Here is a 72089-nt window from a genome sequence, read left to right on the forward strand (position 1 = left end):
AAGAATCTGGAAACCAGAAGAATTGAGATCTCATTGTCTCCTCTCCTTCGATTCATGGATGGCCTTTCACAAGACTCTACCCTTAAAAGGTCCTGCTTCCCACTGCTACCCTGAGGACCAAATGTCCTCACACGGAGTCTGAGAGATTCTCCCCCAGCCTTAACCAAACCCCAGCAACACCCTGCTAGCCCCTCATTGATTTGTCTGACCTATACTTTATTTCTTAGATCAAAAGTTTGAGGAGAACTGCCCCTTTCAGTGGACTAGCCCAAGGTGATAGTGGGAAAAGGAGAGAAGGTGAGACTGAGTAGAGTTGAGGGAGGCGTCTTCAATGGGATACATAATGAATACATTATATATAGATAATTTATTTGAGAACAAAAAAGTTTGAGAAATCTGTTTATATTCCTCTGTATAGAAAAAGGAACACCTACCATTTGCCTAAATCTTTGTTAATACCTTGTTAGATTTTCATTCTATCCAAAAGAACTAATATTCACACACAGAGAAAGACACAGATATACAACACACACACACACACACACACACACACACACACACACACACAGAGTTTTGCAGATAATTTAATCAAAGCTCAGAGAAATATATTCTAAGTTTAGAAAGTGGTAGAGCATGTACTCAAGCTTGGCTGCTGTATAGGGGATGCTGTCAATCACCCAGCTTCTCTTGAAAACAGAAGAACGAGGCCAGAGAAATTCTTCTTTTTCTTAGCTCAGTCCAGAGAAAAATGAAATGGGAAAGGGGATCGGTGTCCTTTGGTCTTCTCACTTCTGTTAGCCAGGGCTACTCAACCTCGAAAACCTTTAGTGTGTGTGAACCGATTTTTCTCTCATTTCCAAGAAGCTGCGTTTAGCATGAAGTAAATGACCTGAATCTTGCCACGGCTGTTTCATTCCCACATTTATCTTATGAATTTGGGCATGGTTGGTATTTTCACTGTACCTTCCCCTCTCAGTACCCAGGAATGTGGGCCTACCTTGGGGAAGACAGCTGCCAAGTAATAGTCACCTTGTCTCTTCTGGTGGATCCCGGATGCTGACTCAGTGACAGCAGGGTCCCAGGTGCCTTGGTCACCGCCCCTCCCCCCAAATGCCACCAGGGCCAGAGAAGAGAGACGCCTTGAATAAGTAGCCAAACATGGGATGTGTTTCATTTACTGTGTATTGCTCCATTGATGTGTGTTGCCATGGTGACCTCTGATTATTTTTGAGCCAGGAGAATTAATCCTATTGAATTTTCTGTCCTAACAACTTAAGAAATTAATTTTCCATATTATAAAATTCAAATGCACAATCTTGTGAACCAAGGTTTAGCAAGCTAACCTAATCCATTCAATTGCATTCTTGGCTGAGATGCGCAGGCTTCTACGTGGCAAAAGGGCAGGACTTGCTGACAAATGGCAGCGTGGACTTCACTCTCTTTCTGCAAGGCAGCTGTCCATTTGCAAAAAGCCAAGAGTCTTATGGCTGTGTTAGCATTCTCAAGAAAGGTCAAAGCATGCTGAAGCATATAGAGCTTTATTTTCTCTTGTTTGTAAATTTCCAAAACCTGTCTAGTTAGCCGAAAGCATCCTCGGTCTCCTCCTCCTTCTCTTCTCTGGCTTTATCCTTCCTTATACCAGAAACAAGAGCCAGAGGCCTCTGAATGGATGATCCTTAGAATGAAACTTAACCATTTGGACTCCAGAAAACGGTGACCTAGTCACCATCCTTTTGTGTCCTTGACTTCATCCCCTTTATAGCCAACTTTGTCCTAATACTGTTGTTCTCCCAAAGGCACTCTTCTGCCCCCAAACCAGGACTGTTATATTGCTCCTACATTTTCTATTCTATTTCAACCATTATGGATCAGCTGGTAAACTCACTTCCTCAGCCTTGGTCCCCAATGGCCATTCTTTGTAAAGAGTTTTATCATCATAGTGACTGGATATTGTATGTTCTGGTTCCTACATGCTATTCCTCTGGTTTCCTTTAAGGCCTCTCACTTAATTCTGCACACATGCCTAGGGCTGCCACACCTATGCCCAGGAGATTCACTTTCTTCCCAGCATTTCCTCTTTCTGGGCCTCTGTCTTTCTCAGAGGTTTTCATATCTACTTCCTCTAGGATGCCGTCCAGCACCTGAACTCCAACTGGTACTTCTGTTCTTAAGACTGCAGTTCCCCTTCTCTGGTGTTCATTGAACACACTGTCTCCAGTCAGTCTGTGCTTACCTTCCCACCAGACACAGTCATTTCTGAAATAGAAATTTTGAATTCTCACTTTGAACTATGGCAACTGTCCCTAACTGCCTCCATATCCCACCTGCTCATCTTTTGAGGTTTCTGTAGACAACACCTCCTGCAGGCAGACTTGATTTGCATCCATTTCTGGAACCTTCACACTGCTTAGGACATGGTTTCAGCATAAATGTTTGGGTATCCTATTTTAATTGCAGTGGACCACAAATACCCTGATTTATTCTTTCGGTTTTGTATCCCATCCCCAAGAAACTAACAGTAGCTTGTTCGTTGTTGAAGGAAGCTTTTACAGAAACAGAACCCTTGCCTGGACATTTTCTCAAATAACCAATTGTTAAACATGCCATCTAAATGTGTTACTTTTCCAATTTATAAAGCTTGTGATTCTTTCCGCCTTCCCTTTTGCCTTAGTCAGTGTCCTATTGTTGTGAAGAGACACCACAACCATAGCAACCCCTATAGCAGAAAGCATTTAACTAGGTTTGGCTCACAGTTTCAGAGGTTTAGTCCATTGTTGTCATGGTGGGGAGCATGGCGGTGTGCAGGCAGACACGGTGCTAGAGAAATATCTGAGACTTGTACTTCCTGAACTGCAGGCAGCAGAAAGAGAGACACTGTGCCTGGCTTGGGCTTTAGAAACCCCCAAAACACGCCCCCAGTGACACACTTCCTCCAACAAGGCCACACCTCCTAATCCTTTCAAATGGTGCCCATTTCTTGCAACCAAGCATTCAACTCTATTAGCCTGATCCCAAATCTGACCTCCCTGTTCCCCCCCTCTCCCCCTCTCCTCTCTCTACTCCCTCTCTGATAGACTCTGACTCCCTCTTTCTTTACCCCGGAGAGTATCAATTTTTGTCTGCTCTAGCAGAGAAGACCTGACAAAAATAAATTTAAGAAAAGTAAAACTTGACATGGAATACCTAAAAATCAACTGCCCATTTAAATATTGTTTAGTAATATAAAATGAAAACCAATCAAAAGAATATTAGCATCTCCAAAGATGTTTTCATATGAATTTCAGAAAACTATAAACTTTAAAAGAAATAGATTATTTTATAATCATGTGAATTTTGTAATGATTCCAAATAAATCACTTTTGTGAATTAGCTTTGAAAAAATTGATAATGCATTGAATCAGTTTCAAGGGAATTGATTCTTTTTTTTTTTTTTTGAGATAGGGTTTCTCTGTGTAGCCCTGGCTATCCTGGAACTCACTTTTTAGACCAGGCTGGCCTTGAACTCACAGAGATCTGCCTGCCTTTGCCTCTGGAATGCTGGGATTAAAGGCACATTCCACCTCTATCTGGGGAATTGATTCTTATTGGTTATGCTTGTTCTATGACTATCAGGGTCCCCTCTCATTTAGCTATCATTATCTATCTATCTATCTATCTATCTATCTATCTATCTATCTCAGTCTCTCTTTCTTTCCTACTTTCACACACATTTGCATACAGCATTCTTAATTTCTCTCTTCACTTGCACATTTAAAACTTAATATTTAATTTTGGTTAATTTTTAAAACATTTTAAATTGAAATCAGATTACACAAATTTTCCTCCTCACTTTCTTCTCTCCAGACCTCTACCCTCCCTTAAGGTCTTCCTATGTCTTGCCATGTCTCAAGTTAATAGTTCCTTTGCACTTGTGTATGTGTGTGTGTGTAGATTTGTTTTTGTTGTTTAATATGTATATGATTTTAAGCTGTGCAGTATAAATTGGGCTCATCCCTGGGAAAGGGTAATTCTCCCTCTCCTGGTAGTCACTAGTTGTGTGTGTCTAGGGGTGATACCTCACAAAATTTTCTTTCTATGTTCAAATGTCTGTTGATGTTTCCATTTTCTGGTCCTGTTTATACAGTCATTCCTAGTGAGTTCCACCAGAAGGCTTCCTGGTGCTCTGGTTTTATAATCTTTCCATTCCTCTTCTGTGATGGTTCCTGATCCATAGATTCAGGAGCCCTAATGCAGAAATATCAGCTGGAGCTGGGCTCCTCCTCATCTGTTAATCTCTCTATTGTGTCCATTTGTGGTTGTCTGTGATGGTCTCCATTTGCTATAGAGAGAGGCCTCTTTGATGAGGGGCAGTAGCTATACTTACTCCCAAAAGTTGGCTCACATCTCTATCTCTTCCCACCACCTCTTATATCTTTAGACATATTTCAAATGTACACACACACACACACACACACACACACATCTGAACATACTTTTTTCTTTCCTGTGTTGTTCTTCTCAACAACATATTTCTTTGGTCTCATAAGCAATTCTCCTAGTCTATTTCCCCGCTGCTTCTCTTCCCTACTCTCTTTTCCACACTGCTGCCCCTCTCCCTTTCAAAAAGCTGTCTCTTTTTCTCTCTGTCTCTCTGAGAGTCACATACCCTTCACCACTCCCCTCTTTGCCCTGTTGAGTGCTGTCAAGTCCTCTGCTATGCCACTGAAAGAGAGGAGAGGAGAGGCAGTGCTGAAGACAGCTCCAGCTTTTAGAGAAAACACTCTGAGCAGCTTTTCCAGCAAAGTGAGTACTTCTCATCCATGGCAGGGTACTTTTGTTCTCGGTATACCCACAAATTAATAATGACAACAGTCACAGCCAAGGTTTAGGAAGGAAACAAAGCCCTTCAGTCTAGCAGCTCACACATCATTTTCAAAGGCAAGTTGAAAATGTTTGAAATCCCTGATTATGTGTGGCAGACTTTCCTTTGGTGTGGCTATGCTTTCTTGCTGCCAGGGTTTGCCTGAGACTTGTTTCCCAGTTTCATGTCCCAATATGGTGGCATCCAGGTGATGGAATCTTTGATACACCTCCTGAGTTAGCCAGTGTTCTATTGCTATGAGGAGACATTATGACCACAGCAACTCTTACAAAGGAAAGCATTTAATTAGTGCTTCTTACTGTTTTGGAGGTTTAGTCCATTTTCATCATGGCAAGGAACATGGTGGCACGCAGGCAGACATGATGCTGGAGAAGTAGCTGAGAAATTTTACATCCAGATCTATAGGCAACAGGAAGGGAGAGCTGCTGGAATTGCCTTGACATTTGAAACCCCAAAACCCACCCCCTGTGACATACTTCCTCCAATAAGGTCATACTTTCTTATCTGTCTCAAATAGTGCCACTCCCTGATGACTAAGCATTCAAATATAGGAGCCTATGGACCCCATTCTTACTCCTCATGGAGAGGAGTCAGGTTATGGGGTCTTTACTCCCAGAAGGGCTTAGTAAGTTGCTTTGTAAGTATGTGGGGTTGCTTCCCCACTAGTACGTGAGCCTTTTCTCTATGCTGCTTCTTTCCACTTCTCTGCCAAGTTTGGGATACCATGGGGACCGTCTACAGGATACCTGCTGTTGGAATCCTCCAGCCAGAAAAATCATGAGTCAAACAATCCATTTCACTAATACATCACAGGCACTCCATTAGAGCACTAGAAAATGGACAAAGACTGTCATTGACAATGAAATTGAACAACCTGATTCTTTCTGCTCAACAGTCCTTTTGAGATGCCTCTGTGAGCCCTTATTAATTACCTATCCTGTGCATTTTGTGATTTTCCACTCATTCAGCTAAAGCTCTAATTTCTTGGGGACGTTGGTGTGTCAGGGCTGGTGGAATAGATTGGTCTGATGGTTGTCATAAGTTATAGCATCAGGCCTGGGTCCCAGCGTGGGCAGAGCTAAGGGAATGCACTTTTGAGAATTCCTCTGTGTACTTCCTTGTCTGGGCTTTTATGTAAACGTGTTCATGTGTGATCAGAGCTTGTCTGGCTTTCTGTCTAAGTGGGGGCAGGTTATTCTAAAATATGATGCAAAAAGTAGAGAGGTTGGTTCTCACATGAACCATCATCTATCCTTCAAACTGTGAACAATCAACACACGATGGTCACTGGATATACTGACCCCTCAAGAAAGAAAGATCAAGGAATGTTTTCCTAGAACCCATTTCAGAGAACAGGAGTCTCACCTCAATGGAAAGGCTTTAACAGAAGGTGAAGTTCTTCTGTACTTTCTAATATGCATGTTTGATTATGAGAACTGACAGAAAGGAGACTGAGCTAGTTAGTTGGAGTGAGGAAGCCAGGATGCTGGAGGGAGACAAGGGTAAATTTGTGATTGAGGGATTTCCCTGTCAAGAGTCTGGATTCAGGGAGTCTCTCTGATCCAAGCAGCAAAGGTGCTACCTGCCACCTCTCCCAGCATTCAATGTTGCGAACGGGTTCCGAAGCAGCTTCCCAACTCACCCTGAACACCACAGGTCTTAGCTTTGCTTGGAGGGCCATTAGGTAGTTTGTAGTTTGTAGTTCATGTCCTTCTGGAGGTTCACAACTAAAGCGTGTGCCTGGAGGATTGTGTGTGCATCCATCGAGAGAATGTGTGGGTTTGTGAGGGTGCCAGGTTGACTGAAATAATGGGAATTAAAAAAAAGATAAAGACGGTGGTGGACATATAGGAATCTGTGTAGTTTGTCAGGTGTGCGTTTCATGGCCCACTGGGCTACAGTGTGAGATCTTGTATGATCCTTACTTCGTGGTTCTAACTGGGCACATTTCCTTCCTGTTACTTTTCCTGCTGTTGTAACAGCAGATGGACAAAAGCAAGATAAGGGAGGAAAGGCTTATTTTGGCTCATGGTTTGTGGTCACAGTCCATCACGAGGAAGTCACAGGGGCAGCAGCTGTTTAAGGACCTTAGCTGGTCACATGGCGCCCACGGCCTAGAAGCAGCAGGTGCCCGTACTTCGCTCACTTCTTTTCAAAGAGCCCGTGGACCCCAGCTTGTGAATGGTGCCACTCACAGTGGGCAAGTCTTCCTACCTCAGCTAACCTAACCGAGGTTCCCAAACAGGCACTCCCAGAGACACCCACTCAATCCCTCATAGTTTTGCCTGGAGGCTTGTCTCCCAGGCAAGTCCAGATTCTGTCAGACTGACAATGCTAATCGCACATCGCTGAGCTGTTTCCAGTGACTTCGTAAGGCTATATATGGGCCAAGATCTGTGAAAATGTGTGCATGCACACAGTGTGAGCACACGCACACACACACACGATCCATTTAGGCACAAGATGCTACAGGAGCCCACCCCAAAATATATCTCATAAAGAAGTCTACTCAGTTAACTTACAAAAGCCTTGGATACAAATATCTAATTTGTTCTTCCACTTGTCACGGTTCTTATAACTCTATAGGGAAGTCGGTGGGAAATACATGGTGTAGGCATGATATCCCTGTCCTGCCTGTCAGAGACATGCTCAGATGCTCGCATGTGCACACAACGCATACACAATGTTGTAATCTCTCAAATATACCATGCCTGGGGCACATTATCCTATACCAAAATACACACGTTTTTCTATTACATCGATTCATTGCAAACTTTTACATATACAGAAATTTTTAATAAACAGGTGACCTGCTTTTTCCAATATCATCTCTGAAATACTACTAGAAAGTGTCTCCCCACTTTGGATGTGCATGATCTTACTCTAGGACCTTGTTACAAGACAGAACCTGATTCAAAAGGTCTTAGGTAGTGGGCGAAACTTTACATTTCCAACCATCTTTTGGAATATTCTCAAAGTTCACACATTAAGGCCATCACTGTCCAGGGGATGGGTGGCTGGCTGAAAAATTGATACCTGGGCTTACAGTCCCCAGGTATCAAATGGTGAGAATCTCTGTCCTTATCTCTGTTGCATCTTCTCTGATACTACAGCCAGGGCATCACACGGCCACTGGGGTACAGTGTATGGTTTTGATAGGCTCTAGAGCAGCAGTTCTCAATCGTGACCCCACTGGGCAGGGTGGGGGGGCGGTCGAAAGGCCCTTTCACAGGGGATACATATCAGATATTCTGCATATCAGATACTTATATTGTGATTCATAACGGCAGAAAAATTACAATTATGAAGTAGCAACAAAATGATTTTATGGTTGGGGGTCACCACAACATGAGGAACAGTATTAAACAGTGACACCATTAGGAAGGCTGAGAATCAGTGTGCTGGAGGAATCTGCTGTGTGTTTCTGACTGTGGCATACCTGGAGAACAGAACACATGCAGTCCTGTGTGGCACACGCTCATGGCTCCCCTGGAGTTGTTCTAGCACCAATCTGATTCGTATGCTTCCCCCTGACCCTGTGCTAGTTAAGGGTGTGAATTTCATTCTGGAGTCTACACTTAGTGAATTTCTCTTATAATTATAAGTAATTTCTCTTTGTGGCACATAAGAGTCACCCTTGGTCCGACTTACAGGGATTTTTAACCCAACTGGACAAAAATTCAATTAAAAATTAACCAGATGATATAAAACTGGAATTCTCCCAGAAAATCCCAAGGAACAGCCAGACTTAGGCGGAGCTGACTGATGGTGACCAGCCAGGAATGCTTGTTGCAGCATCAGCTAGGTCTGCAGCTTCATCCACAGCCTGACCATCTTCATCCTGCTACGGGTGCCATATTCCAGTGACCACGCTTCTGGAGGGTCCCATGTGTGTCATTTTGTTCCATACTTCTAGTTCTCCTTTCAAAGCACCACCTTGTCTTTCCCGAAATTCCTTCTCATGTTTTCTCTAGAAAATCGCTCTCCTCTACTGTCTTGTCTTTGAACCCTTGACTCCCCCGCCATGACAGACTTAATTATTCTTCCTTAGAGACTAGCTCTGACCCTTTCATAGCTCAGAATGGGCTGTATTAGCACTGACAGGGTATATGATGCTAAATCTGAGCTCTTGGGTGATGCATTACTGGTGGACTACAGCCTCCAGGAAGAAAGGAGGCAGACAGAGCCAAGACTGAGCCCCTGCCCTGCTTCTGGTTAACTTGTGGGCAGACTATCGATCTGAGGACGCCTTGTCCTGATCCTTTCCCTTATTCAACATAAGCAAGAAGACTTGCCAGTAAGAGCTGCCGTGGAGATTAAATGAGGAGATGGTGCAGGAGAAATCGCAGATAAAGGATCTCATCACCTGTGCATCCTTGGCACTCAGATACCGGCCTTGGAAGGTATCGGGAAATCAAAGCGAAGACACCCACCTGAATTGGGAAGATGATGCTGGGGTCCACCCTGGTGGTGTGGGCTGCAGCCACCAAGGGAAAAGGAAATGTAAGTTATAAATAGTAACTGTGTGGTGTCCTTGGATCTAAGCCCCTCACTGCTGGGAACATAGCCGGGAAAAAAAATGGAGATAACAAAATTAAAAAAGGATAAACAATCGCAGAGATGGCTGATGGCTGCCACTGGGGTGTCTACATCAGCAAAGGAACAAAATAAGCATGCACACATGGTTTCTAAGTGGCCCCGAGTCGAATTGGCAGTACAAATTGTGGTTCCTCTCTATAAAGCCGTATTGATCAGCTATCTCAAAGCGAATACAAAGGGCATATAGAAATGTTGGGAAACGCTTGTGTTCCCACATTAAACTGAAATGATAAATGCAGAACGGCTGTGCTGGGATCACTGCTTATATGAAACTTAACCAGCAGGAGAAAAACAACGAAAGAAAACACGCAGAAAGAAGAGAAGATGTACATATGCTTTATGATTATAGACTTGAGGGTTTTCTCTCCTTATCTGAAAGCCTTTTGAATAGAGCGGTGTCTCTTAGTCCCCTGGCTACAAAACAGGTCTATTTCGTACGTCTTTGTGGCATGCCCACGTCATGTAAGAAACGGGAATTATACTCAGTGAATCAAGTTCCCATCTGTACTCCTGAGGAGTTGTGTTCTCATGGGACAGACAAGTATAGCCAAACGGGTTAGGGGGGAGGAGGGAGGGGCTGATGGCGAAAGAGAAAGAAATTCCCTGAAGTGAAGGCTGTTTCCAATATCATCTCTGAAATACCACTAGAAAGTGTCTCCCCACTTTGGAAACCAGAGCTGAGTCCCAGGAAGCTCCTGACCCATCATCCCTTTATGAAAACTCTACAAGGCCTTCCTCACCCTCTCAGCCTAATGCCCGAGGGAACTGAAGTGAACTCCAGGATTCTGTATGCCCATGTGGTCAGCTCTCTTCACCATCGGGCACTTTCTGCCTTACTCATTACGCTCCAGCCACTCAACCCTCTGTGCTCTTGGCACGCCAAGCCTTCTAGCCCCAGGAACCTCACAACTAGTTTCATGCCAAGCTTTCTAGCCCCAGGGACCTCGCAACTAGTTTCCTTGCTTTACACACTCAGTTCCCTGGGTCTTTATTGGAATGATGTCATTTTAGTGAGGTCACCAGGCCAATGCAATCTCAGGTCTCTGGTCTCCCTTGTTTCCTCTTTCTGCACAGCACTTGTCATCAGGTGACATCTGGACATACATAGTCATTGTTTGTTTGGTTTTTTTTTGTCCCATTCCACTTTAACTTAAGCTCATTATGGGTCAAGGATTTTGGTGTGACTTCCTCATTGCTACAGCCTAGACTACTGCCTAGCACATAGTAGGCCAACAACAACAACAAAATTACAGAATAAATGAACAAGAATGTTCCTGTCTACAAAAGGTGATGGAATGGAATTTCCCTCTTTATTAAGTCACAATGTCAGAGCAGCTGGCATCCAAGCTGACACTCAGAATACACAGCGTAAGGTGGCTTTGCAGGGCTCCTGTGGAGAGCAGCAGCCAGCTAGAATCCCCTGGAAATGAGGCAGCATGCCTGCGAAAGCCCAGTGCCTACCTCGGAGACTCAATGCATTTTAATAAGAAAGCAGACTTCATTTCTCTCTGTACTCCACAGCACAGGCTGTCAACAGTCAAGGGAGGGGAAAAATGAAATGCACTTCAGCTATTTCTGCATTCAGGAAAGTATACAGCTTAAGAAATAAAACCAGAAAAAAACAAAGGCAACCAGTTTAACAAATTAGATCTCGCTCTCTTCAACGAGAATGTTTTTATTTTTAGCCAGGGCTAAACAACCCTCCCAACACTGTAAATGTCTCTGAATGTGAAACCCTCAGAGCTGGAAAAGGTCCCTCTCGCCAGTGAAATGCTTCCAGTAATACCGAGAAGCAAGATTCATTAAGAGCTATCTTCAGCATTATCGGCGATTTTGTCATTATCCTGTGTCCTTCATGAGGGCACAGTCGCCTCCACCCTGAATCACAAAGGGGGAGGCAAAGCAGGGCAGGCAAAGAAAGCCGCCTGGTCCTCCTGGGGAGGAGAGGGAAGAAGGCTGAGAAGGGAAACACCAGGAATTTAAAGAGGAAAAAGCCAGAGCAGGAACAGCAGGGGCATTAGAAAGCGGCCACCTGCCACCGGGCGAGTCTCCCGAGGAAGAGTTTGTGTGAGTCGCAGCAGAGGAAGTGAAGAACAGAGGTCAAAAGGACCACGCGGGAGCCAGAGACACTCCCAGCTCAGCGCTGTGCATTCCTTGGTGTTTGTAGAATGGGGAGACAGAGAGAAGCGAAGTGGAGCAATGAGGTCTCAAAATTCACGTGCGATGCGCACACGCATGCACATACATGCTTACATGCACACTTACATACAGACACATTCACATGCACCAATGCACACTCATGCATACTCTCTTAAACACACACTCACATGCATCAGTGTAAACATACTCCCATATACATGACCTAAAACACACACACACACCACATGCACACTTGTACTCTCACACCCAGTCACACTCTCATGTACATACTTCACACACACATACATATATCTATGCTCACATCGCATACACATTCACACACAATCATCAACACATTCCCATAAATACACTCACGTATACCGGAGGAACACACATACACTCACATACTCACACACTCACATGTATTTGTTTATATACACATATGTATATTATGTATGTGTTCCCATATACACTCACACACAATCACATATACTCACATGCGCTGTCATATATACAGACATCCACATGTACAAGAGTACACACTCCCATGCACATTCACATAAGCGCACTCACATATGCCAGTGCAAACACACACCCACATATACATACATTCCCCCCCCGCACTCTCGTGCACACCGCACTGGCTATTATCAAGGTTCAAGGGAGGCAACTGGTGCAGTTTCCTTGGATTTTCTGGGGAGGAAAGTTCAGGTCAGCTGATCCATGCAGTTCTGTGAGTCTCCCAAAGGCAGGGTGCTTTGGTCACCATGATGCAGAGCAGGTACAGTTGGTAAATTTCAGACACACACACACACACACACACACACAGCGCTTTATAACATAACCTCACAATTATGCACATAGTAGGGTTCATGTCATCATTTTTCTTCTCCCTGAAAAGGTAGGCTCCCAGGGGATGCAATGTGCCTCTTCATCTCCGGAACAGGGTAGGATGCTAGGATGTCAATGTGTGTGTGTGTGTGTGTGTGTGTGTACTAATAAATTTCATTAGGGTTGTTCATAGGAGCGTGGGCGGGCATCTTACCACTGGCTACACCACTGAAGAAAATCCAACCTCCCACTCCCCAACATAGCCTTTTAACTTTGTGTAAATCTTCAGGGAGGAATGGGGTTCCATGAGTTGCTGTCAGTTCAGGAGGACAAGAGCCAGGCCTGGGTTCACTACAGCTCCACCCACTTCCTCTGGCTCTTCTATCCCTTTGGTCCTTCTTCCTGGATCCTTCCAGAGCCTCAAAAGGGGTAGAGCAGCTGTTCCATTCATGGCTGAACATTCTGCAGTCATCTTGCCTGGAGTATTTGACACTCCAACTGCACAGTTCCAAGAGAGAACTGCATCGGTAGAAAACTATAGTGAAAGCAATCAGCTCTAATGATCCTCACTGGATCTTTTTTTTCCCCCAGCGAGCACAGGTATTGGAGGGTCTCATAAGAAAGGGAAGTCAATGACCCTCAGTTGGTCTCGGGTGCCGAATGCTTCTCAGAAATTCAACGCCCTCCTACTCTGGGTAATAACTAATCAAAACACACGCTCACAGCGGAAAGAAGCGACTGGATTGGGGCTGAAGGTACAGTTCTGACTTGAAGATTTATTCCTTTTTATCAGTGTTATGAGGGCACATTCGTTGGGTGATATTATGGAGTAAAACTGATGAAAGGTAGACCCTAAGAAAGCATCTACACTGTTGTGGAACTCTGCATGTTTCTGCAGGAAAAGCATGGAGTGAGAGGTTAGTGGCTCAGCAGGGAAGTGCCATTCTTCTTGTGGGGAGCCTAAGTCTGAACTCCAGCACCTCACAACTGCCTGTAGTCCCAGTTCCAGGAGATCCATTCAGCACCCATTTGCACCACACACACACACACACACACACACACACACACACACCCCTAAAATGATAAAAACAAATCTAACATAAGTGGTCTTTTTGCAGATTCACTTAAAATCCTTTTATATGTATGAAAATAAACTGAACATTTTAAACATTCCCCTCAAAAGAAAAGACATGAAACCCAGCTAGAAGTCAGAGTTTGCAGCTGAACAAGAGTGATGGGGTGCCTCCCCAAGCCTCCACTAAACAACTCATTGTTCTCAAGACAATAGTGTGGTGGCATGAATGAGAATGGTCCCCAGAAGTCCATATGTTTGAAAACTTGGCTACCAGTCGGTGGAACTATTTGGAAAGGATTAGGAGGTGTGGTCTTGTTGGAGGCAGTCTATTAGTAGGATGGGCTTTGAGGTTTCCAAAGACTGCAGCCATCCCTAGTGTGCTCCAAGCTTACTGTTTGTGGATTATGAAGCGAGCTCTTGGCTTCTATTCTAGTGCCGTGTCATCATGCCTGCTGCCATGTTCTGCACCATGATGGAGATAGACTCCTATCCCTCTGCAAACATGAGACACAAGTAAGCCTTTTGTTCTATAAGTTGCCTTGAATGGAGTGTCTTAGCCGTATAAAAGCATCTAATACAAGCAGCCTTGGAGAACAGCACACACTTGGTGCAGACACTTCCCTGATGTTTGGAACTCTGTCCTCTTGAGTTTTCTCTCTTATCACTCATATTACACCTGTCCCTCGCAAAAGGCATTTCAAATCTCTCTTTTTTTGGAATGAAGTAGAGATTCTTCTAATACCCCCAAATTTCTGTATGCCCACATGTTACTATGAGCTGCATGTTATTATGAGTAGACAGACTCACCTCTATTTTACAGGTTACTTACTTCTCTGTAGACTACAGCAAATTCAAAATGTCCTCAGTGGGAAATGCATTGCTCATACCTGGCCTGCCACCCATCAAAGGTTAATAGTGCTATACTCAATAGATAGGACATTGGTTGGCAACCTTCATGATAGCAAAGCTGACTAGGGGCTGTGACTTATGGTTCCTGCCCAGCATCATGAGGCAGTATCCCAGCAAATGCCACTAGCCCAGGAGCAGATGCAAATTCAAAGTGTGAGCTGAATTAAAAGGCATGTTGCTTTTGAAGGTCAGAGACATTTTGGGTTAAATCGTGGTGAGTTGGGGCCGCCTGTATTCACGTGTCCTCACATGTGTCTACGAGTAGGTACACAGCATGGTGCTATATTCGGCCACTCGCTTTACTCCTCACTAGCTCTTAGTAGCTTCCCCTATAATATAGGAAATGATGCCATAGCTCTCGTTTCTTATGCACGAATCCTATCTTCTGAGTCAATAAAACACCCTTTCTAGCAAGAATGGATTTCACTCTTGGCTGATGGTTGCCTCTGCTGGAAAATCCCCTCAGGCTCTGGAAGCCTTCCTCCCAGTCTTTTGAAATTGCAGGTCTCTGGATCCAGAAGGGAGACAATTAGATGCTGTCAGCAAACTACAGTCCACCCAGGCCCCCAGGATTTGGCAGATTTATGAGACAGTGGGTGAGCCATTGTCTTGCCAGAACCCTCACGGTCTACCATTGCAGCTACAGAGACTCCCTCACTTGGAGCAGGCTGAAGGAAGCCTCCCTACTCTGCTTCTGTTCTTTAGCTTCTACCCCCCATGGACCCCTTTCTGTCCCCATTTCTGAGATCAAAAACTGAATGGGAGGCCATGGGAAGGATCCAGCATTGTCTTTTCTCATGTAAAAATCCCTGAACTTCAGCAGCATGCTGGGACATCTCTAACTTAATCAGAATTGAAGAGTGGCTGATTCAACATATTTAGGTGGCACCTACTGAATTGCAGACACAATTACAGGCCTTGGAGAAGCAGCTTCAAGCTGAAGGAAAATGGCACTTGCTTCTTTCAGGACAGAAAAGATGGGGCATAAAGAGACAGCTCAGTATCCAAGTGGGTTCCCTAGTAAGGGAAACAGGGACTGTCTCTGACATGAACTCAGTGGCTGGCTGGCTCTTTGACCTCCCCCTCCTCCCCCCAGGGAGGAGCAGCCTTGCCAGGCCACAGAGGAGGACAATGCAGCCAGTCCTGATGAGTCCTGATTAGCTAGAGTCAGAGGGAGGGGGAGGAGGAGCTCCCCTATCTGTGGACTTGGGGAGGGGCATAGGGGGAGAAGAGGGAGGAAGGGTGGGATTGGGAAGAAATGAGGAAAGAGGCTACAGCTGGGATATAAAGTGAATAAACTGTAATTAATATAAAAAATAAAAATGTAATTAAAAAATACAAAAAAAATTTCAAGTGCTGGGACAATGAAATCTGTGTGTGCACACACATACATATGAGTGTGTATGTGCGCATGTGCACGTGTATGTGTGTGTGTCTAAGTGTGTGTGGGGGTGTTTATATGTGTGCGTGCATGCACATTTGAGTATGGGTATGTGTTTGTGTGTGTGTGAATGTTTATGCATGTGTGAATGTGAGTGTAATTCATACTCCAGTTGCAGTGCTCAGAGAAGGTCTCTCTGAGGTTTGGGGCTAGCATTCCATGCAGAGGGAAAGAGGAAACAAAGATCATTACTAACCGCTGTCAGACTGTTTGCCCGTGCTGGCCTTTTAATTCTGCGTCTGTGGTCTTTCCGCATCCACCTCTGGGCTACTAATCATTCTGACTTCATCTCCTCTGAGGTTCTGGGTTCTGTGAATCCTATCACACATGCAGAGGGAGATTCAAATGGGGAGAAGGGGCTGGGGACTTGAGATCTTCCTCTCTTTCCTTCAACTGTAACTTTCCTTCTCCCCACCCTTCTGGCTCAGAGCTTAAAGGACAAGGATCCAAAACCGAAAAAGTTCCTCTCTTCCATCCAGCTCTGTCATCCACCTCAGCTATCTCCTAGTCTCTGTGTACATCTGAAACTGGGAAAAAAAAAATTAATGGATGAGACAAAAAATAGCGAGCACAGATAGATTTTTCCTAGATGCAACAATTCCCTTTTTACAGATTTCCATCAGCTTTGAAGATCCCCTGATGTTATTTTGGTGATGCCTCAGCCTTCAGAAAGACCATTGATGCCTTCCATGTCTTCTTTGATGGTACACAGATGAGTTGTCTCAATTGTGTTTGGTACTTTGGGTTTTGCAAGATGGTCTCCTGAACTGCTAGTGTCATCAGAGGACACCAAAGACCCCAGGATTTGGCACATTTATGAGTGGTGGGTGAGTCATTGTCTTGCAAGGACCCTCATGAACTCCCATTGAAGCTTCAGAGACTCCCTCACTTGGAGCTTCATGGCCTTGGCATCACTGATACTGGCTGCACTTTTCTGGAGAGATTTGTCATGTGCTCTGACAAATGTCAATCAGCCCAGTTTCTACATGTCAAATGTTCTCTCTGGGCTAAAATCACACGAGCTAAGAGGCAGGATGAAGCCTATCAAAGAAGAAAAACATTTGCTTAAAGACCAACAAATTTTACTTCATTTATACAAATAAAATTGCAACAAAGTTAATTCAAGCACCTTAATTTCTTCGTGAAGAGTAAGGAAACTTCACTCTGTGAAACACACTGAATATTCCAATAAGTTGAGCAGAGGAGGTGGGCTTCATAGATGGGGAAAGGTGGAGGAAATTAAAAGTAGAAGAAAACCAAAATTGTTGGTGCAGTCCTAGGGCACGTTCCTCACACGGTTACCATGGAGATGGCACCCTTGTCTTGGGTACAGCACGTCTTTTTGGTTAGCTTTTGTGACTCTCCTGATTTTCTGTTGTTTTAGGATTTTAGAAAACATTTTGATTATATGATGTCTTTCATGGTTGTGTGGCCCCAACCTGGCTTGGTGAGCTTTTCAGGGGCCTACTGTCAGGGGCTGGTCCTTAACAGTGGCCTTATGTTTGCTCCATTGAACACTACAAGCTTGGGTTTGCCTGGTTGCTCCACCACTGCTGGAGTCAGGTTTGAGGTCCTCAGCACGTGTTGTTCATCCTTCCAGCTGCCACCAGACCCTCCCTAAGTAAAACTTGAAATTAAGCCCTGTTATTGTTAGGAGCATTAAAGTCTTTTCAGTGTCACACCGCACAGTAGATGCTACAAGTAACCACTTTGAGCGACACTAAGCCTCATCTCCACAAGTAAATTTAGCTCATTCCAATGCAGCCATATTGCTATCTCCCTCTGTGTTATGTATCATGAGAGCATTCTGAATTTTTGTACCAAGATAACCTTGATTATCTAACTAAGATAATACTACTAATACTGCTACTACTAATAATAAGTTTGATAAGGAGCAGAGATCATAGAAAACAGTAGTTCCTTTGAGATTAGTGACCAAAGGCCAACAAGAGCATTCATTCTCTCACTTTATCTCTCATCTGTCTCTCTCTGTCTTTGTCTCTCTCTCTTTTCCAATTTAACACTACAAAACTTCAGTTTGCAGGACTTTTTAGAATGTAAATCATTTATTTTTGGCTGTTAATTTTTTTCGAGACAGGGTCTCTCTATGTAGCCCTGGCTGTCTTGGGACTCCCTATGTAGACCAGACTGGCTTTGAACTCACAGAGAGAACCCTACCTCTGCCTCCTGAGTGCTGGGATTAAAGGTGTATACCACCACACACACCCAACTAGGATGTTAATCATTTTCAGAATTTTCCTTAGAGGTCCTTAACCTATGAAGTCCATTCTACTAGCCACCATTATACATGCATTATATTCATACACACACACACATTTGATGTGATGTGGTGCATGCGTGGATGTGGGCATGTGTGTGTGTCTTCTTCCAGAAAAGGTTAATGCATTTTTTTTTATTGCACGTGTGGCAGTGGTGTCCTGTCAATGAGAAGTTTAAACTTGCTGTTATCAACACTTAGAGGTTAAGTATGGATTAATGAGACACATGTAAGAGCCAACATAACAAGGGGTCTTTATTTGGGTTTAATAGTGTGTCAGACAAGTTAGACTGAATTACACTCCCAAGAATTCAGTTTCTCAGGTGTTTCCAATGAGAGTAGGCTACAGAAAAAGTCCTCTGGAGAACAGGAGGGAGATAGGTCACTCATGCTGTGTCGATTAACTGTGAGGCATCTCCTATGGGCTCTTGTGCAAAGGCCTGGCCCCCAGGTACTGATGCAAACATCAGGAAGTAGCTTGGTGGAGGAAGTCAGTCACCAGGAATACACCTTTGAAGGGGATTTTGTCTCTTGCCTTATTTTGTCTTGCTTCTTAGCAACCAAGAGGTGAACAACTATGTTCTGCCCCATGCTGGCCCACACCAGTGGAGCAAGCTGAGCATGGAGCTGCAGCCTCTGAAATTGTATTTCTCCCTTTGGAGCTGCATCTCTTAGGAACTGCTCAAAGTGTGGAAAGCTAGAGTGTTCTTGATACTCTGGTCCACCCTAAAGTGACTTAGCTTCACTGCCTTTGTCGAATTAACATCCCCAGGAGTTTTGTTCAGCTTCTTTGACTCCTAGTTGACAGGTGCATGTTTCAAATCATGATGAAAGGCCTCACTCCCTCAGTGGTGGCCTCATCATCAAGATCAAAGCCAGTAAAAATAGACAAGGTTCAATCTGAGGTTGGTGGCTCTACATCATGTCTGTAGCTTCCACTGTGCTTACCACCTCCTCTTACTGGTGGCTGGTTGTATGGATGCAGGCTCCAGGACCAGGCACTGTATGGATTCAGGCTTCAGCACCAGGCCCCGAGCCAGCAAATTTCTTAAGCTCACTGTATAAGTCACTTCTCTTCTCCAAAATACATGCATGCACATGTATGCACACATACATGACCTGCTGACTCTACTTCTCTGGATAGAGCTTGACTGAAACAGAATATTTCTTTTATAGTGATTAACAATTTGATGGTGTCTGAAGATCTGTCTGTAAAAGACATCAGGTTCTTCCATTTGATATTCCAGAGAGGAATCACAAAGAATTTAAATGGCTCTCACAAGACATTTTCCCCCCATTTTTTTTTCTGTGATAAAACACACATAAAATATAGCATCACACTGATAAGTGTGTGGTTCCGTGGGATTAAATAAATTTATAATGTACAACCATTACTGACATTTGTCTTCATAACATTCTTCATCTGATAAAGACAAAGTTTTATGGTACTTATAAAATAAATTCCAGTTCTTCCCTGTCCCTAGTCCCTGGTAACACCATTCTGTTTTATGTCTAGGACTTTGACCATTCTGTGTACCTCTCAGAGCTGGCACCATACAGTATTTTTCCTTTGTGAATGGCTGATTTTGCTTGTATCGAGCCTTCAACATTCACCCAAGTTGCCATATGCCAGAATCTCCTTCTTAAAGCTAACGTTCTGTTATATTTCTGTAGATTCATTTATTCATTTATTGATTGACAGACATTGATGTTATTTCCTCCTTTTAGATATTGAAAGTAGTGTGCTAGGAACCTAGCTTTATGAACATCTCCTCAAGACCTGGCTTTGTATGCTCTGACATGCGTGCTGAGAGTGGAGTTGCTGGGTTATGAGACAAAATTCTGTTTTCAAGTTTCTGAGGAATTGCCACATTCAGCGGGATTGCCACAGAGGCTAAACCGTTTTGTTTATTTATTTATTTCTCATTCCCAGCAATGCACAGAAGTACCCAAGCAACCCTGCATCATCAACTGGCATTTCTTGTGTTTCTTGTATTTATTTCGTTGTTTCGAAATATCCCTCCTACTGGCATTGTGCAGATTTGATTCACATCAGTTCGATTGTTTATGATGTTAAGCTCCTTTTTGTGTGCCTTCTGGCCACTTATCTGCCTCCTCCGGAGGACTGTCTCCATGGGTCTTCTGCCATCTTGCAGTTGCCTTTTCTGCTGAGTCTGAGGAGCTCTGGCTGTTCTGGGCGGTAATCCCTTGCCAAAAGTGTGGCTCCACACTTTTCTCAGACGTGAAGTATCTTCTTACTCTATTTGGTACTTTTCTCTCGAAGAGCAGAATTTTTCCTACTCGTTTGCTCTACTATATCTTCCTTACGGCTTAGAGTGACCTATGTGCTTTGAACGATGCTGCACGGATGTCTTGAGTGGGACTTCCGGTGACAAACCCTCTCAGCTTTTGTCTTGAAATGCCTCAGTGTTTCCTTCACTTCCTAATAGGCAGTTTTCCTCCATGTGGGAAGCATTTCAAGCACAGTGCTCTTGGTGGATAATAGGATTGTTGGGAACATCTTGACTCTACCTGGCTGTGTGTGCTGTGGCCACCGGATAGTTTTTATGTCCATGTCCGGGGCATACCACGTGACACAAAATGGAGGATCCTAGCAAACTAGTAGACTCTCAGAATGGGCCCAGAACAGGGTAGTGGCTGCTTCCCCCATCTTTCTGGAAATCCCTTGGGTGCTGGCAGGCCTGGATGGCAGGCTGGTGACAGTCGGATGGTTGGCTACTGCAGAGCTCATGTCAACTCCCAAATGATCCAAAGGCTGTATACAATTACTTGCTGCTGCCTCGATGCTGTCTCTGGATTCTGACTCCACCTTGCTCACCCCCTCCTAGATCCCGGTTCCCACTCTTGATGGCAGGCTTCTCGTTTTCATAGTTTATCATGAGAAGCCTGATGGTGGTGCCATAGAGAGCCTGGTTCAGCTGAGCCAGTTCTGTCTAGTGAGTTTAAGGTTTGTCTTTGCTTTGGGAGAATTTGGTTGCAGTGCATCTCAGTGTGGTCCTCTAAGGATCTACCTTTCTTGAAATTAATTGTGCTTCCCTGGTGGTTATACTTAGCATTTCCTCATATTTGAAATGTACTCTGCCAGTCTTCAAACGTCTATGCTGCCCCTTTCTCCCTCGGTTCTCATCCTGAATCTTACGGGGTATATGGGTTTGGCAGTTTGATGATATCACACACATCTATTAAGTCCTGGCCACTGATCATACTTTTCTTCTTCCTTCTCTTCAAAATTGGTTATTTCCTTTGCTCTGCTTTCACATTTTCTGTCGCACCCTTCTTCTCTCCCTATGCTAACTCCAAACACCCAATCTTCTTGCCTTTGCCTCCAGATGGTTGGATGTACAGGCTGTGCCAGCAAGCCTAGCTTGGGCTATTACTGCACTCTCCCACAGTCATCTTTATAGCCTCCTAGTGATTTTAGTTCTTGTACTTTTCACCTCCAGATTTCCCTTTTGGTTTGCATCCCAAGTACTTTTTGTTTTGAAACTTTCAAATAAAATTATAGTTTTAAACCTCATTTAGTTCCTTGTGTATCTTTTAAATTTTAACTTATGTTTGTGTGTATGTCTGTGTATGACTATGTTCCGTTGCCTTCAGAGGCTACAAGGTAGTGTCAGTCACCCTAGCAAGCTGCTCAACTTGGATGCTGGCAAAGAACATGGCAAACTGCTGTCATTGCTTTGTGTTGCTGGGTCTCCACCACTATGCTTTTCCAGCTGTGGTAAACCAGGCTGGCGCTAATTCTGGCCAATGAACTCCAAGCAGCTGTGGCCTGCTGTTCTTGACCAAACCTTTGAAAACCAGCCTGGGCCCCCTCAGCTCTCATCTGCCTTGACACAGCTATCATGGAGGCTGCCTGTTGAGCATACGTCAGTCTACATGCCTGACTCAGAACTCACACTGGTAGAAATTGGTCTCAAAGAAAGATTAAGATATAAAGCTACTGGGAGAAGCTTCTAAAATTCAAGGGGTGACTGTTTAATGAGAGCATAACATAGGTCTTCCTCACCAACATATAGTGTAGTGTGGTTGCTTTGAGGTCCAAGTGAAAGTATGAACATGACAAACTGCTGTCATTGCTGTGTGTTGTTGTCTAAGACCAGACATCCAACCAATGGTTGGGGATTAGCCTCATCTGGTTCTTCACATGTAACCTGCTATTGGGGTACAGCCATCTTTTCATATTTCATAACTTGGGCCCTCCTTTCTTCTCCACATGTGGAAAGCTCGTTCAGGAAATGTGAATCTGTGGGACCTCTAACTGAGAGCGGGCTGGCTTTGCACGATGGCCTTTATGTGCTAGAAGGATTCCCTGTGGGGGTGGGTGGGAACAGCAGGTGCATCCATATAATAGATGTGTTTGCTGATAAACAGTGGCTGAGCACCACCTGCTCAGGAGTCTACTGGCTGCATATCGCCAAACGAGCAACTGCTCCAGGTGCTGCTAGAGATGCACAAGCATTCTGGGATGACAAAATCCTTGGGGCCAAACAGTAGCTTCTCCCCAGAAATCAGACCCAGGGCTTCTGTGCTCTAGAGTCTCTTAACAACACAAGTTTTCTCTCATTGAGGTGAATTGCACAGAGCACAGGTGAGGGTGAAATCTTATCAGTGGAACAGCGGCAAGACATATTAACATTTTGGTGCCTGTCACAAACTAAGCACCCAGTCCCAGCTCAGGACTAGCTCCTGTGTGATTTTGAACAAGACGCTGAACTTCCCTGAGTCCATACTGATATCTCTAAGGGAAGGATACATTATAGTGCTTACCTTATTGAAAAGACTGAGTGGGATAGTCAGAGAAGCAATTGGTGCAATGTCTAATCTATGCAGCAAAAGGCATCAACTAGGACCCAGTGCTCATCACTGGTGCATTATCATCAGCGCTGCTGTGCCCAGATATCTGTTGCATGGTCTTCTGTGATCAGTGAACCATGCTGAAATGCTAATAATTGCACTTTAGAGAAGAAGACACGTCAAACACTCCTCATTTATCCAGACCAAATTTAACTCTACAAATGAACTCTTCTAAGTGTTGTGTTATGTTCTCTTGCCACAGCTGTTTCGACAAATCTTTATGGAACTTTCATATACTGCTAACTGTATAGCTAGAAAATCAGGGTCAGGGGGTTAAGCCATTTGCCCAAGATTGAATATTTCATAATGTTTGTATTTTAAAGTTTAACTGTGTATCTCTGTGTGAGCACATGCACTTATGTGCATGCATGTATGTGTGTAAGTGCCCTCAGAAATTAGAAGTCAGATTCCTTGAATCTGGAATCACAGGATATTTTACACCATCTAGTATGGATTTTGAGAAATGGACTCTGGTCCTGTGGAAGAGTAGCAAGTGCCCAGTACCACTGAGCATCCCTTTGGATCTTGGGAGAATGAGTTGAGCTCTTCTGGTTTGCCAGATTTTGCTTCCCGTAGTTCCACTACAATGTCAGGTGACCTAGGCGGCCATTTTAAGATATGGTATTATTATCCCCCAACCTAAGTATTTCTAGCCAAAAAACATCCCCTATTTTCTAAATCAAAATGTTTATTAAGATTAACATTTAGAATCATCTACCCTGCTTTACCTCATTCAGAGAGCATTCTCTTGCCTTGTCAGACAGAGGTGTAACCTGCTATTGGGGTACAACCTTGTCCCCTGTGTAAGAAGATGGACAGCCAGAGCAAGCATGGTCACAGTCAAAAACAAAGAACACAGTTTAGATCTTCATAGAACAGCCCATGATTCTTCTTCCCATATCCATAGCAACAAAGGAGGCCAACTTTAAAATACTAATCACCACAATTAGAGAAAATGCCATCAAATTCTTGTTTGCAGTACATCCCAAGAAGAACAAAACACTTAGCTTGCTTATGTGGCTTCACTTTTTTTTCTGTTTTCCCCAGCTATGTTGTTTTCTTTGAAGTGAGCAAAATGAAAAAGGAAATATGCAGTTCTAGAAAATAGACCCAAGGGGGTACCAATGAAGACTTTGCCTAAAAATAAACTCAATTTGGCAAGAGCCACCTGCCATTCCTAATAAAGGAGCCAGGCAAGCATGAATCCAAAGCCCTTGAGATTTGTTCTCTTTCATTGTTCTTTCCAAACTCCCCTACTTGTAGCCCCATTTCAATCAATAGTATCAAACATAATTTTCCCTAGAATAAAATATACCCGTTTTAAGTATAGCATTGACCAATACAAAGGCCAGAATAGCCATTGTCCCAATAAAGATGAATGCCCCCACAACTTCAGATGGCTTGCTTGTGAATTCTCAAAGCACAGAAGACAGCATCCTCTGTAAGCGAGCTCTGGGGAGTAGTTTGCCTGGCCCAGAACTTGAAGGAGATGTGATCCTCTGTTCTTCTTGCGGCTCTCCTCCCTTCTCACTACAATATGTCTGTAACCTATTTTTAGTTCATTGTGTGGCTGAGTCAAACTTCCGATTTCTTTTTGTGTGTAGGCACTTAACTGTTCTAAAACTGTTCTGTTTTCTTTTATTGGAAAGACTGCTGTATTTCATCAGTTTCTGAGATAGGGTCTTACTGTGTAGCGCTGGTTAGCCTGGAGCTCAGTATGTAGATCAGGGTGGCCTAGAACTCCCAGAGAGTCACTCACCTTTGCCTCCTGGGTACTGGGATTAAAGGCATGCACCACTGTGCCAAGCCAAAATCATGTGCCTGTGTGTGGGTATGCCTGTGAGTGAAGGTGCCCTCTGAATGTAGGTGATACCAGACCCTGTGGAGCTGGAGTTAGAGGTTGTTGTAAGCTGTGTGATATGGGTACTGGGAACCAAACTCAGGTCTTCTGAACGAGCACTGTTACAATTTGAATAAGGATGGCCCCCATAAGTCGTTGGTCACCAGGGAGTGGCATTTGAAAGGATCAGGAGGTGTGGCCCTGTTTGAGCAAGTGTGTCACTAGAGGTGGGCCCTGAGGTTTTCAAAAGCTCACTCCAGACCTAGTGTTTCTCTCTTTCTGCTGGATCCAGATGTAGAACTCTCAACTAACTCTCCAGCACCATGCCTGTCTGTCTTCCCGCCTGCCTGCCATCACGCTACCTGCTATGATGACAATAGACTAAAGCTCTGAGACTGTAAGCCAGCCCTGATTGAATGCTTTCCTTTCTAAGGGTTGCTGTGGTCATCATGTCTCTCCACAGCAATAAAGCACTAACTAAGACAAGCAATGTGTGTTCTTAACCACTGAGCCATCTCTCAAGCTCTATTGCATTTTTTATGTATAATTTTTGAAAATCAATCAGTCATAAATACATGGCTGTATTGCTGAATTCTCTCTTGTCTTTTTTTTTATGATCCTGAATTGTCTATTGAAAATCGATCAGTTAGGTCATGAATGTGTTCACTTGTATCTCAACTTTCTTCTCTTCTATTGTCCTGATATGATCAATCGGTTTTATATATTGATCCTACATTGCTTTGATTACCATATCTTTATTTTTATTATTTATTTTCAATTCAGAATGAGTCTGTCTTCTAACTTTGTTGGTTGTTTTTTGAAAATGTTCAGAGTGATCTTGTTTCTCTGAATATCCAGGTGAGTTTTGAAATATGTTTATTTATTTCTATTAAAAATACTTCTGGGCATTATTTGAACTTTTATCACATCTTTGCTTTGGGAAAATTCACCTCTTACTATCAGATATTTTCATCTGTAAATATAGTGGAATCTGTGCATTTATTTAGAAGTTCTATTCACTCATTGATTTTTTTGGAATTTGAAACATAATGTATTTTAGATATATTTATTAGCTTTCTTAGCTTTTCACTCATGCTGTTACACAAATAAAACCATTCATAATTAAAATTGTAACTCTTCATTTGTTAATTATTCTTTTCTACCATTTCTAAATGACATAGCTCTTTCTGTTAACCTTGTACCCTGAAATATTCCTAAACTCGCCTATTAATTCCTATAACTTTATGAAGATTCTTCAGCATTTTTACAGAGACTTTGATATTGTGGAAGAGTCAATTTTGTCATTTTATTTCCATTTTGTGTTATTTTACTTTTATTACATCACTGCAATAAAGAAAAAATCTATATTATGATATTGAATACAAGTTTTGAGAGAAAACAAATCATGTTGTTATCAAGCTTAAGGGGAGAGAAATTGTTTAGTGATTTGTTATTCACTATTACACTCTGTTGGGTGCTGAAGTTTTATTTGGGGTAGATGTTTTTATATGGCTGAAGAAATTCCTCTGGCTATCTAACTTCCTGTAGATTATGATTATGAATGAATGTCAAAATCTATTCAGATGCATTCTAGTTTTATAAGCATACAGATAATCATATGGCTGTGGTGTTTTATCTTTTAGTCTATTAATACAGTGAGTTATATTGATTGACTAATTCCGAATCAACACTGCATACTTTAGAAAAATCTCACTTGGTTATCATTTATTTCATCTCCACACGTTACTGAATCAATTTTGCTAATATTTAGTGCATTATTTTTACCTCTGCTTATGAAGGATATTGATTTTTGGTTTTCTCTTGAACTGCAAAGATTTTTACATTACAAGGAGGTGAATTGTTAATTGTTTTCTTTAAAAATATCAGAAGAATGTTCCAACTCTCTAACATGTTGGTAATTTAACTCATATTTAAATCTTTCACATTTATCTATGTATCAATCATTTATCACCTATCTAGCATCTATGTATCATATCATACCAATCTATCTATCTATCTATCTATCTATCTATCTATCTATCTATTATCCATCATCCTCTCTGAGTACTTTTCAGGGTTTCTTGTTCCTTTGAATTACCACTTGACTATTACATGCATTAGGACACTTTTTTTTTCTGGCATTCAAATTGATTTTGCACTCCCCCAACTTCCGGAAATTCTTGGATCTCTCTTAATATTTTTGTGTAATTGTAGAAATTTTGACATCATTCTCATTCTCTTGTCCTTACTAGGCTCAGCTGTAGTTTGAAAGAGAAATGTTTCCCATAGGTTCATGTATTTGAACAGTTGTCCCTGAGAACTGATGGTGCTGTTTGGAAAGGGTGTGGACCTTTAGGAGGTAGAGCCTTATGTCAGTAAGGATGAAATTTATGGTTTTTATAGTCTGGCCTCACTTCCTTTTCTCTGTCTCTGCTTTGTGTGTGTGGATGAAATGTAATTATCCATATCCCTGCTCTGGCTAATAAGCTTGTTTTCATGCTGGTTGCCATGTTTTTTCCTCCCATGATGAACTCTATTTCCTCTGGAACTGTAACCCAAAACAAGCCCTTTCTGCCTGCATTACTTCTTGTTGGGTTGTTCTACCACAACAACAGAAAGCGAGCTAATATAGGCTCCCAGACATTCATATACAGGACCCTGGATGTTGATGCTTTGGTCAGTTGTCCGCGGTTCTTCTTTTCATGTCTAGGAATATATATATATATATATATATATATATTCTATATATATATACTAGAACGTGTAAAGGACCTGGGAGACACTTTATTCCTGTGACACTCTTTCATAAAACTTATTGTTGTAATTGTGTGTGTATGTGTGTGTGTGTGTGTGTGTGTGTGAGAGAGAGAGAGAGAGAAAGAGAGAGAGAGAGAGAGAGAGAGAGAGAGAGAGAGAGCACATGTTCTACTGCAAGAGTGTGGAGGTTAGCAGTCAACTGACTTTGCTTCTAAGGACCAAATTCAGGCTTGCACCAAAAGTGTTTTTACCTGTTGATCCATCTTACTGCTCCAGCAAAATGGTTCTTTTCTTTTTAACTAGAAGATTTGATTATTAATCATGTTTTTCTGTGGCAGACTTCTGGAGTATCTAAGGTTTCCCAGAACAGGCTAACTTGTAAGCTCTTACCTGCAGTCTCTGTCTCTGCAATCTGGTTCTATAGCAGAACATCTGTTGGACAGAGTCCAGGGTAGGCCTTACTCTAGGGTGCCCCTGTGATTTGTGTTGCATGTTTTTTAAGAGCCTGTGTGTGAGGCTTGGTGTACAGAGGGGGTGTTAGAAGGTAGAAGTCCTTTGGTCTCCATGGGTGGACTCTTGAAGAGAATCTATCTCTTGTGTCCCTCTGCTGCTGGGCCGATGAATAGCTTTGTTCTGCTACACAATTCTACGATATGCTGCCTCACCAACTCCATAAACAAAACCCAAAAGAAACCTCTTATCTTGATAATTTAGTTTTCTCAACTATCTTGCTATAGTCATGAGCAGTAAACTGAGGCAGCAGTATGATTCTGAAGCTAAAAATTTTCACTTTCATGAAGGCTTTGGGGGTAATAATGTGTTAATGATCATAGCATCTCCATTCTTACAAAGCTGAGCTAGCATGTCCTCCATAATTTGACTACATTTCTCTACTTGCTGTCCATCTCTATAACAACAATTTTCTTTACAAGCTTCACATTACCTCACAGTCAACATGCACAGTTCAGTCGTTAGCCAAGGACACTGGGAAGATCTAGTACAGGCTTTGGGGCATCACATTTCCCATAGTTCCCTCTACATTTCACATGTCAAAGATTGCAGAAGGTTCAGCTACCACAGTTGCTGTTCTCTGCTCTCTCAGCCTGGCATGAGTGATGTTTTCTGCTTGAGCTCCAGCTTGCCTTACTTATAATTGGAAAATTAGCCCCAGCAGAGAACTGTGACAATTGTGTAGCTCAATGTGGCAGTACTATTTCTGCATGGGACTGCCATAGGGCTGTGGTCTTGCTTTGCTCAGTGTTCAGCTCCTGAAGACAAGTTGCCTCATTTAGTTCCATATGTGATTATATGAAGAAGCCTGCCTTTACCTACTGTCAATTCTGAATGCAGAATTATTATCTATCACTTTTTTTTTCATTTTTTTCTCTCAAAGAAACTAAAGAAACCAATCTAGTTAATCTTAGTTACATTTCCAAATTGATAGACTGTAGTTGATTGCACTGGTTCAGACTTGATTTTTAGAACCAGAACATTTTCTGTGTAGTCCTGGATGTCCTGGAATTCATTCTGTAGATCAGGCAAGCCCTGAACTCAGAGCTCTACCTGCCTCTGCCTCCCAAGTGCTGTGATGAAAGCTGTGAGCCACCATTCCTCCATATATATATATATATATATATATATATATATATATATATATATACTTTTTTTTTACAGTGCTGGCGTTTGATGCCAGGGCCTTGCTCAATCACTGAGCTGTGTCCTCAGCAAGGGTATATTTTTAAGCTGATGGTTTACTCATCACTAAGATACAAAGGTGGAAGCAAGGGAATCTGAGAAGATAAGTTATTCTCTTTGAGTGTGAAACTCCTGAGGCTTGACTGCTTTGCCACAGAGATGATGGCAACACTGATGATAAGGCAGCTGTTTACAAAGGTGGTTGTTACTGCTCACTAAAACCGCTCTGTATGCAGGACATTCTAAAGGAAGATGTGATATAAACTGAGAGTTGAGGGGTATGAAGGAGTTAACTAAATAGAGGTGTCCTAGAGATTAAATTTTTTTTTTCAGATAAGAAAACCAAGCAGAAATGGTGAGTTGGTGATGTTTTTAACCTCATTACAAAAGACATTTGATTGAATTAAAGCATCGTAGTCATCAGTCAAGTTGGCAAGAATCATTTTACTGATTATCAGTGCTGTAACTTTTCAGTAGCAGAGACCTCTCAGACTGAAGATATGTTAAACATGGATAAGTATTGGTAGCCAGGACTGAGATCTACCAAAAACTGTAAGGTAATATGAAAAGACTCTCCAGAAATTTATCCTGAAAAAAAAAAATCCACAGAGAGCAATGGTAAATAAAATAAAATAAATTCTACTGCAGCCTCCTGATGAACATGCATCACACTGCGATCAAAATGATGTTGAAGGAACACTTACCTGCGCAGGAAGTTGTGTGTGAACTAATGGAAACTGATTAAAAGCTGACCATGACTCAGCATCTGCGCCATGCATTCGTTAGGAGAGCCTGGTGCATGCTGCATTGACAAACAGGCTCCTAAATTGCAATTCCGTGGTGAAACAGCATCCTCTGTCTTTCTCATATTCCAACGGGATGCAGATTGCCCAGACATCCTGAGTGATTTGTCTTTGACCTGTGAATGAAGAATTCAAGGATGATTCTGCCATTAGCCAGAAGGTTCAGAGAGAGAAAAGATCCTTGTGCAGACAGATTTGTTCCCAGTTCTGGAAATGCCATGTATCACTTCTATTCCATTGTATGAACAAAACTTAATCAGACGGCCCGAATCCATTTTGAGGGAGATACAGAAACATTGAGAAACATGCTGGCATGGATATAGGGAGAAGACAGTCCCTGATACCTTTTGATTCTAATCTTTAGAGGCTGGAGAGCTGGCTCAGTGGTTAAGAGCACTGGCGGCTCTATGTGTCATCATCTCCCACTTTGTATAGACATGTGCCATCATCTACTGTCTATGGACATATGACATCTCCCACTATATGCGGACGCGTCATCACCCACTGTGTGACATTCAGTGGCAGGACTAAAACTGACAGTTTTCACAGAGTGGAATCTCACACAGTGAGCTCCTGAAATCTACAGAGGCCACCAGTTTAGACAGAAACCCCTGCCCCAAGTTAGAGGATCAAGGGCTGTGAGTGTTCTCAGTTTATGGGTCCAGGAATGCTCCCTGGAAGTGACTCCATCATCTACCATCTCAGAGCATGCTTCAGCCAGCTCTTCATCCCTGGTCCTCTCCTGAGCACTTCCTAACCAGTAAGTAGCAGGCAGCAGTGCTTAGGGAGAGAGCACCTTCTGAGAGACTCACCAGGCCATCCGGCTATGCGGACTCTGAAGCGCTCAATCGCCGTGGCGTCTGCATGCAGACAAGGCACTGTTAGTAGAAGAGACAGGAGGCTGCTGCTGTCAGAACAAGCCTATCACTGTACACTACAAGATAAGAATTGTGAGGACATGCCACAAGGATGTTAAATTATAGCGAAGCAAGTATCTGCTTACTGTCTTCGAGCGTGACATGCAGAGTATGACAGTTGTCACACCTTTATGTGACCAGAAATGCCACAGGCTTATTTACCCCACATCATAACAAACACAGAGTGTTGTATTACAACACAAAGCTATGACTGCAGAGTTATGGTGATACTGGTGGAACTAGGCAATGGAACGTTGGGAGCTCCACTGTAGTCTTACAACATCACTGCCTGCCACATTGCTGACTTCAGTCGTTTGTGAGATGCGGGATGGGACTTCTCGCTACCCTAGGGCCTTTGCACGTTCTTGCCACTCTGGTACAAACGAGTGTCTTTTTTTTCATTTCTTACTCATCTCGTACTGAAACTGTAGGTTTCAGTTCAGTTTCCCCAGAAAACTGCATGTGTGGGTCCAGACTGCCCAGCATGCCTTCTGCACCTCTCACTCAAGCACTGTCCACAGGAATACTTTTGCACCTTCTTCTTTGAAACATGTTTGCACTCCCCGCTACAACGCAGGCTCCATGAGGAGAGAGCACCTTATTATCTTATTCATTTTGATTTCTAAGAAAACCACGGCTCAGGCATTTAATGTACATTTAATGTCAAGAGAAGATAAATGAGGGATTCTGCTGAAGTGAGTGCACCGCAGGGAGGGTAAGTAACTTTCCCTGGGCCTTGGAGCCTTGAGAACGTTCTGCTTCCTGTGAGATAGACAGCAAGTAATATGTAACAACTTGTATTAATAGATGTTCCTGGAGATGCCGGGTGAAGACGGCAAGCCAAGTGTTTCATTTTGTCAGCCAAGCGCTGTAGAATCTACAAAGTTGCTTCATTATATTCGCTTTGCAAATTGAGGATCCTGAGATTGCAAAACGTATTCAGGGGTCTAAGAGTGCTTTTGGTTTGTCTTTAAAGTACTATGAACTTTTAGGGAGTAATGGGACAAGAAGTATCAGGGTCAGATGGCAAAAATGACTGGCGGAAGATGTGAATTGGAGTCTGCAAATCCACAACTCCTACTAGTTTTCCTAGAACCAAGGAGAGATGAGATACACCATAGAAATGATCAGGAAGGGGTGGGGTTTCCATGAAAGCAGAGAGGGTGGAAAGGCTGGTCCCTCGTGAAAAAAATTGGTGTGTTTTAAGGAATTGGTGGAGAAGTGCAGCAATACTCATTCCAAATGCAAGGAAGAGAAAGAGTAAAAGCCTGGGGGTCAGAAACAGGGCAAACAGCTGTGCTGCAGCTGTGAGTGTAGTTACAAGACACGTGCTGCACAAGGGTGTCTAAGAGAGTAAAGGCAATGTGTGCATTAGAGGTCAGGTGACTGAAAAATCCCAGCTTAGGCATATTCTTGCCATGCACAAGTTTTGGTTTAAAAAGTGTCAGGTCTTTAAGGCATAGCATTCCGCAGCTCTCTACAGTTCCCCCTTTTTGTTTTAGACACATCAGGCAAGAGTAGAGGTCTGATCTCTGATATTAGAAATAAATTGGGACTTTGTACAGATGTTCATTTAGGTGTCATCCACCCAAAGAGCATCAGACCCGTCCGATACCTTTTTCTCAGAGGCGGGACCTGGGGCATCAACCCGCATGCAATCAGACATGCTCTTCTCTGGGTCGAAAGCTGCTGACCCTAAGTGCAGTGCTTAGCTTCGCATCCTGAGCGTATCATTTTAGCTTTTTATGGTATCCAACCATGCTTGGGGAGAATGTCCTGCTTCAATGGCTGTAAAGGCCTGAATGATCATGGCTGCATCACACTGTTGTGAGACTCTAATCTTGCATATATACCACAGGCAAACCAAGGTGACCAACACCAGAAGGCCTGCTAACGCTCCCATGCCCGCCCATTCCTTCAGATGATTCATGGCTGCAGCAATCCATGTTGATAATCCTGTGGCTAGTCCTGCGTCCACTCTGGTAGAATTTACTGTGACAATGGCCACTCTCAGCTGCTCCATCGTAGTATCGAATTCTCCAGTCCAATTACCTAAAATATAGCTCGACAATTGTTTACACAGATTTGCAGCACAGGAAAAATTCTCATGTTGTATGCTAGTGACACAAAGTCCAGCATACTTTCATTGACAGCCAGGTTGAGAGATTTGCCATAGGGTATCAATTTGCTCCTGCAAGAGGTCAATCCTCTGATTGACGGAGCTGGTTTCCGCCTTCCACCTTCCCGATGGTGAGTGCTCTCTGTCACGAACAATTCCACATTTGGCTAAGGCTGAGGATCTGGCTTGCTTCCATGTATGTGGACCTATCTGCATTGCCCACGTGGCACGCCTGGGTTGGCTACCCAGAGGCTATTTAAGCTGTGGGCTGGCTTTCCCCAGGGTCCGTGGATTGTTCAAGGTTCCTGAATAAACTGCATTGAAAAAAAGAAAGTGTCAGGTCAAGTGCATGAAAATCAGTCTAGAAGTGTCATGCTTTCTCCTTCTCCACTTTTTCCTCCTCCTCCTCCTTTCTTCTTCATCTCCATCCTGCATCCTCACGATGGGCCACAGCCACATCAGAGAATATATTCCATCCATCATGCTAGGGGAGAGCTCTCATCACACAGCCTGCTGCACCTGTAAGAGGGTTGTAGGGGAAATGCCTAAACCCACTGACGGAAGGGCCTGTCTTCCTCTCCACTTCTCGAAGCCTGTCACGGACACTGGGCAGCACGAGGACCAGTGGCTAAACAAGAAGGGATGCTGATTCAAGGTGAGCACTGTATTCTGGAAAGATTTCTTTTTGGGAGACTCGGTGGTCTCAGCCCCCTGCCACCTAAGTAAGGCCATGGACTTTGCAAGCGAGGCAGCCAGGATTTCAACCCCGAATCTGCCACCCCACGGCTGTGTGAATTCAGGGAAACAACATTACCTCTCTGAGCCGAAATTCCTTATGAGATCCCTAAAATGTGTAAAATACCGTGGCTAAAGTCAATGTCACCTTGCCACTACTTGAGTTGTGATCAGTGTGTTAACTGGGTGTGCTTTCAGGTAAGAAAGTGGAGAGTCAGATATTCAAAGCAGGAAACCACCCTGACCCTGGTCTTGGAAATGTCTGCTGAACTCAGTGTGTATGCACCCAGGTGGCTCAGGAATTCCAGTTTTGAGACTGGAATGATCTTAAGACTCATGTATCTGCATAAAAATGTGCATAAAAGGATGCTCACTGCGGCCTGCTTGATAATTTTATAAGAAAAAGCATATGCCTGTTAAATAGGAGACACTGGCTAAGTGAAAAACAATACAGTCACAGAATGGAATATAAATTATAGCTTAAGGGAAGGAGGTGTGTCTATGGTATATAGTAAAGTAAATAAATTACAAAGCAATGCATGCAGTATGATATAATTTATGCAGAGCAGGATGTAATTTCTATGCTCTGATCATGAGAGGAAGATTTGGAAATGTTTACAGAGCTGACATGTGTATCACCAGAGAGAAGAGGAGCCAGCTAAAATGTAAGGCTTCCTGAGCTAGAGCTGATGTCGCAGCCTGTAACCCCAACCCTTGGGAGGCGGAGGCAGCAGGATCATGAATTGGAGGTCCACCTGTGCTACACACAGCATAGCCCTGGATTAAGACGGCCGTGATAACAAAACTTGGTCAAATGATTCCTGGTCAAAAGAAGCTGTAGAAGGACGTCTACAATTTAAAACAAATTATTGCTGTGTGTGATGTGTGAGTGCATTTGTGAAAGGAACAGCCTGACAGGGCACCTGTATGGAGGCATGAGAGGCCTTCAGGTGATGAGCCTCACTTTTCTACCTTGTTTGAAAGGGTCAGGCTGGCTGGAGACCTCTGGAGAGTCTCGGGTCTTTACTTCCCATCTCCCCATGGGTGTCTTGGGATTTCAGACGCTGCTACTACTGCATTTGACTTTTATGTGGGTTCTGGGGATCCGAACTCATAGTCAGGCTTGTGAATCTGTCTCCCCAGCCACATGTCTACTTTTTAAATCTTTCACAAAGACATATCCACATATAGCATGTGTAGTGAAAATGCAAAGGGAAACAATAGAGAGGACTGAATCCCTGTGTACAGCTGAGCCCAGAGAGTAAAATAAATTCCTAATACCTAAGTTCAGTATCTAACTTTGACATTTTCCCTGGGTGTGAAAGCATCCTTCCAGATGTGAAACACCCTATCCCTCAGTTCTCCTATCCTGCACAAACTCTTTTTGGTGGGAAATTACATGAGAACTGCTTGCCCTAACAGCCTGTGCTTAGATTTTTTTTTTTTCTGGAACCTTCCTGGAACATAGGCAGCTGCCTGTTCTTCCCGTACCTGGGTCCTTAGTTAGCGGTCCATGACAGAAGGTTCTAGACCACACAGCTGTGTAAGATAAAGGGTGGGGAGTTCTCAGAAGCCAGCTACTACCTAATGACTAAAGCAAAGAAATAGATGGAGAGTCGAGAGATGCAGCTGTCAAGCTGCAATGTGTAAGGATGCTCTGGGTAGGTGAGAGGGTTGGGCTTGGTGCTCTGAGAGCAGAGGAGAAAGTCACGGATTGGGACAAGCTGTAGACGGTCTGACCATTGCCAAAATGATGGAATACCAGGACAACTGCAATCGAGAGCAGCCTTGAAACTCTGCTTTAACAAGTTGAAGGGAGGCTGGCCCTTAAAGAGATGTGTTCCAGCAGCTTCCAGTCATTGCCGCCTTCCTTGCCCACCGGTGTCTTCTTACGGAGAGACAGAACTGCTAAATCATGGGCTTCAGAGCCAGCTTATCTGTAGTTTGGATTGGAACTCTGCTAATCTTAATTAAATGACCTGTGGGTCTAGTAAGAAAACTATCCACAACTTTAAAATGTTTTAAGCAATAAAAATGTAGTTCTTGTTCCTTTTTTACTGCTAGGGGAAAAAAAAAACCATCTTGGGCCTTGAGCTCGCTATGAAGGCACAGTGCTTCAGAACGACACCCCCAGTCCCATGTTTCAAACTTCTTTCATGCATTCACTGAGCACCCATGGAAGGCGCTGTGATATGTTCTCCGAGGCAGGTTGTTGATGTCATTATCATCTGTAAAGGTAAAAGGAGGCAGCCTGGTGAACTGAGTGCTGGCCCTTAGGCATGAGTTGCTTGCAGTCACATTTCAACAGGCACAGCAAGCGCATGACTCACTAACTCAAAGTGCCGGAAGGCCAAATATCCTATTCAAGCATGAACACCAGCGCTAGAATTTGCGGTAGTAGCAAACTCACCCTCCTTGTGTCAGATTGGAGGTGACTATAGTTTACGTAACTCTATGGCTTGAATGTGAAATGTCTTCCAGAAGTTCATGTGCTTAAATATTTGGTTTCCAGATGGTGGAGCTGTCTGGGGAGGCTGTGGAAGCCTCTGGACGTGGAGTCTAGCTGGCACGCATAGATGGGCTGCCTCCACTCTGCTTGAGCTCTCGCTGCTCTGAGACTGCTAGAGCAAAGCTTCCCATTTCTACCAGGCAGGCCCCTCTTGACACTGTGCTTTCCCCGTCGCAATAAACGGTATCCCCTAAACAAATCACTCCCGCCTTAAGTTGTTTCTTATGGGTTATTTGGTTACAACAATGGGAGAAGTAAGTAATAGACCTAACAAGTGTTGGTGAGAAATAAGCTCAGACCTGAGGAGAGGCTTAGCATGATGTACAACCCTTAATAAATGGGCAGTGACGGCTGGCGTTATTAGAGCTAAGGACTTACAGATCCTTATTATCGACAATCAGCTTGGCTCAGGTTCCCTCCTTAACTAAACCATTACAAGGAGGGTAATCTCTAAATAGCACAGGTGGGCTAACCTCTTTCCTATTAGCCATCCATCTTCAGTTGTTAAGAAATTGTTTCCAGGCCTTTATGATATTCCAGCGATTCTTAGGTGCGACCAGAAATGAAGCTAAGGTCTTTAATGGATCACATGTTGAGCTAAGGGAAGGCTGCCATGGAACCTGGAGAGCAAAAGTTGGATGGAGGGATTGTGCTGAGGGGTTTATTGCTAAAGCTTAGTCATTGCCAGGGGAGGGGTGCAGGGAAGCTCACAAGGCAGAAATAGAAGCAGGAGCAGAAGCTGCAGGCAGGCGAGCAGATGGAAGCTATTTTTAAAGGGAGGCTGCACAAAGCTGTAGGCGGCAAAAGCTCTAGACACAGAGAGGCAGGGCTATGGGTTAGAGTAGAGTTTGGAAGTCCTAAAGAGCAATCCGCATTACCCTGATGAGGATGAGATTTTTCTAAAACTGCTTCTTAGGACTTGTGTCCCCAGCATCAAGAATAAAGGCATAATTCTGAGAGTCAACATGCAGCTTTATGTGGTGGACAGCGAATCCCAAGCTGCTTTTAAACAGAAAGGGGTGCTGATTAGTGCGTGTACTTGGGAATTCTAAGATGGACAGGAGTTCAACCAGGGATGCATCTGGGTGCTGAAATAGGGTAATCAGTGGTATTTATGTTTCATCTTGGTCTCTTGGTAATTCAGGTCTCAGTCTTGTTCAGATCCCCTTACCCCCATGTTCCATTAGCAGCCAATACCTCCCCACATCCCAACACATCAGCTAAGCATTTGTAAGCACCTTGCTCATTCACTTATCTGGGTTTAGGTCTCTCTCTCTCTGAGATATTGGCTTGAATCTTCCTCTATATTGGAGATAACCAAGGATCAATATACCAGACTCACATGACATTAACGGCCAGTGCATGAGTAGAACTTATAAGTAAATATTTTAAGAATAATGAGACGCTTAGAAACACCTCTCAGAGAGAGAAGAATTGTCTTCCTCTGGGTGGGTCCACAGTGACATTTACTGAACTGTGCAGAACCTGCATCCAAAGAATGAGCACCTTATGTAGAGCGCCCATTTTCTCTGCATTTGGCACACCTGTATATGAGTCCCTGCAAGGCCTGTTTCACCTACCTGCTGCTCTCTGTGGGGTTTTGAACTCCCTGACAACCATTAGTTTTATTCTTACACCTTGCTCCCTGGTGCATGGATCTGGGCCCGTGAGACTTTGCTGCTCCATAAGGTCAGTCTTGGATAGAATCAGTTCCTGGTTGGTGGCTGGATACTTAATGTGAGTGTGAAGAGAGATGACTTATAAAGCTTGAATTGGAGGAAGTATTTGGGATTTACCAAATCGAAACCATTGATTGGGAAGGAGAAGGAGCTGCCAGAAGCACGGACAAATAATTCTCAGCAATGTGCATGTCATATGCAAGCCCATGAAGACGGAGGGGTCCTGTTTCTCAGCCCAGAGCCCTGTGTGCTGTAGCTCTGTCCTCCAGGGTTCTCTCTCTCTCTCTCTCTCTCTCTCTCTCTCTCTCTCTCTCTCTCTCTCTCTTTCTCTTTCTCTCTTGGAATTTCCTTCCCTCTCCCTGAAGAGCCTCAGCATCCCCTTTTAATAAACAGAAAGTAGAGGGTCAAGAACATGATGCTGGAAATTGTTTTCCTGCTCTGCACACTTCAGGAGCAGATCCTACTCTGTCCTGATGCTCTTCCTCTGGTGGAGAGGATTGGAGAAGCCCCTGGAGCCTAGCTTACCTCCTGGAATATCTGTATTTTCCTGTCTCCTTCTCCCAGGCAGCAGCCTGCTAACCTGAAATAGAAATGCTAAAGTGCAGACCATGCTGGTGATGCCTGGAGCCTGGATCCTGATTCTGGCAGCTAAAGAAAAGTGGAAGACTCCGGAAGTTCACATGCCAGATTCGGGATCTGTGGAGAGGAGAAGGCAGCTCCCTGTGGTATCCAGAACCTGGCACACGGCATCTGACGCTGCCAACCCAGGCTTGTGGGAGACAGGGGGGAGAGAAGGGGCCATTCCTGTAGAACACATGGACCCGTGTTAAATTTTTTCCAAGAAATATCTTTATTTTCTTCTGTAACTACGGCAGGGTGCCGTCATTTTCTGGTAACACCTCAGAGAGTACTGGCTGTACGTGCGTCATGTATAACCCACTTGATCACAGTCATCTTCCAAGAGGAGCAGTGTCATGACCTGCCCCACACATCCATTGTCGGTGAGGGAATAAATGAGTCATACCATGCTGGATCAGCTGTCCTTGGTGGAGCATTCAGTGTGACTGAAGTGGTTTCACTGAAAAGCATGATGAAATCAAAGGTTTTGCTCTCAGGATCTCTTCAGCTGTATGACTTTGTGGAAATTCATTTGCAAAGTGAAGCCAAAATGGTAAGGTTGATTACCAAGTAAGACAGCACAGGTAAATATCTATTATACAATACAATTCTGTGCAGAGGCGGGACAGCAAAGAAGACAAAGACTCTCTACTCATAAGCAAATTATTTAAGCTCCATGAGCCTAAGACTTGAAATTGGAGGTGGAAATTTTTCGCTAGATCATTTTATCTGTTAAATAACCAGTAATAATTGCTACTTATTAATAATTGTTGTGAGTATTGACTGAAAAGCCACCTGACAAAATTAAGTACAAAATTAATTAAGCACTATTGTGCCACACTCCCCAGTGCCCAGGAAAGCTGCTTTCCACTCCTCTCTCTGTGACAGTGTATTACCGGCCACGTCTTCATTCACTGAGCATGAACCATACAGTGACCTGATCTAAACTCCCTTTTGTCAGATCCAGACAAGATGGGGTTAGAATGAGGCAGATTTGGGGAGGGCTCCTCTTCATAGGCACCAGTCAGGTATCAGCATGGTTAAAATCTGTTAAAATTGTTCTTAGGACCAATGAGAAAAGCTCCTTAGGTGTGCATTGCAAAGGCTACTGCTTCCTTTCAACAAATAAGCAAAGGTGCCAGGGGTGGCGAGGTTGACTCTACTCCTCACTCTAAGCAAAGGTTAGAGCCAAGTTTTGGTTCAACTGAACTACTCTATACCAGCAACAGCCATTGCAAACACTATGTGGATGACATGCAACAACTAAACAAAGGTTGTAGCTAATTGCCGGCTCCTGAAGGCACAGTTTTCAGCAGGCTCTTCACTATCACAAGCCTCTAATAATTCTAGATGGTTCTAGAATTATTTCTACTTTGACCAGAAGGGGAGCACTCCCAAAAATAGGGGTTGCTGAGACTGGGGCTGGGAGACAGGGCTAAGACTAGTCCCCAGTATAAATCTCAATGCCATAATTGTGGTTGGATTGTTGTTGTTGTTTTGTTTGGTTGTTTGGTTGGTTTTGTCAATTTGACGCAAACTTCTCATCTGAGAAGAAGTAATTTCAAGTGAGAAAATGTCTCCATCACACTGAGCTGTACACAGTCTGTGGGACACTTACTTGATTAATGATTGATATGAGAGACCCAGTCAACAGAATACTGCACCATCCCTGGGCAGGTGGCTCTGTATAAGAAAACAAGCTGAGCAAGCCTTGGGGAGCAAGCCAGTAAGCAGGATTCCTCCATATCCTCTGCTTCAGTCCCTGCATCTGGGTTCCTACCCCAACTTCTTTTCATGATGGACTGTATGCTATAAATTGCAATAAATTATTTCCTATCCAAGTTACATTTTTTTTATGGTCATAATGTTTATCGCAACAAGAGAAATCCAACTAACGGTTGGTCCAAACACATGGCTGCGGTTAGTCAAAATGCCCCTCCGCCTGCCATATAACCAGGCTTCTTAGGCTCACTGTTCTAGTTCCATTTCTGTTTTTGTGATAAAATATTCCAACAGAAAGCAACTGAAGGGAGAACTTTATTTCAGTGTAAGATTTCCAGATCACAGCCCCTCATTGTGGGAAAGTCACAGCAGGAACCTCAAGCAACTTCACATCCACAGTCAAGCACAGAGAAAAATGAAGACATGGATGCTTCCCTGTTTGCTTTCTCATGTTCAGCATAATCTCCAATTCCTGCACAGTTTGGGACCCCCTTCATAGGGAATGATGCCATTCACAGTAGGCTTGGCCTTTTCACATCAATTAAGACAATCCACCGTAGATAGGCCTGCAGCTCAACCCAACATAGACAATGCTTTGTTGATACTATCTAGCCAAGTGATTCTTGGTTGTGTCAAGTTGACAGTTAAAGCTTGTGTGTTAATATAACTTCATACTCTCCCACTTAAGGGAATCACATATGAGGATAGGCTGTGTTTCAGGCTTACCATCACTACTTAAGAGATTATTATTATGTCTGTGAGCTAGGAAAAAGACATCTGAATTCTAAGTTCTATCTGTGAAGAATGAGCTTTTTGGCATCTACCCAAGAGAGAAGAGAAGAGAACTGGAGAAAAGGATGGGAGAAGGACAACACACAGCAGATTCACAGTGGCTAATTAATCACTAATTATCATAACCAGAAGCCACAGTTGGGGCATCTGGGTTCAAAGCTTTGTGACCGGGTTAGCAGGTTGTGAGCCCGTCTCTGTGAGAAACCCTTTCTCTGTAGAATATACACAGTAAAAGTGAAACTTAGGGAGGGAGAAATCATCCATGTTATTACCCATTAAACAAATGGTTTAGCACATAGTACAAGCTCAGTAAATATGAACTGTTACATTTATATATTTTTGCAGACTGAACACTAGGAAAAAAAAAACAGAAATGTTTGTTTTGCTTTTCTGCTCACTTTAGCGTTCTTGAACATTGTACAATGTCAACTACTTATCAAATAATTGTTTAATGGAAGAAAAAGCATGGGTCAAAGTTACCTTTGAGAAATGCTAATATAAACATGAAGAGATGACACCAAGCAGTAGCATTCATCTCCGTTGAGACAAGGAGACTCCTTCTGGATGCGGGACCACGTGTCGCTCCGATGCCTCTGCAGGACAAGGATCGTACCTTTTATGATGTCACCCACAGAGCATGAACAGGAAAAAAAATGTGTAGCTTCTTGCTGAGGTCCTCAAAATATAACACGTGCAAGCCAAACTCCGCCTCTCACAGCAGACTGTGATGACGCTAAAGCAAGCGAGAAAACAACAACGTCACAGTGGGGCTGTCAAGATGGCTCCCTAACTGAGAGCACATGCCACGGAAGGATGAAGACCTAAGTTCGAGACCATACTGCTCGTGTAACAACAGGTGTGGCTGTGCATGCATCTGTGTCGGAGACCGAGTCAGGAGGACTTCCAGGGCTTGGTGGCTGCCACCCTAGCTCCATGTTCAGTGAAAGACCTCATCTCAAGGTAACACAGTAGCGCGGTAAAGCAGGACACCCTATGAACACACGCTTCATCACTTCATGCTGCTTTTGACAAACTCTTTGTAGTGTCCTCTATGACACACCAGTAAACGTAAGTAAATGCTCCCCTGAATTTTTTGAGATGTTCAAAACCTTAATCGAATCCAAGGAGTGGGTTGTTGAGCTTCCGGTTTCTAGCCAGTCAGAGGTACAGGTCTAGAAAACACGGGGTTTGCCCCAGATGTCTGAAGTGAAGGTAGGAGTGGTTTGGGAAGTGTGAGATTTGATGCTGCTCCAGACAGATTGTGAGTATTGGAATCATATTAAAGGATCTTCAGTTGGTGTCTGTCAAACAACTGATCGATTGCTCACTGGGGGAAAGAGTGCCCATACATATGCTATCAGTGGTCTAGGTTGACTGTAGTGTGAAAGTAGATGGGAAAGCCAGCAATTTGTCCTGACAGACACACAGTGATGATAATGACAGTCAGCGCTCACGGTCTAAATACTGACAGGAAAATGCAAAAGGTTGTCATGTTAGACTCAATAAGCAGGGCTCAAATATGTTCTGTGTCTGAGAAATGTACTTCAAGTGTAGAGGCTGAAAAAAAAAATCAAAAAGAAAAATACCATGTAAAGTTTTATCAAAGAGAGCTGGCGTGGTTACATTAATGTGAAAATACTACCAATGAGCAGAAAGTCCATTTCCTAATCGTCTGAGACTCTATTCATAAAATGGACATGACCAAACCAGACTTAAAGCAGAAGCAAGAAGAGCTGCAAGTGCAATTGAATGAACAGAAAGTATAACCTGAGATTTCGATACTCTTCTCTTGATGATTGACAGAGCATATAGAAGGAATTAGCCGCACTGTGGATTCGTGAGCACAACCAACAAACTCGACCCAATTCACATTTATAGCATACTCCACCAAACAATAGAAACATGTACAGTATTTTCCAGGGAACACATATCACATTTACCATGAGAGATCACTTTGAGGGTAAGAAACATCTCTTATCCAGGTGTGGAGATTCATGTCTGTATTTCTAGTAGTTATAAATTGACCCAGGAAGATCCTGAGTTGAGCCCAGGTTGGGCTATCTAGTGGGACTCTATTTCAAAAAATGGATATATAAACGAATCCTTCAGAATTTAAAAGGATTCAAACATAGATACCACAATGTACTAGACTATCCAAAAGCTAGAATAAAGGATGCTGGAAGTTTTCTGTATGCAGAATAATCGATGGGTGTGGAGTCATCCATATATATAGTGAGAGTTTTGTGTTTGTTTGTTTTACAAACCCACTTACGTTATGTGAATGTGTTTTCATTTTAATCCCAAGTGTGGGATATGGGACTGCTTCAGTTTGTCCACAGCTGTTAACTATGGTTGTCTCATGCAATAGCGGGAGTGTTATCTTGGTCAGTTTAATTCTGGGGACCCTGAGGAGGAAGCACATGCCAGAACCCAGGGAGGGACAGAAGAAGGAGGCTGCTGCTCTCCCTGCTGCTGCAAACTCTGCACCCCCTTCCCCCCCGCCCCCAGCCCTTCCCCTGCTGCTGCTGGTTCTTCCTGTGGCTCCATTTGCTGTTGGGTTTCCTTTTGCTGGGTTGCTGGGTTGTTGGATTCCTGATGATGAAGACTGGACTTGTCCCAAGGAACTACATCTCTAATCAGCAGCAAGTAGCCTACTGAGCTCTACATCGCCTTTTCCCCTCCAAACTTTATCTCTCACCTAGCCTTGGAGGATTGAAAGGGATTAGAGTGGGTAACAGTTAGAAGGGAGGTAGAGGCATAAAAATCCAATAAAGTAGCCCCCAAAATACACCTACACATGCCAAGGTGAATGAGTTTGCAACACATTGACAAACCCATATATATAGGAATATGAGGGCACCCCCGGGGGGCCTCATATCCATGCATATGGGCTGCTCTAATTGGGCTCGATGCATTATAAAACAGAAACTTTAGGGCATGAATTTGGAAAAAGAGATGTTTTGGCAGGGGAACTGGAGAATGGATATGATTAGGATACACTGAACAAATGTATGAAATGCAGAAAGAACGAATATGTTGGAAAAAGAAAAGAATGGTAAATGTTTGGAGTCCTGGTTTGTTTGGTTTTTGCTGCTTTTAAACTTGACAGGAGCTAGGGTCCTCTGGAAGGAAGAGCCTCATTTGGGAAAACTGTCTCCATCAGACTGACCTGGGCAGGCCTGCAGGGCATTTTACTGGTTATTGATTGCTGCAGGGAGGCCCAGTCTACTGTGGGCAGCACCAACCCTGGGTAGGTGGTCCCACCAGAACCTCCCACTAAATGACTGGAACAGCACTTTAGACCTTGTCCAGCCCACCCTTTTGAAAATTTACTTTAAACAAACTAGTTCCAAAGACTTAAGAAGCACCGTGGTCAAGTCTAGTCAGTCAGAGCCATGACTTCACCCTGGCTTCAGATTTCTGCGTCAGTTCCTTTTGCGTCACTGTGTACAATACCTGAAGAAACGTGGACACATCTTGCTCATGATTCCATCCACTGTGTAGCTGAGAGGGTGTGGCAGGAGATCCATCATTCCTGTGAGGAGGGGGTGGCAGAGCAAGCTAGTTCACTTGCCATCTAGGAAGCAAAAGAAAGGAATCGAACTAAAAACCATCTACAATCTTCAGAGTTACAACCTCCAGTGACTCCTGCCTCTAATAAAGGTGCACCTTCTAAAGTTTCTGCCAGGTCCCAAAATAGAGTCAGCAGGTGACCAAGTATCCAACAGAAGCTCCCTCGGGAAAACATTCACCTTACGAAGATGGTCACAGACGCTTTGACTAACCCACTAACCCACTGAATGCAATGAAGATGGCAGGAGCTGGCTGTGATGTATCCTGGCACTGATGCCAGGATTTGAGTTTTATTGAAATTTCCAATTTCTAAGTTGAACTCCTCAACTGCAATTCCTAATATTAAACTGGGAAAAAATATGGCAGTTTCAACAAATGCGGAAGGAATGTTTAACAAAATCTCCTACCCAATTCCACAAACAGCCAAACAAAAACTCTCAGGCGGGCTGAGGGTGCAAACAAGAGGACCTCAGTCAGACTCCAATAGTCCTGTAAAGATGAGACTTAGTGATGTGTGACCCTAGTACTGCGAGCCAGAAACATGATTACTCTTGGGGCTCTCTGCTCAGTCAGTCTGTCCTACTTTGGGGAGTTTCAAGCCAGGCCAGTGAGAGAGTCTGTCTCAAAACAATGGTGCATGCCTGAGGTACAACCCCAAGGCTTTCACACTCACATATGTGCACCCCCTACACCCCAAATCTCTCCCCTTAGCCACCACGTCAGGCAACAGATCTAAAACCTAACGAAAGCTGAAGTTTGCCAACAATCTTTTTAGATGTGTGTTTGTTTGTTTGGTTGGTTGGTTGTTTTCATTCCTCTGCTTTGAATCTGGGTTCCTGGCATGAAGCTTCATGTCATTGGCGATGTGCTTTCTCTCTCTTCTAAAATGCTGTTTATCTGCTCAGGAGCCTCTGTTTACAGAGGCTGGTTGTGGTGGATGGAGACTGTAAATTATGGGCTGATTTTCAAGCATGAAGGTGATAAATGAACAGATTTTCCCCCAGATTGCTGAGCAAACAGCAGCAGAGCAAACTAATGTAAAGATATAATCGTGATTAATCTCTTGATTAAAATAATTAATCTTGGTTAATTCTGCATTTAATCATTTCTTTTTATCAATGTCTAACATGCAGCTTTATAGAAATATTCATTTAGACTAATGGATATTTCATTCCTCCAATTAGTCTGTTTATTCTAAGCTCCTAAATGCCTTAAATTTCAGAGCTTACATTTTTTAGGAAACCTCAATTGCATATTTAGAAAATCTCAGTCCCGGCAGGGTGTTCCTTTTATACTCAAGAAGTCCCTGCCATGTTTGGTTGAGAGAAAGAAAGAGTTAAAATCTCTACTAACTGGGTGTCCCTTATTAAACATTTGCTTAAAGATTCCAAGTTTTACCCTTGTCTGCTAACTGCTTGTCATAACTACAATGTGCATTTTATCAGAATTCACCATCCATTTTTTTTTTGCATCTAACATCTGGCAAGTCCTGTAAGACATGAGGAGAAGACAAAAGGCCAGAGTGATCATGTGACTCTTCAGAATTATACGTAGGAGAACAAAGGCAGCATCACATTGGTCCTGGCTTTCCAGAGTCTCTTGGGCTCTGCTAATTGGAATAAGCACTATAAAAAACAAAGGTGGTTTAGCAGAAGACCAAGGTCTGTAAATTCTTTTTCTTTTTTTTTTTTTTTTTTTTTTTTTTACACAATTGATTCATTATAAATCCTGAATACTATGAGAGGTTCAACACCCGTTGAAGCCCACCTGTCTTAAAGATGCAGAAGATTGTTCACACTTTTACTCTTGGCCTATTATTGACTCCGTGTCAAACACTGTCCTAGGTGTCAGGAGCCCACTGTGGACAATGGTTTTAAAACTGTGAATTCTGGTTTGTGTAAGAATGTTGGGGCTTGCAATACAGTGCTAGTATCCCCAAAGTAAATCTTCACAGCCACCATCTTTGAAATGTGTGTGGTAAAAGGGGCTCATGAAGGGAAGGTGGGAAGAGGGGAAAGGAGGGTATGGGTGGTTCAGAATGGGATGGGTCAGGCACAGGTGTTCCTCTGGTTCACACTAGTAACTTTGGCCTCCTGATAAATCTGTTTCACTCCACCACTTCCCTTCCGTCAGAACTCATCTGGTTTATTTATTGCTCGTCTTATTCTTTCCTCTCTTTCCCCACCATAAAGTCAGCCTCGGGGGGACATAAACTGTGTTTTGTTTCTTGCTGTATTCTCAGGACGTGAAACAGCATTTGGCCCATATCGAAGGCACTGGGTAAATCCTTACTGCATGAATGACAGGCGAAATGCAGGGTCTAAATGACAGTAACTAACATCAAGGAGCATTTTTCACTGCACCAGCTCTTGTAGCCGTTTACTGTGGGCCCTGATCACTGCCCCACTTCACAGATGAGAAAGCTGACCTACAGAGAAGATGCAAAACATCAAAGTACTGCCCGCCCACCTACTGCCAGGCGCCCTATGACACCTAGAGCACCTGGAGTGACCACCTCGCAGTGTTACTAGGTACTACATTGTCTCCAAGATATCCTGTTGCCCAGACAATAATTCAACCACGGATGTTGGAAGTGTCCCAGATTTTGGTGTATTTATTCTTTCTATAAATTATAACAGGTTCACAGAAGAGTCGTTGTATGATAAATCTCATGTTTATTTATTTTGATTTGATTTCCTCTGTGAGAACAGAGAGTAATTGAGTGTAGCTGGGAAGGCAGACCTTGCCTATCTCTCTGCTCCACCGTCTCTCTGCACGATTTCTTTATCAGCAGGTAGGGATGTCTTAATAGCAGCAGCTCCATAACCTTGGAGAAATCCTCCAGCGGAAGAGACATCGGCTCAAAGTCAGGACACCCTTGGAACTGGATAACACTATGATATATTTTTCATTATGTGGAAGAAAAAATATATTACTGACTTAATCCAACATAGCCATTGTTAATAAGCTTTCTGAGCCACAGAGAGACTGTGGCTTGTTCAAGGTCACACAACAATATCAATGGAACTCTACCACGAGCCTGTGCCAGCAGGGCCCACTGCCACTCCATGGAGAATTCTATCGAAGGAAAGAAAGAAAGAAAGAACCTAAAACACTCTTTCCGGTGTCCCACTCACACTTCAGATTGGAGCTGAACACCTCCTAAATCTCCGTCTCTCCTGAGGTCCTTGCTCAGATCTCTCTTTTCGGTTTTTAGATGAGGGTATTGGTTCCTGCCTGTGTCTCATAACAACATAATTATAAAAGATATCTGCGAGCTGCCCATAGTCCTATTACCTCAGCTTACTTCGTTTCCACATTATACCATCAACTGGAGTTTTCTTTTTCTTCGAATGCCTCCGTAGAGTCCTCTGGCTCCACATTACCCTCATGTGCTGTTCTGCCAGTCTGAAATGTCTGCCAGCTAAGTCCCTAACACAGAATTGTAAACTTTGAACTATGTGTAGGAAATCAGTGAAGTCAAATCTTGTTTTTTTTTGCAGAGAGGGACACTGAGGCCAGAAAAGGCAGCAGGATTTAGTTCACACAGCCAAGAGGCTGCATTGCTGGGATTTGGACTCTCTTCTTTCTGCTTTGCTTCCTTTTGCCCGCATCCATCTACCTGGAATGAGACCTGCCTAAGCCTTCTCTGATTCACTCTGTTTTGTGTTGACATTAATAAAGACCAGAAATTTATTTAGTATGGTTCTTTAGGCTGGGAGCCCGAGAACAAGGCAGTGGTCTCCATAGTCTCTGCTTAATACGTTGGCTTTTCTATTTATTTTTCAACTTGTTTTTGCTACCAGAACTAAGAAATGCTGTGAACTCATATGGTGGAAAACAGAAATCACAGTTAGGTGTTGCACCAAGCTTCTTTTATATGGGCCTAGGTATCATTCATGAGGCAGGCATCCACAACCTCATCACCTCTTAAAGCCCTCTTAAAGTAGGAACTCACTCCAACAATTAGTGGTGATTTGAAGGAGAATGGCCTACTTGAGCAGCAGAAGAGATGTTGGACTTTTAAACAGTGTTGAGACTGGAAAACTATGGGGAATTGGACTAAATGTATTTGCATTACAGTTTGGCCATGAGCCTATGAGAGCCAGGGAGTGGAATGTGGTAGTTTGGATGAGAATGGCTCTTGTAGGCTCATATGCTCAGATACTAGATCCCGTATTGTTTAGAAAGTATCTTAGTTTTGGTTTCTGCTGCTGCAGAGAAACAATACAATGATCAAAGCAAGTTAGGGATGAAAGGGTTTATTTGCCTTACACTTCTGTATTGCTGTTTATTATCAAAGGAAGTCAGGACAAGAGGTGGGCAGGAACCTGGGGGCAGGAGTTGATGAAGAGGCCATGGAGGGATGCTGCTTTTTGGCTTGCTCAGCATGGCTTGCTCAGCCTGCTTTCTTAAAGAACCCAAGACCACCAGCCCAGAGGTGGCATCACCCACCATGGACTGTGCCCTCCCCCATCAATCATTTATTAAGAAAATTCTTTACAGACTTGCTTACAGACCCATCTTATAGAAAGGCATTTTCTTAATTGAGATTCCCTTCATGAGAAGAGTTTAGCTCATGTCACATTGACACAAAACTATCTAGTATAGGAAGAATTAGGGTTTTTGACTTTTGGAAGGAGGAGTGTCAGAGGGCAACCCTTGGTACTTCAAAAGGCTCCTTGGTTCCCAATGTGCTTTCTGCTTCCTGTTTGTGGATCAGGATGTGAGCTCCTAGATGCTGCTGCCGAGCCATGCCTGCCTGTCTGCTGCCAGCTCCCAAGTGTGATGGTGACAGACTCCTATTCCTCTGAAACTGTTTGGCTTAAATAAACCCTTCCTTCTAAAAGTTGCTTTTGTCCTGCTGTTTTATCACAGCAACAAAAAAGTAACTAATAGACTCTCCAAAACGACCTTGTGACTAAAAAGCTTCATGAGTGCCCAGCTCTACTGACTAGAACCCTTGTACTCAAGGACTTAAAGGTCAGACAGAGCCAGATTTGCTTGATTGCTGCCGCACAGAGAATGCAGTCTCTGCATAGACTCTGTAGAAAACTGACCAGAGACACGGCAGTAAGAGGCCTGCAAGGTACCTGGAGTTATATCCTCAATTGTACCTGCCATGGCAGAAGATATCAGACCCCAGCTTTTGGAGCCCTTCTGCTGGACCAGGCACTCTGCAGGAGCTTCTGGAACTTTGGCACTGGACAGAGGATACATCATCACTCCCTCTTGTTCTGACACTTCTCACATCTCAGACTGAGCAGCTGCTGGGTCCTCTGCCTCTGTAACATACAAACAGCCATTGTGGTACTACCCAGCTTCTTATGTAAGACAACATAATGAACTTATGTAATATATAATACGACCTGTGTATATATAAGACTGTGTGCACCTGTGTGTGTGAGTGAGAGAGAGAGACAGAGAGACAGACGGAGAGAGAGTTCTGTTCCTCTAAAGAACTCTGGCTTAAAAAACGTGGCATTTTATTTTCTTTTTCTCCACTTGAGCTCCTCTGAAATTAGTGCTCCCACGTGGTCATGGGGAGGAGAGACCTAGTACAGCCTTTCACTGAAACGATGCAGTTACCTCTCTTGAAGGCAGTTCAAACTCTCCAAGTTTAGACCTTGTGGAAAACTTCCCTGACCTTCCCAGTTGGAGTGGGTGCTGTGGGCTGGGTGGCCACAGGCTCTAGCAAGGGACTGAGTGGCTACCTGACCTCACCATAAGCAGCGGTTGCAGCCTTTCTCTGAGTTGGACTTCAGGACTCTTACAGCTACTTTCAGTCTAGTGCACTGAAATTCCGTGGTAGTCTTCAGAGTAAAAATCCTGACAAAATTCCAGGTGATCCTAAGAGACTGTCGGAATCATTTGGCATGTACTGATGGTGGCCATGCTTTCTCCTCCCTCAGAGGTGTTTCTAAGGACCTATGATGGTGACAGGACACAAGGCAGAAGCACTGTTTTTAAGAGTCTTAACATGAACGAGTATACCGAAGAGCCCCGATCCGTGTCCTTTACAAATATTATTTTTGTGTGTCTATATGACATGTGTGCATGAGCACAGGTGTGTGTGGATGTCAGAGGGCAACTTGAAGGGAGCTGTTTCTCTCTTTCCACAGTGGAATCCTGGGATCCAATTCAGACCATAAGGTTTGCATGGCAAACGCTTTTACCAACCAAGCCATTTTGCCAGCCCTTGTCTGTCTTTTGATAGTAAGTTCCTGGCTCGATATTTGAGCCCCAGGACACCAAAAAGCATCTTAGCATGTCTGTAAGTTGTGACAGAGTCCCCGAAGGGTCACATGTTGTTGGCAGCAGCAGGAATACTAGCAATGAGGGATGATGCAGCTAATATATTGGTTTCTCCTTCTTGCCCCACATCCTATTAGGACCCCCGACCTAAAGTAGGAAAGTCACAAACTTGCAGAAGTGTACTAAAACAAGCAAACAAACAAACAAACAAACAAACTCTTTTAGTGACACATAGAAACAACAGTGATTAGCTCATTTCCTGCAAGGTTAGAAAAAGATCTGTGATGTTCTTCTCTTGAAAAGATGCAAGGTATGCACACTGGAGGCAGGAGGATGGTGCAGATGACCTGTTGTCTCCCTTGCTCCAGGCACACCTGGAACTATGCCACCCAAGCAGACACAAGGCCTATGGGTCTTCTGGCTTTCCCAGGATTGTCGCAATTTAATTAAACCCATAACCCTTTCCATGCAAAGGGTTCAATTGCACCTTTGAGATCCATGAGATAAGTAGATATGGAGTGTCCTTGGTGTCTGGACTCAGAGCTTCAGGGATGGGGTGGGAGAGTAGTTTTCTGGAGCTATAGAGCAAAGGGGAAGTGGATTAGGGTATGCATGTGCCATTTACAATTCTGAAATTGGATTCTTCCTGGCTGGGGACTCATCACCCTGCAGAGTCAGATCAATGTTCAGAGAGCACAAGGCAAACTCATGCTGGGTCTCTGCACTAGCCACGCCCCTTGACTTTTGACAGTCAAGTTGTTCAATCAATAAATAATTACTGGGCCCCCTGCTGTACTCTGAGCTCTGGGCTAGAGATTTATTTATTGGTGCTAAGTTCAAACTGTGCAGGGGCCACTGGGTAGGTCTTCATTCATTTGCAAATACTTTCTGAACTTCCACGATAGTAGCTATAATTATTGCCCAAAATAATGATTTTTTTAAACTTTTTTTTCTCATTTACTTATTTTATTCACCTTACATCCTTGTAACCCCTTCCTCCCTTCTCCCAGTCTCACCCTCTCTCCCTCCCCCTCCCATTTGCTTTTCCCATCTACTCCATTTCATCTTGTTGCTTCAAGACTGAACCTGTCCTCTTCCCCTGCAACCTGGTAAGGCAGTCCTACCAGAGGAGGTTAGCAAGTGAGTCTAAAAGCTAGCAAGTGAGTCTGTATCTGATGCAGTCCCCACTTCTCTTATTAGAGTGCCCACTTGAAGCCTAAGCTTTCCATCTGTGACAGCTTTGTAGGGGGCCTTGATCCAGTTCATATAAAACTAAATTTTTGTCAAGTATTTTTCCTAAACATATATGGGGATTCGGTTCTTCCAATAGCCATAGGAGGCCAATATATTATCATTACTCATAGTTTGCAGAAGAGGAAAAGAAATCTGAAGAGATCAGAACTAGTGACAGTCCAGAGGTTGGGCTCAGGCAGTGTTCAGCAAGAGAAGCAGCCTCCTTGACCATTTAAGAAGCAGATCCATCCCTCACAGTGCTCAGCTCCATTAAGGCATGCGAGTGATTGCATGTGAGTGATTGCATGTGAGTAGTTGTTTAGAAGACAGGGTGAAGATTCCACATCACTTCAGTCCAAAGCTTGTACCTACCTCTTAGCTTACATCATGCAAGTCATTCACTCTCTTTCTGCCTCGATTTTCTCCAAAGATGAGAAAACTGATAGTTTACATGTGTAGGATTATCATAAGGACCATGCAAAAGATGGCCATGTGCATACCACTTGATCTGTGTGGCCACTGTCAAAATCTGTAGCTCTCTGCAAGAGTAACAGTCACTACTCTGCCCTGAAAATTCATAGACTAATCAAAGAGAAAGTTTCCATGCTGAACAGGTTATTTTCTAACTAATTTGCATATAAGAAACTAATACAGCAAAGTGACAACCAATTTTAAAATACAGCAATAACAGTGTCACAACTTTTTGAGAAAAAAAAGGCATGTTATTATCTCACTATGATAGTTGAGAAAATAAGGGTTCAAAAGTGAGGATAATTGTTAAAATATTAATAATGACACTGATCGCGGTAATAATAAGTAGGTTCTGGTTTATTCTATGACAGGCTCTTACCTGGTAATTTTAAACCATGACATAATATTAGCCTGTTTTATAATTTTAAAAGAAAATGAAGCAGAGAGATATGTACCTTGGAATGGGTCATAGCACTAACAAATGCAAAAGTCAGGGTTTGAGTCATATCTTTCTTCTTCTTCTTCTCCTCCTCCTCCTCCTCCTTCTTCTTCTTTGTTTTTCTAGAGGTTTTGGCAAAATTCTTGTTTGTATTTCTAATGGACTTGGATTGGCTATTTACCCACAGGTACAACAGGTGGGTTCAGGTTAGCTGTTCCATAGCCAGATCTGCTCAAGACAACAACAACCCAGCTTCTGGGGAGGGATAAAATATGACATGATATACATATGTCCGAAGTTCAAGAGCAGTGAATGATTCTAATTCAGTGAGTACTCTCAATGGGTACATTGAGTGTAATAAAATGGTGATCAAAGCTATGGCATTATGAGAAGGTGACACAGGATTGGAGTCTAAATTAAGTCAAGGGTGGACCATGACAACATGATGGGGAGATTAAAGTGTCAAGAACAAGGGCAGGTCCTGTATCAAGTCAGAAGAATGGCCAGAAGCAGAGCTGAGGGGAGAGGCCATGGCCAAATTAGGAATCCATGTCTCAGGGTACAGGGAGTTGTACCCACTGGCAGGCTTTAGGCAAGCCTGGAAGTGGACACTCTGGAGTCCCTAAAAAGCCTGAGAAGCCTCAAAGCACCTAGACTCCTTCGTTTATTTATGTTCAGAGCTTCTGGGCTCAATGACTTTCACTCTCAGAATTTCGAGGCAGTTTTGGTTGGTATTATTATTTATTGATTTTGTTAGGCTGATATTTTAATTAAGAGCTTTTGTAAATGCTAGATAAACCTTCTGCTGTATAAAACTGTACATTCCTAGCCTCCAGGACAGTTTGTAGCATGCAGCCATGGGGGAATGTAGGAAAATAACAAGGAATGAAGTTTTCTTTGGGATCCATCATCTTCACAGGGGAAGAAATTCCAACTGGGATTTTCACCTACTTTTCCCCACAGGAGCTCCTAGACTTTTCCCTAGCTGCCAGAGAGTTTGAGAGATTAAGCCAGATAGCCAGTCCTTTGCTCGGATTCAGCATGCATAAAAGAAAGGAAGAATGAATATTGAGTTGACAACTACCCATCCACAGTGCTGGTTTCAAGGGCCTTTACTTTGGATAGAATGTGCATATGTGTGTGGGCAGGCCTTTGCATATGTGTGAGTATACAGGTGTGTGTGTGTGTGTGTGGGTGTGTGTGTGTGTGTGTGCACATGCTCCTGTGTAGTAGGATATTTGATCACACTGCAAACCCCGAAACTGTTGTGCTGGAAAAACCTGTTTCTAGTTGTGGTGTGGCTTAGCCCTAGCACATACCTTTTATCCAAGAGCTTTCTGTAAGCAGGGTTAAAGTTAACCCTAGTTCAAAAGGCAGAACAAAAAAACCCATTGAGAGCAATTGAATATAGGAAACAGTCATAGAGAGTGAGAGGAGGTCTGGAGGACACATATAGAGACTCACAGGAATTAGAAAGGAGGGACATTTTGTTTGAAGTTTGTTTGTTTGTTGTTTGTTTCTTTTTAAAGAGAAGGTCATCTGAATGCTTTCTCTGCCTCTCTGATTTAATAAGCTTTCACTCCAGCATCTGGCTCCTGAGTATTCATTGGTAAAATCTAATGATTGGGATTTTATTTAAAAAGACAACATTCATGCGTGTGCAAGTGCATGCATGTTATTGATGACTGAACCTGGGCCACGTACATATTTGCTAAGCGCATCTCTGCTGACATTTATCCTCAGCCCCATACCTTGGGATGAATTTTGACAGATGGTTTTAGAATTGCACCCCATTTACTACCGTTGCCTGGCATGATATGATCAGTCTGTGCTCTCATCTTTAAGAAATGACCTAGACCCTGCTCAGAAGTGGCTGATTGGCAGCTGTGTCTCCATGTGGATCTCTGAGGGAGGGGACCAGGGGCTGCCTCTTATCATAAACTCAGTTGACTGTTCTCTGATCACTCGCCCCTGATGAAGGCAGGCCTTCACATTCACAGAAAACTTAGTCTCTGAGTTTTAACATCCTTTGTCACTTTCTACTACACAATTGAAATCAAAGCCTATGACATGTTACTCACAGGCCATTTATCCTGACTCTCAGGATAGAACAGTGCCTCCATGAAGCCATCTCCTAAATTTTCCTGAGACTTATTTGTCACATTTAATGATGATATTCACATTACAGCCAGGTGTAATCCTAGCTCTTGAGAGATTAAAGAAGGAATATTGCTGTAGCTTGAGGATAGCCTGGGCTATATAGTAAGACCCTGCCTTAAAACAAAAACTACATGACTGAAAAGTAAAATGAGCTCTTAGCTTTTGAGAAACATCTAGAAGCTTGTTTATTAGATAGGCTATACATAAGTGCCCAGCCCTGGACCATGGGTGGGCCTGTGATCTACAGAACAACAAAGGGTATGATTTTAGAGCAATGTGACCTGAAACATTTGAAAAAAAGAAAAACAGCAAGCAAGAAAATGAAGCTAAGTAAGCATCACGTGACTCCTATTGTCAGACTTCTTCTGAATTTTCTAGAGTTGCAACGTGACAGATAGCAATCTATTGTGAAAAAAAATAGGGAAAACAGTTTCTTTTTTAAATTTCCTACTGCTGATGTCTGTTTCCCTCACCTGCTGCCTTTTCTTTTTAGAATCAATCACGGGTTATTTTGGTGTGTTTGAGCCTTTATGCTGAAATCATCACCCCAGATATAGATGCAAATATTGTCTTCTTTGTCAGAGGCATCTCCCACGCTCACAGAGCTACTTCACCACTGCTGCTCTCCCCTGCCTGTGCAAGCATCCACTTTCTATCAAGGGGTGTGTCAGCTCCTGACACAGTTCCCTGGATGGGTAGTGTTGGGGGGTAAGGAGGGACATTGCTTTCCTTGGCTCTGAGAAGAAGTTTCAGCTCTTCCTTCCTGCTATTGATCACAGCAACAACACTCCGGGAAAGGACAAAGTGATGAAGAACATGATCTCATCCTGATTCTCTTTAATGGTCACCAGGACCATCACCAAGCCCTTCTGAACCCCAGAGTTCAGTCTAATGTATCAGGGAAGGCTACTTGTTAGTCCACTGGACTCACATCATCCCTAATCTGAACTCCCCCTAGTTGGAAAGAAACAATACAGGCAATTAAATGCCAGATGCCAGAGAAACCCTTGGTAGACACATGGCCTAGGTCCAGTCTATGCATGGTCCTTGGTTGGGTGCTTCAGTCTCCACAAACCCCTCTAGGTTCTGGTTAGATGGCTCTGTTGCTCTTTTTGTGGAACTCCTGTCACCTCCAGGTCCTTGTATCCTTTGTTCCACTTTTCCACAAGATTTTCTACACTTCTCCCAATGTCTTGCTCTGAGTCTCAGCATCAGTTTCAACTTACTTCTGGGTAGAGCCTCTCAGAGGACAGCTATTCTAAACTCCTGTCTGCTAGCATAGGAGAGTATTGTTAATGGTGTCAGGGGTTGCCTGTCTACCATGGGGTGGGTCTCAGGGTAGGCCAGGCATTGCTTGGACATTCCCTCAACCTCTGCTCTATTTTTATCCCTGAACATTTTGTAGGCAGGATAAATTTTGGATCAAAGTTTTGTTGGTGGGTTGGTATTCCCCTCCCTCCACTAGGAGTCCTGTCTAGTTAGAGGGTGTCTTCTTCAGTCTCCATGACCCCTGCTACCGGCACTGTCAACTAGATTTTATATTCTCCCAGAAGCCTATCCTGACATTGGTCTCCAGCTTGTCACGAAGAAGCTTCTACCCACTGGTTCTGTTCTCTCTGCATGCAGGCCCTCTGTCTTCCCCCCTTCCTACTCTCCCCAGAACTGATCTGATCACCACCTTCATTTCTCTCTGCACTCCCTCTCCTACTTTGTTTTCTCTCTTCATCCACTTCTGATGGCTATTCCATTTCCCCTTCTGAGTGAGATTTAAGCATCCTCCTTTGGGTTCCCTAGTAAGGGGAGTAGGGCTGTCTCTGACATGGACCCTATTGCCTGACATTTGATCACTAATTTCTGTCGGGGCTGCCTCACCAGGCCACAGAGGAAGAGGACATGATCAATCCTGATGTGATTTGCTGAGCTGGGGTGGGTTGGGGTAACTCCCCGTTTCCAAGGAATAGGAAGGGGGGTTGGGGAAAGAGGGAGGGAGGGTGGGACCAAGAGGAGAAGAGGTAGGGCACTAAGATTGATATGTAAAGTGAATGAATAAATTATTTAAAAAGACAAAAATTCACCTAACTGAGATTCTTGCAGAAGGTACAGAATGATAACAGAAGGTACTGGCAAATATCAGCTATCTTTAGCTACAGAAACGAAGCTGTAAGTGTTATGATGAGGCCTTCACTAACCAGAGTACTGAATTGGCCAGTAAGATGAGACTCCAGTGTGCACCTCAAGTGTTTTGTGTCTGGAAACTGGTGAGTAAATCAGCAGACAGGGTAACAAAGAGCTTCCTTTAGCTTGGGAGCAAAGCACCTTCTAATTTCCACGGACACCAGAAGTTTGGAGCATAGCTATTAAGGACATTCAGAGCACCCCAAAAGTCACTAACATACAGAAAAAAAAGTAGACATAGTCCCTACTGCCCTGGAAACTGGACACTGCCTTTCCCTCATCCTCTCCCTCAGCCTGCCAGTCTTATTGCCTATCCTGCAGAAGACGCCACAGTGAAAGAACATGTAAGAGAAAAGGTTAGGGCTCAGACCACAGAGAGGACAACAGGCGAAGGAAAAGAGGCATCCCAGCTGCATTGTTAAGAGTGGCCAGAGTTAGGGAAGGAGAGCCAGGAATTACAGGTGAGAAAACAGAGGGAAAAAGTGATGGGAAATGTTTTAAGATGAATCCATTCAAATCCCGAGGCTTTCAGTTGGCATTAGTTGTTAGATTTCATAACAAATGTGTCTCATAAAACGACATTTTCAGTGTGTGTGTGTATATTATGTATATGGATACATACAAACATGTCCCATGCATGCATATATCTGTATGATAAAATATATGAATGAACGTTCCAGTACTTGTACTGTTGTTCAAATGGGCAAGCTTATTATGAATCAACCCACATTATTTTCTGATAGGCCCCACTAAGTATACAATGATAGATCTTTTCCCATTAGAAAAAAATGGGCAAAGGATATAAACAGAGAGGCCGCCTGTTGCTGCATAGTTTTATGTTAACCTGACACAGGCTAGAGTATTTTAAAAGAAAAATCTCAGTAGGGAAAATGCCCCCCACAAGACTGGCATGTGTGCGAGCCTGTGGTATATCTTCTTAATTGATGTTTGTTGAGAGAGGGCCCTTCTAACTGAGGGTAGTGTCAACTTTGGGTAGGCAGTCTTTCTTGCCATAAGAGAGCAGGCTGAGCAGGACATGAAGAAGAAGCCATTAAGTAGCATTCCTCCATTACCTTTGCCTAAGATCCTATATCCAGTTCCCTGCCCTGGCTTCCGTCAGTGATAGACTTCCTGGTTGAAAGGTGAAATAAACCTTTTCCTCTCCGAGTCACTTTTGGTTATGGGGTTTTTCACACTGATAGCAACCCTGACTAAAACTGCAGTGTGGAGGAAATTTAAGCAGTTCTCAATATACAAATCACGATACAATTTACTCAAAATTTAGAAAAAAAAATGATGTTTGTTATTTAAATAAGATTTGGAGAATAATTAATAAAGAATGAGATACATACATTTTCAGTGCACAGATTAATGGTTTGGGACAGACAATGATCACTGCAAACACACATTGAATATTTTAATGGCTAAAAGGACATCTCCTTGTATTGTCTGTATTTTCATGTCTATCAGGAAATCACTGACCTGCTTCCTGCTGTTAAGACTTATATTTCTTTTCTTCAGCTTTGAATAGATAGATCCAGACACCATAAACTTTTTGATAACTGGCTTTTTGTCTTTGTATGTTTTGGGTTCATCCATGTGCACATGTGAGATATTTCTCCTTTATAACAAATGTATCATAGTTTTCCATCAAATTTATGACTTGTTTCTACACTAGGGTTCTATAGCTATAACTGCTCTACAAAGCTGCTTGCACAACTTTCCAACAGAAATGTTCTAATGGCTCTTGTATACACATTTAAGAGCACAATCAAAGGATTACACGCTGAGTGGACTTTGAACTGCATAAAATAATGACCAGTTTCTCAGGGTTGGAACACTGGATTACTTTGCCACAACTGAAAATACAGAGTTGAAGCTGCATCGTGTCAAAAGTGAAGATGGGAAAGTGTGGCCCTTTCAACCTCAGCTGCCCCTAAGGCTCATTCTGTCTCAACTTCCATACTGAGATTCACACAGACATGCTTTGTTTTTCTGTGCTGTATGTATGGTCTGTAGTAATAACTCTTTGTATTTTCATTACTGCTGAATTATATTTTCTTATTTTCTCTCTTTTTTTTCCACCAGGGGCTTATCAACAGTTGTTTCAGAGAAGCAGCTCTTAACCACCTAGTCATTACATTTTTATGTGCATTTCCTTTCTTTCTTTTTCATTGAATTCTCATTTTATTTTTATTCATTTTTTTTCCTGTTACAGATCTTGGATTTAATCTTTCTTTCCACAATACCTTAACTGACATATTTCTTCTTTTCTTAACATTAGAATTTAATGCCATAAAATTTCTCTTTGTGCCCTTTGTCAGTTGTGTTCTGCACATTTTCATATTTCTGAAAATGTTTATCCGATGTACAGTTTCTAATATCTTTAGTACTTTTCTTTCATACCTTTGAACCATTTAGAAGAAGACAACTATTCCCCAAATTTAAAGATGTTGAAGATAAATTTGTCACTGATTTGTAGCTGAACGTTTTGTTTGGAGAACATAATCTGTAAAGTTTAAAACTTTTCAATATGATTGAAACTTGTCCTCTGTGTGTTTCACACATAGTTAAAAGTAATGGGATTTCTGCATATTGTTGTGTGGAGGATACCATAATTCTCAGTTAGACTGGGATATTATCTTCCATGTTTATTATATTTGTACTAATAATCTGTACATTCTCTTTAGTATTGAGAAGAGCATGGAGAGGACTATGAAGAAGAGCATAGAGAGGACCATGGAGAAAGCCTGAAGAGGAGCGTCGAGAAGACTAAGGTGAAGACCATGGAGAGGTGAAGACCATGGAGAAGAGCATAATGAGGGCCATGGTGAGGACCATGGAGACATCATGAAGACCATGGAAAAGGATTTGGAAAAAAACTATGAAGAAGACCATGGAGAGATCATGAAAGGATCATAGAGAGGGCCATGGAGAGGACTGTGGAAGGAGCAATGGAAAGGGCTATGGATATGTGGAAAGGATCATGGAAAGAATATGAAGAAGACCAGGGAGAGGACCATGGAGAAGAGCACTACAATTTTCAGAGCTGTTCGCTGATCGATCCTCTAGTTTTGTAATCTTTTCTTTATGCAATTTGTGTTGTTAGTGAACACGTGGAGACACACTTGCAGGGATGCTTTGTCTAGATCATTGAGTGGATGTATTTGTAATTATTACTAAATCTTGTTAAATTTATACTTCATTATTTGGGCATACCTCCTTACACAAGCTTTCTTACACAGTCCATTTTATCTCGTTACTCTCTATGGTCATTCCAGCTCCTCGGTGCAGAGCATTTCCATATTCTTTTTCTTCCTAGCTTGTTGAGATCTATTCTGTGATTTGAAATGCTGTCCTTCAGGAATCTTTAGTTTGGATCTGTTGTTTCAGATGAGAAGTTGGTTATCAGTCATTGTCTGACATGGAGACAATCTACCCTTTTCCTCTTGCTTGTCCTAGTGTTCTCTTTGGCTTTGGCCTTCATCAGCTGTAATGGCAAAAGTAGGATTTTATGTGTGTTCACACTCCTTATAGATTGCAGATGTGGTCTTTGTTCATTTTAAATTTTCTTCTGCATTGCTCTTTTGATTCTCTCTAATCCCTATTTGTTCATCTCTTTCTCCTACCTTCAACTTCATCTTTATTTCTATCTATTTCTACCACTCTCTCTCCTCTCTCCTTTCCTCGCAAATTTAAATCCTATCATCTGTATTCAATTTCAATAATTCTTCCCTTAGCTACCTCAGACACTCTGCTGAGATCCTTAATGACATTTTTCATTTTACTTATTATACTTTCAACTTTTGATTCTTTTATTTTTTCACTTTAACTTTCTGTTGGTTCTTTTCTATAGTTTTCCCTTATCTATTAAAATTTCCATTCTTGCCTTTGGCTGTTGTCACAATTTTCTTTAACTCTGATTGCATTTTAAAACTAGCTTTGAAGTCTTTGCTAAACATGAAGTCACAGTCCACTCAGATTAACTTTTAATTGATAATTTTTTTTTCTGCATAAAGGACTCTTGTTTCCATTTTTGTGTGTGCCTGCTCTGGTGGGTTTTTAATGAAGAAAATATTTAATTTTCTGTATTTTCTTTTCTTTTCTCTGCAACTGTTACTAGTGCCACCATTGTTGTTATTAATAGTTAATTTGCTTGGACTCAAACTGCAGATTCCTCCATATATACAACTATTGATATTTAAGACCCAGGAAAGATTTCAGTTTATGTTGTATATGAACAAAATTATGCTAGGCTAAATACAATGTAATGCTATTTAGCAGATTTTGAATAAAAGAGGAGTAAATTTTTTTCTAAATTTATCATTAAAATCAATTGTAAATCATGCAAACGAGTTAAGTTTATTTTTATGTTTTTATTAGCATACATGTATTTCACCATATGGGATTTTTAAACAAAATTTATTTTTGTTTATTCTCCTTTCTTTCTTTTCTTCCTGCCTGACTCCTTGTATCTTCCCACCCACTCTCCATGACTTCCTCTTGCTCTCAAGTTTCATGTTCCATTGTGCTTTCTTTGTGACTCTCTCCTCCCCGAGAGAGCTTAGCAACAAGCCAATGATTTTCAGAGAGCAATATGCAAGAACAAACAGTGGAGAATGTGTTCTGCTCTCACAGGGAATTTCTCTTCTCCTCTTTGAGGCAGACCCCCTTGCCTCCCATGTGAGGCTCCACACTCAAGCTATAATTTCAGAGAAGCCCATACTGAGAGTCTGACTCCAGACTCTGTCATGTCTGACCTACCTCTCAAGTCCCCCTTCTTCAAATTGCCTACCGATTCTCACTTCTTAGCCTCCAACTTTGCACTCTGTCCTTGGCAAGCCACACAGTTGTATTTCCCAGGACCTCCCAGCAAAAATTCATGCATATGGTTCTATACCCTGAAGCTGGAACCTTCCTTTCCCAAGTCATCTCCATGTTTGCTTTTATACTTAATCTAAAGATGGTCCTTGGCCTACCATGTTTCAATTTATTTATTTTTCTTTAGCATAGTGTGAAAGCAAAACACCTTGATTAATATTTGTATTTCTAACTTTGACTTTGACTATTTTCTGGGTGAGTAATATGCCATAGAGGACCTTCTTGCCATCCTAGCCAGAGATACAAGCCGTAGCTCCTAGGCATCCTCCATTATGAGAGAAAATAGGCAGGACTCGGTAGAGTTTGTGTTGCTGAGCTGGTTAAAGGGTCGGGTTGGGTACAATGCATGCATTTCTAAATTATAATGAGTTAATCAGGATGTAAGCCAGTAAGGAGCTAGTTGTACTTTACAGCTCTGTCTACACCAACACGATCACATTTCTGTTTACACAGACTTCTGTTTCTCCTAGCCCTGATTCTCAGCCCATTTAGTACTTTTTTTTTTTTGGTCACAGAACCCTGTACATGGTTCCTTGTTGAAAGTCTGGAACTTTGGGGTTGTTTATTTCACTTTGAGTCGTGCTAGCAAGTAATTCAGTTGCTGCTGGAATAGTTTTATCTCTTCAAGGTTTGTTTTAACATCTTGCTAACACAGAGTGAGGGTCAGTTCTCTTGTGGGTATAGTTCATTCTGATCCCTTAATCCTTCCTTCTCCTAAGACACCATTGAATGTGCTAGGGAATCTGTGAGGGTCTCTCTCCTGAGATGACCCTTTACTCACATGTTTCTGTCAGGCGTTATATCTGATAGTTGATCAGTTTTTCAGCCCACACTCACCCCATTTTTGTGGACCCTTGAATCCCAGCATTCAGCCAAGATGCATGTCCATGCAGAACTGTAGAACCCAGAGCTTTCCCTCTGCTTGTAACATGTCTTCAACATTGCAATCTTCCTTAAGGCTAATTAAGTGCCTGCCTCAGGTCAGTGTGACCCTGGGACCTTCTTGGGTCTCCTTTCCCACATCTGTGGCCTGCAGATGACCTGGGGATGATGACCTTCCTTGATGGTATCTTTGAAGGTTCACGTTATGTTTCCTCTCTTTTTAAAAAAACCTAACCTGTGTGTGGTGACTCATTTGAAAACAGTCATTGTGCTTTTTCCTTCAGGTTCCAGACACTAAGAAGTAGAGAAACTATAATTGTTATTTTAGGTGTATAGATCTTGAAATATCAGAAAATGGAACTCAAAGGGAGACTCAAATATTGTACTCATCTGATAAACAAATTAATTTATTTAAAAATGTTTAATTCACTATATTTTGATCATATATTTTCCACTTCCCAACTTCTAGAGCCTTCCTACCACCCAAGTTCCAAGTTCATGTTTGTCCTCTGGCATAAAAAAAGACAGAGAGAAAGAAAGAAAGAAAGAAAGAAAGAAAGAAAGAAAGAAAGAAAGAAAGAAAGGAAGGAAGGAAGGAAGGAAGGAAGGAAGGAAGGAAGAAAGAAAACAAGAAAGAAAGAACAAAAAGCAAAAGATGAAAATCAAAACAGACAAACTAATCAAAATAAGTCATTAAGATGAAAAACATCAAGACAAACAGAATGCTCACAGAAACAAACACAACAAAAACCATGAGCCTGCTTTGTGTTGGTCAATTACTCCCAAGCAGGGGTTTTACCTCGGAGTGTGGTTGACATACTCAGTGACAATCTATTCTAGAAAGCCGATTTTCCCTTTTCCAGTGGATGCCAATTGCAGATAGCTCCTTGTTTAGGGGTAAGACTTTGTTTCCACTTCCTTTTCTCATGCTGGATTTTGTCTGGTCTTAACCTGTGCAGTCATGTGTGTGTGTTGTCACAGTCTTTGTGAGTTCACGGGCAGATCAGTCTAATAGGTAGACTTTTAAAAACCTTGAAAAGCAAGTAACATAAATGCAGAGCTAAGGTGTACGGGACAGATTATAACAAAAAACAGCCCACGTCGGTGTGAACATGCTATGTTCCTAGGTGTGAACATCCTATGTTCCTAGGTGTGAACATCCTATGTTCCTAGGTGTGAACATCCTATGTTCCTAGGTGTGAACATCCTATGTTCCTAGGTGTGAACATCCTATGTTCCTAGGTGTGAACATCCTATGTTCCTAGGTGTGAACATCCTATGTTCCTAGGTGTGAACATCCTATGTTCCTAGGTGTGAACATGCTATGTTCCTAGGTGTGAACATCCTATGTTCCTAGGTGTGAACATCCTATGTTCCTAGGTGTGAACATCCTATGTTCCTAGGTGTGAACATCCTATGTTCCTAGGTGTGAACATCCTATGTTCCTAGGTGTGAACATCCTATGTTCCTAGGTGTGAACATCTGAGTACTGTATATGCTAACTTTAAATTAATCAAAAAATGGAAAAATTCTGCCCCAATTAGAGTGAGGGGAAAGATACCATAATATAATATTTATGGATGAATAAGTTATTATAATTTCACAAAACTGACTTGAAAGTATTTATCAAAAAAATCAATAAAAAAATCAAATGATATTTATCATTTACCAAAATAAACTCTTCCTTCTATAAGCTACCTTAATCTTGGTGTTTTATCACAGTAATAGAAAAACAACTAACTACACAGGCATGTGCTCGTGAATGCACACGCATGTACCTATGTAAATATATGCACATATATACACATATGCTATAGTACATATGTATATATGTTATTTAAACATATCTGTCAGTTTTTATAAACTAAAGGGTTAAGTGGTAAAAGCAAGTTACGACACTGTGGGTAAAGCATATTGCCACTTGTAATGCTTAGACAGTTCTAAAAAAAATAATAGAGTTTAGAATTAGTGGCTGGGGAAGGTAATTCATAACTGAATACTTTCCCTGAAAAAAAAAACCCAAAAACAAAAAACTAGTACTGTCTGTGATTACTTTTTCTATAAATGAAGTGAGTGAGTGTGTGTGTGTGTGTGTGTGTGTGTGTGTGTGTGATAAAATCTATTTGATGATTTGCTGAGGAGAACTTGAAGGGGAGGGGGTTTGCCTAGCATAATTTTCAGTGTATGGCACTTGTTTTAAGACTTAGCTAGAAATGGATGAGCTACACAGACACAGAGATGACAGTTGCTTTGATGTTTAAAGTAACACCAGTGTTACTTTAAGAGTCAGCGTAAGGAGTATGCCAGCTGCGATCTGGATGCCCAGGAGAATGCTTTCTTTAAAGGAGATGGCCATCAAGGACAAGAAGAAAGATTTGCTGAAGAAGATGGCTTTGCTTGAGATGTACGACTGTAGGGCACTCACAGGAAATTCAGATAAAATAGGTAGAAAATTAGAAATTTGGATACGGAGCTCGGGAAAGCAGCAGAGAATATAAATCTTCAATTTTACAGCTAACTGAGCTCAATGATATTGAAGAGAAAAGGAGGGAAATGTTCTTCAGTGGGTGTGGGGATCAAGTATCTTGGAGGCCTGAAGACAGCTCTGGGCCCATAACATGTAACTGGAAGAGGAAGGTGATGATCACCCTTGATTTGGGGAACAGAGCTAAGATAATGTGGATGTGTCATAGAAGTAGAAGTCCACTTCCCCACTCTTTTTCATTCTATTCCTTCCTTCCCCTTAACCACCACCACTTTTTTTCTCCCATTTTTGTGTACTCATTTCAAGTTCAGCGAGTCCGTTTACTGCACCCAGAATATGCATATACTGGAGCACAGATAGCCTCTCAAGGTGCAGAAGACTGACTGTCTCTCCCCCAACAGCTATCAATTGCCAGTGGCACCTCAGATATGAATTCCCGCTCTGGCTGTGTTCTTAATCACACACACACACACACAATCAGGATAGATGGATCTGGGCACCTTTAGATGACCCATATATTTTAAAGAAAGCTGGGATACATGCTCACTGTGCACAGGATGGAGTGTTGAGCTTGACTGTAACACAGTCCAAGTTGCAGGTCCTCCTCCATTTCCTGTGGAGCTATTTTTACACCCAGCATCTTAAGGCCCTCTACTTCCACATATCACCCCCACTGTGATTCATTTACTATTTCAGGCCCGACAGCCTCGAAACACATCCTACTAGTGCTGAGCTGGAGACGATATCTGAGCCCCGCCTCCAGGAAAGCAGGAGAAAGGATGTGCTGCCCAGGACACACTGCATTCTAAGAATCTAATGAAGCTCAGCTCTGTTCCTCACACTTGTGTTTGTATCACCAGGAACACAGTCACTATGAAGGAGGTGAAGAGCTGTAAAGTAAAAATGGATTTTCCTTTTATAGTCAGTTTTACTGGAAATATGTGAAAGAACTTTTTCTCTTTTAGCTCATGTCTACATACCCGTGACTCATGTTTTCTGATTTTTTTTTTAAACAGTGATGTACAGAAGAGCCTTTACATACCCGTGCAGCCTTGATTTAAGTTGGAAGCCTAAATCAAGTGACTCCATTTATTAGGAACAGACAATAGATTCAATCGGATTCAGGTTTCTGCTTTTGTCAGATCAGTAGTTAAAATGAAAGTTTTATGGTTAGAGTGAATTTCTTTTTAATATGATAGAACAAATATAACTTATTATATAGAAAGTAAAATTCATGTAAATTCTAAATTAAAATATGGTGCTTTAAGACATTTCTTTATATGGTAAGACCCTTTGAATTATGTTGTTCCATAGAGCATGTAGGTATAACGTGCATAGCAAATAGTGATCCAAAAATCTATGATGTCTAAGACTCCCATAGAAAGTGACTGATGTTGGTATGTTAGTGTCTTTTTCTTTCTTCGTCTTCCTTCTTTCTGTATTAATGCACTGATAGCATTATTATATCTATTTCCTCTGATAGTATTGAACATCTTTAAAGGATTACATTTGTAGGTGTATGATCCAGCATCTTACTAACATCTTACTAACATCTTATGACTTCTCCTAGCATGGAATGCTCTGGCGTAAACAGAGGCTTCAGAAAGAATGATTATGTTACGGAACTTCATGTATGCAGTTTAACCGATACCAACTTACTATTCTTGCTTTGTTTCAATGCATTCACAACAGCATGCATCAAAGATGTCATGACTTCACAAATGCTAGCAGCCTTCTTCAACTTTCAGAGTTGAAACTTGCTGTTCTTTTAGCATGTTTTTTTTTTCCTTACCAAAACCCATATCAAGACTTTGCTTGATGAATAGGAATGCCTAGTGGGAGATGTTGATGTCATTGTATTTGGCCCTTCAGGGAATATAGGTCTCTCAGGGACTAAATTAATCACTATTGAAGGGGGGGGGTTGCTATAAAGAAAGGTCACTCTTCCTTTGTCCCCTCTGTTTAAGATTGCCCCCCTTAATTATCTTACAGTACTAGACAGATGCTTCCTGGAAATAAAGCCAGTATGGCTATCTGATCATAAAAAGGTAGCAGAAATAACCAAAAAATGCACTAACAATAATACACCCATGCCACATAAGAGTGAGCTCTCCAAGTCTGTGCAGCAAACTGAATACCCAATCGAGACTGTGACCTGGGTGGTCTCCATAGTGTGTGTCTCTGACAAGACAAGGATGTGGAGGAAGGCGAACCCTCCTCCATTGTTGGTGGGAGTGCAAACTTGTACAACCACTTTGGAAATCAATCTGGTGCTTTCTCAGAAAATAGGAAATAGTGCTACCTCAAGATCAAGCTATACCACTCTTGGGCATATACCTGAAGGATGCTCAGCCACAAGGACATTTTCTCAGCTAAGTTCAGAGCAGCTTTATTTGTAAGAGCCAGAATCTGGAAACAATCTAGATGTCCCTCAATGGAAGAATGGATACAGAAATCGTGGCACACTGACACAGGGAAGGATGAAGGTGAGGTGATAGCAGGGAGGGAAATCACAAAGATGTACTCTAACTTCTGAGGAGCACTGAGTGGGAAGAGGATTTTTCTGCTCATCTTTGGGGAGCATGAGTCTCAGAATGCTCACTTAGTCTTTCAAATAGACAGAGCTCATAATGGGCGGGGCCTGTATTCCCTCTAGAAGGGCCTAAGAGAAGGATTTCTACAAGGACCGTACAAGAAACCTCTCTATGTAATGTACAGGCTAGTCTACATGTGTGAGTAGAGTACCCTCTGGCTTGCACTGCTGACAAGCATACATTTGTCAGCAAAAATGGCCTCCCAGCTACCCAGCCCATCTGCTGAGGACCAAACACTCTGAGGAATTGCTCTGCACCTGATTTTATTGACTCTAACCCCAAATCATCTTTCTTTAAATAGGCTGTTTCAAAGAGAGAGTGGGAAGAAGTGACACTCTATTACACAACAGCCAAGACAAATCATCAGAGAGGTTGGCAGCCAGGAAGAAACCTGTCCCAAAGTTACAGATGTAGAATTAACCTTTACATTCATCCTGAAAAGTGAGAAGATACAGGCAAGTGAGATGTAACTGGGGAAATGAAAAGAAGATTCTTACCCAATGTGCAGACAGAAAGCAGAAACAGTTGGGGGGAGCAGAGCTGGGTGGGCCCCTAAATTGCCATCAGCTTGCTTTCCCTAGCATTTCCCATCCATGAGCACTTTATAGCATATAAATACATGGGTCCCTTTCCACTGAGTATTATCCAGATGTTACCTTTGGGACAAAATTAAGTGGTCATTTAATGTCAAACAATACCACTGCCTCTAGTATTTACAGTGTTATTTAGAAATAAACCAAAAAGCCATCTCTTCTTCAGCAAGCCACTAGTATGCTTGATATTCAACCAAGACCAGTGAAAAAGGACATTCATCTTGCACAATCTGGCCTCTGCTGACCGCTCAGAGACAGTCATCACCTGCTACCTTTCTTTCTGAAATCTCTACAGTGCAGCCACCTTTATCTCTGTTTAATCTTCTACCTCTTTCAAGTGGATCAAGACTTTGGATCTTAAACTGAGTATGCTCCATGTCTCTCTCCCTTCCATGCTTCACAACCCTGGCATGCCCACATCCTTTCTCTCTGCAGTACCTCCAGTCCCTCAGTGACCCTCCTGTCTTCATGAGGTGGGGTACCCCTCCGCCCCACTTAGGCTTTATCACACATCTCACTTAATGTCTCCATAGGACTTGTGGTAAATGAAGACTGAGATATAGCTCAATGGTAGTGTGCAGGCTTTGAGTTTGATACCCAGCACCCAAAACACAGAGCTTATCGTAACTAAAATGTGCTCCTTTTTACAGTTTGCCAGAGCTCTGTCACTCCCTCAGCAGACCAGACAGTCTGTCTAGCTAACATTTTTGTCTTTCTTAGCTCCTCTCCTCTTTTGTTCCAAGAGTCCACAGACTGTTTAGCTTGTAGGAGACACTGAATGGAACAGTAAAGTCCTCAGTGGCCAGACCCACAAATGCATTAATCATCAGTAGCCCTGCTGGTTCGTCAGGACCTCCTTCTCCATATTGTATCTTTAGCTCATTTCTCTGTTCTAGCAGAAGTAGAAAGAAGGGGTACAGGCCTTTGGGAACCTTCCAGAGAAGCAGAATTTCGGGACAGACTCTGTGTTCTGCGATCAAAATACTGAGAAGGTTAAAGAAAGCCTAACTCTCGGAATGTCAGTTTTCTTTGACAATAAGGGGAGTTAGTGGTGCTTCTGTGTGGGGAAAACACACACGAGTTGAATCTCAGGCCTGCATTTTCTGCAAAACTTGTGAAATTAATGAAAACAGTGATAACGTGTCACTGCTAACAGTGACTGTGCGATGAAAGGGGCCCAACGTAATGTTATTAACTCTAAGTGATGACAGCGACACAATAAAGGATATCTTTTGTGAGCACAGCAGAATTTCTGAGCCTAGAAGAGTTGAGAAGAGCCTGGACATGGGCAGGAGAAAGTTGGTTAGATGTTGCCAGCACATTCCTGGGCACTGCTTTCTGGAGGTTACAGAATCACCTTAAATCTTGGCAGTTGCTGGAACACAGCTTTGCAAGAGACAGTAGAATCAACAAGATCGTCTTTTCTTTTATAAGTCCTTAGACCTAATGAGGTTTAAAATCCACAGTGCGAATTAATTTTCTTCAGTCATTGAAATATACCTTCAGCTAAGCGGAGAAAGTTAGACGTTGGACATTTAATGTAAGAGAAAAGAGACAGGGAGAGAAGGGGATGGGGAAATGAGAACGAGCATGTGGTTGGGAGACATAGTCTGAGCAAACCAGCTCTGTGCTGTTGAGCTTTCCGTCTGCACTGCACACCGGCTTCTGTGAGGGGGAACTGTGCTGTCAGCAGTGATGGAATGCCTGAGATAAGTCACTTGCAGAGATGGACAGCTTATTTCTGTTACTATTTTTATTATTGTTGGTTGTAATGGATGGGCTCTGTTGTTTGGGGCTGGTACTGAGCAGCACATCACAGTGAGAGTGCAGGGCAGAGCAAAACCATTGCATCACCACAGGCAGAAGACAGTGTTCCATAGTCTCCTTTTTGCTCATCAGAGAGACGTGAGTGTTAAAGATTACGGAGTGTTAAAGGTGCAGAACACTATGCATATCTAAACACACAGAGATCAAAAGCACTTGGAGTAGGAGGAATTGGAAAGATATCTGCAATCAGCATGAACAGAGTTCTCATGAACGTCTACATCTCTGAAAAGTTCCTGATTCAATTAAACAGTACGAAAGAGATACCACACAGCACGGTTCACAAAAGACAGGCGAGCAGCTTGTTGGAAGGAAAGCCTCACAGAACTGTACAAGGAACACATCCAGCTGCAGAATAACACTAATTAGAACAAGATTTCAATGATATTAGACTCAAAATTGATATAATAAATACAACGCAATGGAATGAAAAGGTATTGCAGAGTTCAGCACAAATTGAGAACCTGAACAATATTATTATGAATTAAATGAAATCACAAGAATGAAAGAGGCTCAGATACAAAGCAAATAGCTACATGGAAAAACGGCTTCTGGGCTGGGGAGATGGCTCAGTCAGTAACGCGTTTATCTTGTAAGCATAAGGACCCAACTTCAATGCCCAGAACCCACATTTTTAAAAATGTGTTAGTAATTCCAGTGCTGGGGAAGCAGAGACAGGTAGATATCTGAGATTTCAGGTCAGCCAGCCCAGCTAGGGGAATGTCTCAGAAGACAATGTGGAAGCAAGTTGTGGTGTCTTTAATCTCAGCACGTCTTTAATCTCAGCACTCAGGAGACCAAGGCAGGTAGATCTCTCTGAGTTCGAGGCCATCTTGATCTACACATTGAGTTTCAGGACAGCTAGAACTACATCCTACAGAGTGAGACTGTGTCTTAAAAAAAAGGACAAGTTAGGTAGTGACTGAGGAGTAACACCTGCAATTTTCCTCTGCCCTCCACACTTAGGTGTATATTTATGTACATGTTTACATGGGCACATACACATACATGAACTTCTCCCCACAAAAACACACATGCACATACACAAAAAGTAAATAAATAAATGAAAATAAAAGAAAAAAAGAAAAGCTCTGACTAAGCAAATGAGTGAGGACAAAAATACACAAGGGATTAAGAAATTATAAAAAGAAAAGGTAAGCAAGATTGTTCTCTTATTTTGCTGTAGTGTGAAGAGATAAATAGGCAGATTGGCAACAACATAGCTGAATCCCATGGCCCAGCTGTGCCCAAGGATAAAAGTTCCCCTTTGGATTGAAACAGTAAGCCTTTTAATTTTTTTTTTTTTTGCATGAGACATATTTTGATT

The sequence above is a fragment of the Meriones unguiculatus genome, chromosome 14 (genome assembly GCF_030254825.1).
Source record: "Meriones unguiculatus strain TT.TT164.6M chromosome 14, Bangor_MerUng_6.1, whole genome shotgun sequence".
Lineage (NCBI taxonomy): Eukaryota > Metazoa > Chordata > Mammalia > Rodentia > Muridae > Meriones > Meriones unguiculatus.